The 59,019-nt window shown below is 38.3% G+C and overlaps 2 protein-coding genes across 2 annotated transcripts; one reads left to right on the forward strand and one right to left on the reverse strand.

The window, feature by feature from the left end:
- The first annotated feature begins 25,951 nt into the window (after positions 1-25,951).
- On the forward strand, positions 25,952-40,262 carry LOC149839839 (uncharacterized). Its single transcript, XM_090002845.1, has 7 exons — positions 25,952-26,262; positions 36,959-37,021; positions 37,109-37,210; positions 37,333-37,570; positions 38,258-38,331; positions 39,249-39,347; positions 40,013-40,262. Exons 1-7 carry the CDS (start codon positions 26,008-26,010, stop codon positions 40,082-40,084), a joined length of 903 nt encoding a protein of 300 aa, XP_089858971.1. The 5' UTR covers positions 25,952-26,007; the 3' UTR covers positions 40,085-40,262.
- Positions 40,263-40,383: 121 nt separating this feature from the next.
- LOC149839840 (uncharacterized) lies at positions 40,384-45,736 on the reverse strand. The gene is made up of 4 exons (XM_090004251.1): positions 45,583-45,736; positions 43,361-43,464; positions 40,881-41,010; positions 40,384-40,772 (listed from the first exon to the last, which is right to left on the reverse strand). The coding sequence occupies exons 1-4, from the start codon at positions 45,709-45,711 to the stop codon at positions 40,734-40,736; spliced, it is 402 nt and encodes a 133-aa protein (XP_089860377.1). The 5' UTR covers positions 45,712-45,736; the 3' UTR covers positions 40,384-40,733.
- Positions 45,737-59,019: the final 13,283 nt, after the last annotated feature.

A 59,019-nucleotide genomic window follows, 5' to 3' on the forward strand; every position in this document is an offset into this window, starting at 1 on the left:
ACACCACAACCAACACCTCTCTCTGATGATCAATGTGTGGTGATGAACCTTCTTCCTTCTTCTTCTTCTTTCCACTCTCTCTCTCTCTTACTTCTTTTCTCTCTGCACATTGCACACAACCACTCTGCTAACAACACTCTCATCTTCTCACTCCAGCACACAGCCTCTGCACCTCTATTTATAGATGGTATAGAGCCTTCTAGATGTGAACCTTCTAGATGTGAGCCGTCTAGACTCATTTCAGAAACCGAAGGAGTTTTGACCCTTCAACTTCCTGCATTAATGGAAAGTGGGTAGCTATTCCACTTTCCCACATCATTAATGAAGGGATAGGGCTGACCCTTCATCTTCTTCTGCATTATTGGGAAGTAGTGGGTGACTATTCCACTTCTCCACACCATTAATGAGAGATAGGGTTGGACCCAACAATCTCCCCCACCAGCCCAAGGGGATACTCTAATTCAACTAATCAACTGGAGTCTATGTCGGCCAGTTGCCGACATGTATTTGGTTTCTCCATCGATAAGGCCTTTGTCAGCATATCTGCACCATTATCATTTGTGAAGATCTTTGCAAGGTGAAGTAATTTTTTCTCAAACACATCTCTGATCCAATGGTACATGATATCTATATGCTTTGACATTGAGTGAAAACTCAGATTCTTTGCGAGATGAATGGCACTCTGACTGTCGCAGTACACCAAGTACTTGTCTTGCTCTAAACCCAACTCCTTCAAGAATCTTTTCATCCATAACATCTCTTTGCAATCTTCTGTTAGAGCAATGTACTCTACCTCTGTAGTAGACAAAGCAATACACCTTTGCAATTTTGACTGACATGATACAGTTTTCCCTGCAAAAGTGAGTACAAAACCTGATGCGGACTTCCTTGTATCAATATCTTCAGCCAAATATGCATCTGTGTAACCTGTCAAGACAGGTGGTCCACTCCCAAAGCTTAAACAAACTTTGGAGCTCTCTCTAAGATATCTAAAGATCCACTTTACTGTTGCCCAATGCTCTTTTCCTGGATTTGCAAGAAATCTGCTAGCAACACTTACTGCATATGCGATGTCTGGTCTCGTACATACCATCGCATACATCAAGCTTCCAATTGCTGAAGCATAAGGAACTTTCTTCATTTTCTCCTTCTCTTCATCATTTGATGGACTCTGCTCTGAGTTCAGCTTAAAGTGACCTGCAAAAGGAGAATCAACTGGCTTTGCATTGTTCATACTGAACTTGTCTAACACCTTCTCGATATACTTCTCCTGCGATAACCATATCTTCTTAGTTTTTCTATCACGAGAGATTTGCATGCCCAATATTTTCTTTGCTAACCCCATGTTTTTCATTGCAAAGGTCTTACTCAGTTCCTTCTTGAGTCTGTCAATTATAGACATATCTTTTCCAAGGATAAGCATATCATCAACATATAACAAGAGAATACCAAAATTCTCACAGAACCATTTTATGTAGACACAATGATCTGAAACTGATCTTTTGTATTCATTTTTAGCCATAAATGAATTATATTTCTTGTACCACTATCTTGGAGCTTACTTCAGCCCATACAAGCTCTTTTTCAACCTCCATACAAGATTTTATTTACCTTTGACTTTTAAGTCTTCTGGTTGCTCCATGTGTATCTCCTTCTCCAAATCACCATGGAGGAAAGCAATCTTCACATCTAACTACTCAATCTTTAAGTTCAGGCTAGCAGTAATATTTAGAGCAACACGAATAGAAGACATTTTAACAACAAGAGAAAAAATCTCTTCAAAATCAATATCTTGCTTTTGACCCAAGCATTTCACAACCAATCTGGCTTTGTACTTTGGTTGAGAACTTTGTTCTTGAGTCTTCAACCTGAAAACTCACTTGTTCTTCAAGGCCTTTCTGTCTTCTAGTAGTTCCACCAAGTCATAAGTGTGGTTCTTCTGCAATGTATCCATCTCATCATGCATAGCTATTAGCCACTGCTCTTTTTGCTCACACTCCTGTGCTTCCAGGTAACTCTCTGGTTCACCTGCATCAGTAAGCATCACATACTCATGTGAAGAATACCTTCTGGAAGGTTGTGACTCTCTGTAAGATCTTCTCAACTGGAGTTCTGAAGGAGGTTGCTCTTCAACTTCTTCATGCTCAACATGGCCTGCAGGTAAATCAACATCAGCCTCTGCATCATCTTCCTGCACTGCTCTTTCTTCAACTTGTGCCTCTGGATCTAAGTGGATAGATCCACCCACAGAAGTCTGAATTGGCATATCTTTTTTAATATATTCAAGTGTCTGGTCTTCAAAGAATACCACGTCTTTGGATCTAAATACCTTATGCTTCTCTAGATCCCATAGCCTGTAGCCGAATTCAGCATCATCATATCCCAGAAAAATGCATTGCCTCGCCTTATCATCAAGCTTGGACCTCTCCCTCTTGAGGATATGTGCAAATGCCTACATTCAAATACCCTCAGGTGCTTATAGGATACATTTTTTCCTAACCATACCATATCTGCAACATCATTTGCTAAGGTATGAGCAGGAGACAAGTTGATCACATCAACTGTTGTCCTTAAAGCCTCACCCCAGAATTTCTTTGGTAGCTTGGACTGCGCAAGCATACACCTAATTCTTTTTGCAATTATACAGTTCATCCTTTCTGCAATTACATTGTGTTGTGGGGTACCTGGAACTGTCAACTTATGGCGAATTCCATGAATTTTATAATATTCATGCAATGAACCTGTATACTCGCCACCATTATCTCACCTGATGCATTTCAGTTGTTTTTATGTTTCTCTCTCAACCATAGCATGAAATTGCTTGAATACATCATGATCCTTGGTTTTTAGAGGGTATGCTTAAACCTTCCTCGAGAAGTCATCTATAAAAGTAACAAAATAAAGTGCACCACTGAAAGTTTTCACATCGGTAAAACCATTAACAGTTTTGTTCTCAGAGGACCACAAATATCAGTATAAACTCGCTCCAGAATGTGAGATTTTTTATGGAAGGCATTTCTAACAAAAGATACTCTATGTTGCTTACCAGGTAATCAATGAACACATGGTTTTAGATGTGTACCTTTTAACTCTAGAAATTGTTTTTCCTTAGTAAGAATCTGCAAGCCCTTCTCACTCATGTGGCCTAATCGACTGTGCCACAAATCAATAGAAGAGTCATCAGCTATATTCAATTGTTCCTTGCATACCTTTCCTTGCATCTTGTAAAAAATACATCTCTTTCCTCTGACCTGAACCAATGACCCGCTGCTGAGTTTCCACTGTCCTTGGCTAAAAACATTGTTTTTGCCCTCTTCATCAAGCTTTTCTACTGAAAGCAAATTCAACTTTAAGTCTGGAACATGTCTGACATCTATGAGCACCGACATGTACCCAAGACTGGTCTGGAGATTAATATCTTCAATTTCTATAATTTTTTACGTTCTTGGGTTTCTTATTCGGACAATACCAAAATTACTGGTCTTGTATATACTGAAATACTCTCTCTGTGGTGTGGCATGGTACGAGGCTTCTGTGTCTATGACCCAATCTTTATCTTGGCACACACAGATACATGGATCATTAGTAGCAGACAAAATCACAAGCTCACCTTCAACTGTGGTTGTGGTATCTTCTTTGATTTCTAATGATTCTATCTCTTTCAGCTTTTTCTGATTTTTCTTTGGCTCTTTGCACTGATTCTAGAAGTGCCATTTCTTTTCACAATTATAGCAAGTGATGTCTTTCCTTGACCTGGACTTGCTCCTATATCTGTGGTCATTTTTCCTGTCCTTTGACCGACCTCTGCCTTTGGATGAATTCACCATCAATCCTTCACCAGAAACATCATTTGGTGATGATCTTCTCATAATTTCATTTGAAATGAGGGTACCTGTGACCTCTTCCATATCCAATGTTTCTTTTCCATAAATTATGGTTGTCACAAGATGCTCATAAGATGGTGACAATGAGGTTAACAACAACAAAGTTTTATCTGCATCTTCAAGTTTAACATTCAGACTAAACAGACCAACAATAATCTTATTAAACACACTAAGATGGTTAAGAATGTGAGTACCTTCCTTCATACGAAGACTACAAAGTTGTTTCTTGAGGTGTAACTTGTTGGACAAGTTCTTGGTCAAATAGAGACTTTCTAGCCACAATCGCAATCTCGTTGTTGTCCTCTCTTCCATCAAGTTACACATGACTTTATCTGACAGACACAACTCAAACACATCAGCGGCCCTCAAGTCAAGATCATCACATTCATCATCGGTCATGGTCTTTGGCTTATTCGCCTTTCCGACAAGAGTCTTGTGCAACCCTTGCTTTGCAAGTAGAGCCTTCACCTTTCTTTGCCATAAAGAGAAGTTTCTTTTGCCATCAAACCTCTCCACCTCAAACTTTGAGCTAACTGACTTGGAAGACATGACTTTCCACGAACCCGCTCTAATACCACTTGATGACTAATTGAGGTAACAAAACTTCACGCGGAAGCAATATATGATCTAATAAAGGAACAATCAAATCATAACACAAGGGTTTACGTGGTTCGGTCAACACAACCTACATCCACGGGGCACGAAGAGAATAATCCACTATAATAAGAGTAGAGAGTACAACGTCCAATAGTTTGCCCAAAGCTAAAGAGAATAACAACAAAGAAATCACAGGAAGAGATGAATACAAGATTACCTCTCGGGTGCACAACCTGAGTCAAAACTCACACCACAATCAACACCTCTCTCTGATGATCAATGTGTGGTGATGAACCTTCTTCCTTCTTCTTCTTCTTTCCACTCTCTCTCTCTCTCTTACTTCTTTTCTCTCTGCACATTGCACACAACCACTCTGCTAACAACACTCTCATCTTCTCACTCCAGCACACAGCCTCTGCACCTCTATTTATAGATGGTATAGAGCCTTCTAGATGTGAACCTTCTAGATTTGAGCCATCTAGACTCATTCCAGAAATCGAAAGAGTTTTGACCCTTCAACTTCCTGCATTAATGGAAAGTGGGTAGCTATTCCACTTTCCCACATCATTAATGAAGGGATAGGGCTGGCCCTTCAACTTCTTCTACATTAATGGGAAGTAGTGGGTGACTATTCCACTTCCCCCACACCATTAATGAGGGATAGAGCTGGACCCAACACACCACCGGTGAACTAGAGATTGGTGGGGGCTCTTCTGCTTGTTAGGCCTGGCAAGTTGGCAGTCAGATCAGAAGGCATGTTGAGATTCATCTAAGGCTCCTCATCTTTATCACAATACCTGAATTACCCAAAAAAGAAAAAGTAAGCAAAGCGATCCAAAATTGAAGCCTTGAATTAAATTTGAGTTAGGGCACAAAACCTCAAATTGCCATAAAACAAGCAAGAGGCAAAACTTCTTTGTTCGATCGAAACCCAAAGCCATTTCAAAATAATTTTAGAAAAAGAAACCCAAAGAAAAGATGGGAGTTCGAAAAAAGGGGAACTAGAATTCTCCAATCAATCAATACTAGAACCACAAACGAAACGGCAAAAAAGGGTTTTCAAAGAAAGAATTTCTAACATGCATTTTGATCCGTTCATAAATTGAAACTCGACAAAGGGTGAGACCATCAAGAATTGAAACACTCACGTATCGTCTTCATAACCCACATGTGAACAATCTTCCCTTGGTGGAAAATGATAACCCAAAAAAATATTTAGGGCTTTTGGCACCAAGCAACCATCTTCATACATATATATAATGGTGGAGAGAAGATGGACAAAGCGAGATAAACAACTGAGCACCCCTCGCTTCTACATAAAATGACACTTAAACAAGTATATCAGCTACTAGAACAAAAACATAATCGCAATGCCACATATGAGTAAAAACACAAAATATATAAATAACCAATGGGTATACATAACTCACCATATTTGAAATAAAATGAAACTTAAACAAAAGGCATAATAGGAGAAAATATATGAGATAAGAGAGCTTGTAATGAAAATAAACTAATGTCATCAAGAAGGTAAGAAAAAGATTTACAAATTAAGGCAGAAATATTAAATTTTATAACCTTTTGAAACACCATGGTTTAAAAAATAGATAGACTTCACAAATAAACATAATTATAAGTGTAAGACCCGTAATTTTTTTTAGTATTTTTCTGAAGAAATTCATGAGGCATTTCTAAGTAAAAATAGCATCTGAATCTGAAATAAGAATCAAATTGATTTGTACGAGCTAGATATACTTAGGATATTCGTATCTTCGCAAATATATGCTCAAACACTATGGAAGCCATAACTTCTTACCTGGACGAAATCAAGAGATTTCCTCGAGCCAACTTTCTTAGTTATGTCAATACGAAGAGAATGACGTACTCAGAATTTTTCGAAAAAAATCACCGAAAACCCAAAATCAAGAAATATTGGTGGGACTCACAAAAATATTCCTCAGAAAATATCTGGTGGGACCCACAAAAATATCTCATGAATTTTTCATGTGGGGCCCACACCAAAGGAACCTCTTGACTTTATTTTAAAGCAAGGGGTGGTTTAGAAAATAAGCTAAACCTTATCCTTTAAAAGGATAAGGCTTATCCTATAGAAAGGCAAGGAAGGCCTGTCTTCCTTGGCCTATAAATAGAGGAGCCCCCCTCCTTGAAAAATCGTCAACCCCTCTCTCCTTTTCTCTCTCCTAAACCTCCCCTACTTAACCTAGCCCACCAGAGCCTGTCTGACCTGGTCTGAGTCTGCTTGATCTGGTCCTAGCTCACTTGACCTAGTCTGAACCCACTTGACCTGGTCCAAACCCAGTTGAGTTGACTTGAACCTGGTTTGGTTTGAAGTCAATGTCCTTTTTGGTCCAGATTCTGGTTTGGTTTTATGAACCCAGACTTAGCCTGCTTGGGCTAAGACCAAACCTACTAAACCCAATTGACTTGAACCGAACCCAGTTTGGTTCAAACCGCTTAGGTTTAACAGCTTGACCTACTCTTCCTCTTTCTCAACTAGGTCGAACCTGTAAGACCCGTAAGTTTTCAGAAAATATTTAAATAAAATTCATGAGGCATTTACCGGTAAAAATAGCAATTTTTCTCAGAATGCGAAATGAATCAATTCCTGCGAGTCAGTTATACTTAAAATATTCGTCGCTTTGCGAATATATGCTCAAACACTCTCGAAGCCATAACTTCCTACCTGAACGAAATCAAAGGATTTCCTCGAGCCAACTTTCTTAGTTACGTCAATACGAAGAGATTGGTCTACTTAGTTTTTTTCGGAAAAAAAATGTCGAAAACTCGACTTTTTTGCGAGACCCACAGAAATGTTGGTGGGACCCGTAGAAATATTTCTCAAAAAATATTCTAGAATACTCTAAAATATTCTAGAATATTCTAGAGCCTTCCAGCACCTTCCAACATCTTCCAACACCTTCCAGCATCTTCCATGGAAGGAATTTCTGAAAAAGCCAAGGGTAAAGAGGTAAAAGTGAAACTTGGGGCCCAAGTTTCACTTCTTATAAATATGGGTGCCCTCTCTCTCTCTAAAAATCGCCACCCCCCCTCTCTCCTCCTTTTTTCAATCCTCCCCCCACCTAGCCTAGCTCACCTGAGCCCACCTGACCTGGTCTTAGCCTGCCTGACCTAGTTCGAACCCAGTTGACTTGACTTGAACCTAGTTAGATTTGAAGTCAAAGTCAAAGTCCTTTTTCGTCTGAAATCCGAAGTTGATTTTTTTTGAAATCGAACCTCGTTCGAAGCATCAAAGCATTCCAGAGTCGTTTCTTCCTCAAATCGATGTAAGTTCACTTCGTTGATCCATCTCTCTCAAGTATTTGATTATTTGTATATAGCATATACCTTCTGAAGTAGTATCTTGCTTTAGTTCTTGGTTGAGCCCCTTTTGGACACTTCGGTGTTCACCTGCTCGTCGCTTAACTATTGTCGAATATATATGTTCAAATACGCAGTATCTGCGTTCTTAAAAATGGCATCTCGCCCTAGTTCTTGGTTGAGCCCTTTAGAACAATTCGGTGTTCACCCGTTCACCTCGTAACTATCGTTGGATGCGGATCTAGGTGTATATCTGTTGATTCTGCCGACACATCTTATATCGCACATGCTATGTAATTTACCTTTGTCGTCACGTCGTATGATGCCAAGGCTCTTGCTTTCTACAATTTTCGATTAATGCACTTTCGATTATGCATTTACTTACGCCGTCGTGTTAAAATACACCAAGGCTCCTACTTTCTGCAAATATATATGTAGAATATTTTATTCGGTTAAACACCCTGAACAATAGTATATGCATTTCCTTTACGTCGTCGCTGTATAAAGCACAACCTTCTGCTTATACTACATATATGGCATGTAAAATGAGCGTTCAAACGAAGATCAACTCCAAATCGCCAATGTGATTCCCTTACCGCTCCTCGATCAAGATTGTGCTTGACGAATGAAGCCCCTATTGGAAAGGCTTCGCTTTTTGGCAAAATGCTCTTTACGTAAAGACTAAGTCAATTATGTATGGTCTGACTATGGCTCAGGGTTCCTACAACATTGATGGATGCAAGGTACGCACAACGGTGTGCATCCATTTCTCGAGTTAAGCGTAGCGATTTCCCGCCAAAGAGGGGAGATGCCGCTGAAATGGATAAAAGAAACGCACGCTTTCTCCGTTAAAGAGAGAAAGTGTAGCTAAAATTTTTGAAGAAGCTAAGAATAACTCAGAAAGAACGTAGCAGGATACTCTGTCATACAGCAGAGTGCTACCCAGTTCATGGAATGCCTTCTACAACGTAGAAGGGTTCGTCGCACCACTGCCGATAGAGCAAGGGAGGTGCTGATGAAATGGTTGGCAGAAGAGCTACCGGAACCAGTTGAACGACATAATGATGTTCGTTGATGGAACGATGCCAGAACGGCTCGTATCCCTGTGCCTGCGAGGGCACCTTGCTCGTAAGGGCCGCTGAGCCAGAGTAGAGGTTGCGTCTTAACCAGGTTTGGACTCGTTGCGTAAAAATACGCCGAGTAGCCGATCTATTTAGATCGAGTCATATGCATGCTCATTGAGAACAGTTACACAATCAAACTCGTAAGGGCCGAAGAGTCAGAGTGTGTTGTTTCCACCCAGAAGAGGTGTGATGCTCGTGGTGGTCGTAGTGCCAAGAGCGGTATTCTGCATGCATATGAATAAGACTTAAGGTCGCACATACCCCGCTATTGAAAATCATGCTAGGGGTACCCCCTCAGTTAATGACTGTGTTGGGGAAGACTGAATAGGGTCGGGTACATACTCCCATAGTGCTCAGGCACGGGCTGCCTAAATGACATGCAAATATCTGTCCAAGTAAATGTAAGACTGACAGACCCCTTCAAAAATTATGCTCACTGTAGAATGACAGTGATGGTACAACCTTGAGTGACACGTATTTTACTTTGGACCTGATAGAGTCCACGATGGCCTTAGTCACTCATGGGTTTTGGGGTCGTGGTTATCCTTAAGATCTAAGGATTAAACCCAACTACTGCAAGTAGAGGATGCATCCGAATATGGGCCTAGTAGGGTTCTCCCAATTGAAATACATTGCCCTACTATGGATAGGGTCAACAGGCCTCTGGGTTATCTAAAATGCATAGAATAATCAACCCCCAGAACGTCGAGTTGATGCTCGGACAATTGCTTCGCCCGCGTACCAAGGGTGGAAGGGGTTAAATATTGAAACAATGTATTAACTTAGGTTCAGCGATGCTTGAATGTATGAATGGATGGACGTTGTTCAGTCAGTCCTGCATAACCTTTGTGAAGGTGTCATGATCGGTATACGACTGGACCGACTGGGAAAAAACCCGTGTTGTATCTGCATGACTAAGCGAAGCTCGAGAAGTTGTCCTTATATGCGTAGGATACAGATGTGCCAAGTATGAAGACTTGAGCTAGACATCCCTTTGGGACCCGAAAGAGGTCAAGGCTAAGTCGTGGAGACTTATGCGGTTATTTCAATCACAACTCTAAAGAGGTTTGCGCTAAGTCATGAAGACTTAAGCGAATGTTCAACTCATAGCTCTGAGGAGGCTCTTGCGACATACGCTAAGTCATGGAGGCTTGAGCGTCGTATTACGAACTGCAACCCTTAGTGGTCTACGCATTTACTTGAGTTGAATGGATACGTGATTGTTTGCTTACCAGACCATCAGTGGTTCTGACCCCGTTTAATGAGGATTTCAGGTATTGGACCTGTGTTGCGATATGCGGAACAAGGCGGCATCGAGTTCCAGGGTTTCTCTAGGCAGAGTTGTACTGCTTCCTTTTATTGAACCTATACTGCTTTTCCAAGTAGTGATGTTGTAATAAACATGTGGGTTTCGATAAAATGGAACACTTTGGTCGTCAATGAGTTGCTTGACCACATACCTGTAATGTACTCGGAGTTTTCTAAAACTGACGACTCATTATCGTCTGATTTCACTGCTAAAAGCTTTTCTAAGTTCCGCTGTAAAAAAAAAAAAAGAAATTAATGAAAATTCTAACTTAACTTTGTTTTGGAAATCTGTGGCATTACAGAACCCATCTGACCTAGTTTGACCTCTCGAAAGAAGGTTCGAAGTCATCGAAGCTGTTGGAGCCTTTCAGAATCGTTTCTTCCGCGATTTAAAGTAAGTTTGCTTTGTTCATCCATCTCTTTCAAGTATTTGCTTATTTGTATATAGCATATACTTTCTGAAGTAGTATCTTACCCTAGTTCTTGGTTAAGCCCTTCAGGATACTTCGGTGTTCACCCACTCGCCTTGTAACTATCGTCGGATATATATGTTGAATACGCAGTATATGCGTTCTTAAAAATGGTATCTTACTCTAGTTCTTGGTTGAGCCCTTCAGGATACTTCGTTGTTCACTCGCTCGCCTCGTAACTCTCATTGGATGCCGAACTTCGTGTATATCTTCTGGTGACTACCGTCGCGTCTTATATCGCCAAGCCTTTATAATTTACTTTTATCGTCGCATCGTATAATGTCAAAGATCTTTACTTTGTGCAATTTCCAATTATGCACTTCCGATTACGTATTTACATTACGCCGTCGCGTTGTGTGATGCCAAGACTCTATGCTTTCTGTAATTTCTGATTAATGCACTTCCGATTATGCATTTACTTATGCAATCGCATTGAATGACACCAAGGCTCCTGTTTTCTGCAAATATATATGTAGAATATTTCATTCAGTTAAACACCCCTAATAATAGTATATGCATTCCTTTACGCCGCCGTCATATAAAGCACAGACTCTTGCTTATATTACATATATGGTGCGTAAATGAGCGTCCAAATGGAGATCAACTCCAAATCGCCGATGTGATTCCCTTATCGCTCATTGTTCAAGATTCTGCTTGACGAATAAAGCCCATAATGTAAAGATTTCGCTTTTTGGCAAAATTACACTTTACGTAAAGACTAAGTCATTTGCGTATGGTCTGTCTATAGCCTAAGATTTCAATCAACCTTGATGGATGCGAAGTACGCACAATAGTGCATATCTATTTTCCGAATTAAGTGTAACGATTTCCCGCCAAAGAGGGAAGATGCCGCTGAAATGGATAAAAGAAACACATGCTTTCTTCGTTAAAGAGAGGAAGTGCTGCAAAAATTTCTAAAAAAGCTAAAAATAGCTCAAAAAAGAGCATAACATGATACTCTGTCATATAGTGGAGTGTTACTTAGTCCATAGAACACTTTTTATAACGTAGAAAGGATCGTCGCATCTCTGGCGTTGGAGCAGAGAAGGTGCTGACGAAATGGTTGGCAGAAGAACTGTCAGAACCGGTTAAATGGCACAACGATGCCTGTTGTTGGAACGATGTCAGATTGACTCGTCTTCCTGGTACCTGTAAGAGCACCTTGCTCGTAAGGGCTGCTGCGCCAGAGTAGTGGTTGTGCCTTGACTAGGTTGTGGGCTCGTTACGTAAAAAAATACATCGAGCAACTGATCCATTGTGATCGTGTCATATGCATGCTCATTGAGAGACTGATACACAACTAGACTCGTAAGGGCCGTAGAGCCAGAGTACATTGTTCACCCGAAAAATGTGTGATGCTCGTGATGACCATAGTGTCGAGAGCAGAGTCAAGCACACATATGAATAAAATAAAAAGACCTCGCGGTTGATGACCGTGATAGGGGCACACTGAACGAAGTTGGGTACATACTCCTCAACGGCTTCCCTATAGGCATGCATTAATTAGCTTGTCATACCGTCAGACCCCTTCAAAATTTCTCACCGAGGAAGTCGGTGATGGTGCAACCTTGAGTGACTTATATTTCCCTCGAACCTGATAGAGTTCATGATGGCCTTCGTCAATTAGAGGTATGAAGGTCATGGTTATCCTTTGATTCTAAGGATTGAATTCAACTACTGCAGTAGCAGAATGCATTCGAATACCTAGTAGAGACTTCTTCCGCTATATTGTACCGTCCTACTAGAAGGATGGGGTCAACAAGCCTCTGGGGTATCTAAACATACATAGAATAATCAACCCCCAGATCATCGCGTTGATGCTCAGATATACCTCCCTTAAGCCTAGGGGGAGGGGTTAATTATCGAAACAAAGCATTAGCTTAGGTTCAGCGATGCTTGAATGTACGAATGGATAAACATTGTTGAGTCAGTCTTGCATAACTTTTGTGAAGGTGTCATGATCAGTATACAACTGGACCGACTTGGCAAAGACCCGTGTTGTATTCGCACGACTAAGCGAAGCTCGAGAAGTTGTCCTTAGATGCGTGGGATACGGATGTGCCAAGTATGAAGACTTGAGCTAGACATCCCTTTGAGACCCAGAAGAAGTCAAGGCTAAGTCGTAGAGACTTGAGCAATTATTCAAATCATAGCCCTGAAGAGGCTTACGCCAAGTATAGAGACTTGAGCGGATGTTCAACTCATAGCCTTGAGGAGGCTCTTGCGATATACGATAAGTCGCGAAGGCTTAAGTGTCGTTATTATAAACTGCAACCCTGAGTGGTCAAACACATTTACTTAAGTTGGATGAATGTCTGATTGCTTGCTTACCAGACCATCAGTGGTTCTGACCCCGTTTAATGGGGATTTCAGGTGTTGGACCTACGTTGCGATATGCGAAGCAATGCGGCATCGAGTTCCAAGGTTTCTCTAGACAGAGTTGTACTGCTTTCTTTTATTGAACCTATACTGTTTTTCTAAGCAATGATGTTGTAATAAATATGTGGGTTTCGATAAAATGAAACACTTTTGGTAGTCAATGAGTTGCTTACCCACATACCTGTAATGTGCTCAGAATTTTCTAAAACTGACGACTCATTATCGTTTGATTCCGCTAAAGGCTTTTTTAAGTTTCGCTGCAAAGAAAAAAAAAGAAATTCATAAAAAATTCAACTTAGTTGTATTTTTGAAATTTTGGGTGTTACAGAGTTGGTATCAGAGCATGTGTCTGAGAAACCTGGTTGAAGATTCGTCATGTTTGCGGTATCGCACTATAAGTATACATTTTATACTTTCTCTGATTTGGGTGTATTTGCATGGATAGATAAATGACTCCTAGGATGAGGAGAACCATGTCGAGTGAGAAGTCTCATACACAGAGGTTCTTGCTGGAGACACTCAAAATGATTGTGTCAGTCATTCATGAATTAAGGCAAGCACCAGCCTCGCCTCGCAACGAGAACCTTGGAGGAATAACTTATGAGAAGTTCCTCAAGCTTAATCCACCGGTATTTACCGGTAGTGCCGATCCAGAGCTTGCAGAAAGCTAGATCGAGGAAACAGAGTGTGCATTTCTGGTATTGGGAGTGCTAGAAGAGAAAAGGACAAACTTTGACACATATAGGCTGAAGGGTAATGCACGAAAGTGGTGGGATACCACTAAGATTATCTAGTTCTCACATCATGAAGTCATTTCTTGAGATGATTTTTGGAGAACTTTCTTGGATAACTACTTCACGTTGCACTCCAGAAATAAGAAAAAAATGGAGTTTCTAAAGTTAGAACATGGCGATATGAGTCTGATTGACTATACCACCAAATTTCAAAACCTTGAGCGATACTGCTCCAGGTTATTTGACACTGACCAGGAAAGGGCCGATAAGTATACCAACGGATTTTGGGAAGGGCTATGGTCTCGTGTGATAACTAGCATGCCCCAGACATTCCAAGTCGCTGTGGAGGCAGCTTCAAAGATTAGTGCAGACTGAGAGCGATGCAAAGAAGTCATAGTAAAGAGACCAGTAACAAGTAATGAGAACAATAAGAGGACGTTCTTCAATGGCCATGAATCACGGCCACCTTTTTATAAGAGAAATTTTCAGGAGAAGAACTTTACTCCACCGGCCGAGCGGCCATTATAGATGGTAGAAGTCAATCAGCCCTACCAACAACCTAATTTCTGATGCTTGAGGTGTAGCTCAGATCACCCCGGAGGGGTTAGTCCTCGCGATACTTGAGGTTGCCTATATTGTGGCAAACCGGGGCATCGTATAAGTGAATGTCACAAAAATGCCTCAGATCTTTAATGGAGAAATATGGGATCTGGAGGACCCTCTCAACAAATACAAAAATGACGACTATCACTACCTAGGGCAGAGCAAAAACCTGTGGCAGGTCGTGTCTATGTAGTGACAGTCGAACAACTCACCGATAATGACCATATCAAGGAATCTGAATACCTTCATAGATAGAGTTTTAATGGGTAAAAAAAAAATGATCGAAAGACAAGATCCAATGAATACTTGAGACAAGAGGCTCATGACCTTGTGTACGGTCATCTGGATCGATATGCATCCTTGCTCTCTAAAGTAATTTTGGATTTGTCAAATTAAATCTTAAGTGTTTGTGCCCAAAATTAATGGTTATAGACCTCATGATTGAGAAATTAAGTTTGTATAATTAGAATGCTAAAAGTCACTTAATAAAATAAACCATCAAGGAATTGTTCTCAAGAAGAGAGTCTTGTGAGGTTTTACATATTCAAGATAAGATAGTCTAGCTAGAGTGAGCCTGTGAGGGTATACAGCTCCGTGCAAGTGTATATATTTCAAAACCAGTAGCTTGGCTAGTATGATTCTATGAAGGTTTACTGATCCAATATCAGGTAAGTCTGACGAGGGCGAACCTGTGAGGAGGTACGTTTCCAATACCAGGTAGTCTGACAGGAAACTTGTTCCAAAATGGTTAAATGCTAGTAAGAATGATCTGTGTGTATGAAATAGTTACACATGATGGCTATGTTGATAGCCGGTTGGAAGAATATTGATTCAACAAAACTGTCATTGTTGTAGTGCAATTTAAACTCAGATATAAGAAGCATGCATCATCGATCATAAATCATGATATGAGGTTATGATTGAAATAAATACAATATTGAACTAAGTCAATAACATTATGAATTTAACATGTGTGAGAAATATCCCGAGTTACGCACTTAGCATTCTTAACTGAATTTCGCAGACGAAAGTTCTTTAAAGGGGTAATGATGTAAGACCCGTAATTTTTTTTAGTATCTTTCTAAAGAAATTCACGAGGCACTTCTAAGTAAAAATAGCATTTGAATCCGAAATACGAATCAAATCGATTTGTACGAGCCAAATATACTTAGGATATTCGTATCTTCATGAATATATGCTCAAACACTCTGGAAGCCATAACTTTCTACCTGGACGAAATCAAGAGATTTTCTCGAGTCAACTTTCTTAGTTACGTCAATACGAAGAGAATGGTTTACTCAGAATTTTTTGAAAAAAAAATCACCGAAAACCCAAAATTTTTGCGGGACCCACGAAAATATTGGTGGTATCCACTGAAATATTCCTCAGAAAATATCTGGTAGGACCCACAAAAATATTCTATGGAATTTTCATGTGGGCCCCACACCAAAGGAACCGCTTGTCTTTATTTTAAAGCAATTGGTGGTTTAGTAAATAGGCTAAACCTTATCCTTTAAAAGGATAAGGCTTATCCTTTAGAAAGGCAAGGAAGGCTTGCCTTCCTTGGCCTATAAATAGAGGAGCCCCCCTCATTGAAAAATCGCCAACCCCTCTCTCTTCTTCTCTTTCCTAAACCTCTCTTACCTAGCCTAGCCCACCTGAGCCTGCCTGACCTGGTTCTAGCTCACTTGACCTGGTCCAAACCCAGTTGACTTGACTTGAATCTGGTTTGGTTTGAAGTCAAAGTCAATGTCCTTTTTGGTCTAGATTCTGGTTTGGTTTTCTGAACCCAGACTTAGCCTGGTTGGGCTAAGACCAAACCTGCTGAACATAGTTGACTTGGACCGAACCCAATTTGGTTCAAACCACTTAGGTTGAGCAGCTTGACCTACTCTCCCTCTTTCTCAACTAGGTCGAACCCATCTGACCTAGTCTGACATCTCGAAAGGAGGTTCGAAGTCATCGAAGTTGTTGGTGCCTTTCGGAGCCGTTTCTTCCGCGATTTGAAGTAAGTTCGCTTCGTTGACCCATCTCTTTCAAGTATTTGCTTGTTTGTATATAGCATATATTTTTTGAAATAGTATCTTACCCTAGTTATTGGTTGAGCCCTTCGGGACACTTCGGTGTTCACCCGCTTGCCTCGTAACTATCATCGAATATATGTTGAATACACAATATATGTGTTCTTAAAAATGGTATCTTACCATAGTTCTTGGTTGAGCCCTTCGGGACACTTCGGTATTCACCCGCTCGTCTCGTAACTCTCGTTGGATGCCAAACTTTGTGTATATCGTCCGGTGACTGCCGTCGCATCTTATATCGCCAAAGCTTTGTAATTTACCTTTATCGTCGCGTCGTATAATGTCAAAGTTCTCTGCTTTATGCAATTTTCAATTATGCACTTCCGATTACATATTTACGTTACGCTGTCACGTTGTATGATGCCAAGGCTCCCTACTCTGTCATATAGCGGAGTGTTACTCAGTCTATAGAACACTTTTTATAACGTAGAAAGGATCGTCGCATCTCTGGCGTTGGAGCAGGGAAGGTGCTGACGAAATGGTTGGCAGAAGTACTGAAAGGACCGGTTAAATGGCACAACGATGCCTGTTGTTGGAACGATGTCAGATTGACTCGTTTTCCTGATACCTGTAAGGGCATCTTGCTCGTAAGGGCTGCTGCACCAGTGTAGTGGTTGTGCCTTGACTAGGTTGTGGGCTCGTTACGTAAAAAATACATCGAGCAACTGATCCATTGTGATCGTGTCATATGCATGCTCATTGAGAGACTGATACACAACTAGACTCGTAAGGGCCGTAGAGCCAGAGTACGTTGTCCACCCGAAAGAGGTGTGATGCTCGTGATGGCTGTTGTGTCGAGAGCAGAGTCAAGCATGCATATGAATAAAATGAAAAGACCCCGCGATTGATGATCGTATTAGGGGCACACTGAAAGGGGTCGGGTACATATTCCTCAATGGCTGCCCTATAGACATGCATTAATTAGCTTGTCAGACCGGCAGACCCCTTCAGAATTTCTCACCGAGGAAGATGGTGATGGTGCAGCCTTGAGTGACCTATATTTCCTTCAAACCTGATAGAGTTTATGATAACCTCCGTCACTCAGAGATATGGAGATCGTGGTTATCCTTAGATTCTAAGGATAACCACGCAACTACTGCAGTAGCAGAATGCATTCGAATACCTAGTAGGAACTTCTTCCGGTATATTGTACAGTCCTACTAGGGGGATGAGGTCAATAAGCCTCTGGGGTATCTAAAAATATATAGAATAATTAACCTCTAGATCATTGCGTTGATGTTCAGATATACCACCCTTAAGCCCAGGGGGAGGGGTTAATTATCGAAACAAAGCATTAGCTTAGGTTCAATGATGCTTGAATGTATGAGTGGATAAACGTTATTGAGTCAGTCCTGCATAACCTTTGTGAAGATGTCATGATCAATATACAACTGGACCGACTGAGCAAAGACCCGTGCTGTATTCGCACGACTAAGCAAAGCTCGAGAAGCTGTCCTTAGATGTGTGAGATACAAATGTACCAAGTATGAAGACTTGAGCTAGACATTTCTTTGAGACCCAGAAGAGGTCATGGCTAAGTCATAGAGACTTGAGCGATTATTCAAATCACAGCCCTGAAGAGGCTTACGCCAAGTCATGGATACTTGAGCGGATCCTTGAGGAGGCTCTTGCGATATACGATAAGCCGCGGAGGCTTAAGTATCGTTATTACGAACTGCGACCCTGAGTGGTCAAACACATTTACTTAAGTTGAATGAATGTGTGATTGCTTGCTTACCAGACCATAAGTGATTTTGACCCCGTTTAATGGAGATTTCAGGTGTTGGACCTGCGTTGCGATATGCAGAGCAAGGCGACATCGAGTTCCAGGGTTTCTCTAGATAGAGTTGTACTGTTTCATTTTATTGAACCTATACTGCTTTTCCAAGCAGTGATGTTGTAATAAACATGTGGGTTTCGATAAAATGAAATACTTTGGTTGTCAATGAGTTGCTTGGCCACATACCTGTAATGTGCTCGGGGTTTTCTAAAACTGACAACTCATTATCGTTTGATTCCGCTAAAGGCTTTTTTAAGTTCCGCTGCAAAGAAAAAAAAGAAATTCATGAAAATTTCAACTTAGTTTTGTTTTGGAAATCCGGGGCGTTACAATAAGCATCCATAACACAATTTGCCAAATAGCTAAATGAGTGATACAATACACTCACAAAACTAGAGATCAAACAAACGTCAATTATAGTCAAATTATAAGCTGACAATTTAAACTGACAAAACCGAAGTGCACATAACTCATCCCAACAAACAACTCTAGCTCAACAAAAGCAATAAGGCCAAAAACAAAAGGTGCATCATATAAAAAATCCCTGATGAACAAAATAAATGTCATAAAAATGCAACAAATACTCATAAAAATTAATTTTCAAATAAGTGAGTTCATATATAAGAACCAAATTAAAAAAATAAAGTTTCAAATCAAGTCCAATAATGGTAGATGAAAATTTAGAATGAATATAGTGCAATCATATGCACAACAAGATGTCAATTGATGCAATCATATGCATTGGAAATATAAGCAAGTTATATAGATAGATAACTCAATATAGATTACAAGTCTATATATTATGAAACAACAATAATATATAATATTAAAGATGGTCAAAACATATATAGAGATTCTCAAAGGACTATATAAAAAACCAAGTGCATACACAAGTACAACTAATCATGGATACTCACAAAGAGATAAAAAATATGCAATAATCTTAATAACTTTAAGCTACTTATCTTATACAAAAGTTATAAAGAATCACATAAGATATGCATGAGAATACATTTAAGCATATATGCAAGTGATAAATTAAAACACTAAATGTATATACCAAAGAAGCCATAATATAAAAAAATAATATTTTATAAATAACAAGTATGCAATTAATTATGAGTCTTTAATCAAGAACGCATGTCTACCAAAGATCTAAGTGGACAAGCACGTGTAACAATAATAGACAAATACTAAAGTGAACCATAAGAGAACACTTATAACACCCATAAAGGGCAAACACAAAGAAGTTTCTCATATTAATATTTTATTAAAAAGCTAAGTATGCAATAAAAATATAATATTTGAATCCCATAAAAAATATGTAAGATAATTTTTATTAAATAGCCATGAAACTAAGAAAATAACACAATCATAAGGACCACAAAAGGACCAACAAGAGAAATACCCAATAACATAACTATTCTCATAAAAGGACCACAAAGACATTTATTAAAGTGAATGACTCTCATAAGAAATCATGCTCAATACTTTATACACGAATAGCCAATATCATTCATAATTTAAGGCAATCACAAGTGTGCAAGGGTCAAATATTAATATAAAAATTATTTATTCATAAGTTAGATCATAATTTTTATTACTTCATAAGCTACTTTAAGTTTTACATAAGAATACACCAATAGTAAAGAGAGAAAAATTAAACACAGTTAAGCAAAATTTTATAAGATTATAATTGTAAATGACCCACGACACCATTTCAAATTATTTTAAAATATATGATAATTAAAAAAATAAAGTTTAATAATAAATATGAATATGATTTGACATTTATAACCATGAATTGTTCAAATAAAATATCTAAATGCAAACAATATATGCTCAAGATTACTAGATCACATACGTACATATTAAATAAAGTAAGTTTTGAAAAACTAAGATTCAAACTCGATCTCATAAAAACATACACATATAATTTCATAAGATCAAACAAATATCATAAACCTTATAAAATATTTAATAAAAATAAATTCAATGATTTAAAAAAAAACATTTAAAGAATTTAGTTTTTTATAAAAATAATAAGTAAATATTCAAATAGAAGAAAAATAAGTGATTTTTCATAAGGTATGAGATAGATAACACAAGTAACACTTAAAGATATAAGATACATACCAGGTCAAGTTTTTTCTTGAATCAAAGTCACATAACAATCATAAATCCTTCATAAAGCACAAATTTGAAGTAAAGAATCCCAAGACCCAAAAGAGGTAAAATACCAAGAAGAATTTCTTGGCTTTGATACCATGAAATGAAATATGCAAAAATACAAAATGAGGGCATCTAAGAGCTTACAAGATCATAAATACAAAGTGTACATGCACATGCATAAGTCCAACTAAGGAATAACACAAAGAGCACAAAGGCGCAACACAAGTACTAAGTATATTCATCTTATTGAGCATGAATGCTTAAGAGAAGCATTAGAAAATGAAATGAGATAAAAGCCCCTATTTATACACATACACTAGACAAGAAGACCTCAATAGAGTTGTTTTATTGACTAATCAATTGTATGTTGACTAGACAAAAAAACCCAATAACTCTATTTGGTATTTGACCAAATAGTCCTTATAAAAATAAAAAATAAAATAAAAGTACTAATATATCCTTAATAGATATAACCTATTATAAGAACTAAAATGACAAAAATACCCCTAATAAGTATTTAACTATTATATCATTATAAATAATATATATATATGTACAATATGAACTATATATATACACACACACACAAAAACAACTTAACAATGAGGACCTAGGAGCCAAAAAGAGAGAGAGAGAGAGAGAGAGAGAGAGAGAGAGAGAGAGAGACTAGAGGCATAGAGAGAGGAATAGATGATTTTGAGGAAAGTGAGAGACTTCAAAATTCATTCATTTGCTAATTTCATTTCAAAGAAATACATAACCCTTCACAATCTCAAGAAAAATAAATAAAAAACCTATTTAAAGAAAACACCTACAAGCCACTTTGCCAAAACAAGGTAACACCTACTCTAATTCAAGTAAAGTCCTCTCAAGCTATAAAGATAACACCTCCAAGCCCCTATCCAAAAGTAGGTAAGTCTTGGTTTGACCTGGCCAAAATTAAGGTCAGCCTCATTGCTTCCTTCACACATCCACCAAAGTCTCTCTCAAGGCGAGGTCGACCTTCATGTGGACCCCACTAGGGCCAACTGTCCTTTCCTTGGCTTTTTTGGATTCGAGTCCTCCCAAGTGAGGTCCGGTTACTCCTTGCTTTGATCCATATGGGGCCTCATTGGATCCAAATTCTGCATTCTTGGCAAATGCATGTTTGGATTCTATAAAATCTGTACCAATTAGTGTTGTTGTGGATTCGAGTTCAATAGGAATCGTATCAGTTATGACAACCCCTGCTAATATATTGATAAAAATGAACTGTACATCAATAAGAGATGTACAAAATCAATCAAAAGTCATTGCCAAGGGGTTTGTGCTCCCATGGCTTCTCTCATTTGGTCCAAAATGTTGTAATTGTCATTTAAAATCGAAAGATCTTAAGACATATCAAGAATCATATGGCATTGCATAATTCTTTTGAAATTACTTGGCTACGATGTAATATATATATTTGAAAGGCAAGCTGGGGTTTGGTAGACAACATACCATTGGGTTTTGAACTTGCAACATCCCAACACTTATGACATGCACCAACAGCTCCTACCAAACAAGCGGAGCCCCAATGTTGAAAAGGGTCTTCCATTTCATTGTATAAGTGATAAGAAAACTCATTTTTTTTATAGGTGGGATGGTTGGCCTGCTAGCGACCCCTTTTCTAATGTTATTTTTTAAGGGTGGTTGGCCGACCATTTTTTGGCCAGCCACTGGTCGAGAAATGATTGGCTTGGGGTCACCCTGCCCAAGCCCAAGCCCATGCTGGGTGATTCGAGGCCGGCCATTTCTTAGCCGGTGGCTGGCCGAAAAATAGCTTGTGCGCCATTTCCTTTTTTTTTATTTTTCATATTTAATGGTTGATTGTGTTGGATCCAGTATGAGAATTGGTTCTAGTGTAGGATCCAGTTCTCCTGTTGTCACAGGGTTTCACGCATAAATTAAGTGGGTCATTTTTGTGAGTTTAATTAGTGGGTTATGAGTAGTTATAACTCAACATTCTTTGATCAGTTACAGAATGTAGATGGCCCATAACTCGATGTTTGTTATGTTGAGAAGGTAACAGATGGCTACTCCAAGGAAGGCTATAAGAGCCTAGTACCTACGCACAAGATATGTGTGAGAAAATTCATGTGTGTTATCCCCTTGACGTAGGTCGTTTAACAAAACTCTTTCATCATCTTCGTTGTTCCACCTTTGCGCACACCTTGATTCAAATTCTTCAGGCCGACCATTTTTGGGACAACCACTGGCCGGGAAATGACTTGGTCGGTGTCGCCGGCAAGGGCAACACCGACCAGGCCATTTCTTAGCCAGTGGTTGGCCAAAAAATGGGTTATCTTTTCTTTTTGTGACAAAAAACCTTAGAACTAGGTTTTTGGTCACCCAAACAACCCAACAAGGTTGGTTTTTAGCAAGCTACTTTTGCCAAAAATTAGATTTTGGCCCTTCTCATCCAAACGCCCCCTAAGTTGTAACTGTTCATCCCACTTGTGGATAAAGCAAACGTCCCTTAATTCTCAATCCAAGTAGAGGGATGCCATGAATGAAGAACTAAACGCCCCAAGTTTGCCTTGTTTTCATTTGAAAAAGTCAGATGTGATTTTGTTGATAAAGATCATAACTATACATAGTTTGGCTAAACTTACAATCCTTGACTGTGATAGAATCTAAAAAGACCAACACCAGTAGGGCTGATAAACCAGCCGAACGAACCAAACAAGGGCTGTTCAGGCTCAGCTCGTTTACAGCCGTATAGTGTTCAGACTCGGCTCATATAGCTAGTGAGAGCAGAGTCGAGCTTAGATCATATAGACCAGAGCCAAACAAGCCGAGTCCGAGACTCCGAGCTGTCTCGCCGAATTAAAAACTCATTTTTCTGGAAGGGTTCATAGCGGGATTGAGACTCCCGACCTGTTACATGCAAGAACGCCCAACCACAAAGTTGAGCTAACATGATTTTTTGACTTTTATAGTGCAATAGATTCCAAGTAATCTATCTAAACAAGCATATATGAGCCGAGCCGAGCCGAGCCGAGCCGAGATGAACACCCCTGGTTCGGCTCGATTCAGCTATATATAACTAGGGGTGGCAATCGTGTCGGGTTGGCGGGTCGACCCGACGGGTTGGCAGGTCAGCATACCTCAACCCAAACCCGGCCCGTTTAATAAACGGGTAACCCGACACGACCCGCCAACCCATTTAATAAATGGGTTGGGTCGGGTAAACGGGTTCTCAGGTTGGCGGGTCAGGTTGGCGGGTCGGGTTGGCGGGTTGACGGGTCGGGTTAGCGGGTCGGGTTGGCGGGTTGACCCGCCCGCCTAACCCGTTTATTAAACGGGTCAGTCGGGTTGGCATACCCCCAACCCGTTTAATAAAGGGGTTAGGCTGGTCGACCCGTTTATTAAACGGGTTTGCTTAAGCCCAACCCGAACCCGCCTAAGAGGCGGGTTGGCGGGTCGTGACAGAAATTGCCACCCCTATATATAACAAACGAGCTCGCATTAGGCTCACCATCCAAACGAACAGAACATGAACCAGTTTGGGCCGAGCCGAGGCAGGAGTTGCTTGGTTCCTTCACCAGCCCTAAACACGTTGGTTTTTGAGATTTAATATTAAAAAATGTAACAATTTGTGGTTTTTGTAACTTGTAGGGTTCTGCTAACTCCAACTTCATAATCTCAGAGAAAAAACAAAAAAAAAAACTAAGAAAAAAAGACTTTATAGACGTGTCAACTTAAACAACAAATAAAAAATGCCAAAAAAAGTCGAGAAGATGTCGATGGAGTCACATTTCAGCGTGTCCACCACAGAGATTTTATTATGAATGTGATGGTGACGCACCATGCAATACATGCCACACGATAACTAAACCGATGATGTGCATGGCATAAACTCTTGGTAATCCAGTTGTTGTACAATGATGTCATTCATGGATGCGTGATGCATGTTGACATGAAGACGATGCCTACGTAAATGATGATACGATGGTGACTCATAGTCACAAATCTCGTTATCAGGATTTCCTCGACAAAGGAACATCTCACAATAAATTAAACAATTTTGTTTTTTTAAATATCAAGAAAATATCGGTATAATTAAAAGTAAAAAACTATAAATATATATGAAAAATATAAGTATCTTGTTAATAACACTAACATCATGATAAAAACATGATGTTTTTAAGATCAGCTATATTTTAAAACAAGGTTAATGTTGCTACCCTCTTGGTTAAGGAACTTCAAAGTAAAAAAGTATAATATTTTGATGTTTTTCGCACATCTATCATTTTGCATGTGATTTTTTTTTTTCATAATCCAAGAGTAAAACCCTTAAAGGCCTTTCTTGCCCACCAAAGAGTACACCCAATTTTGAACTTGCTACAAAGAACCCCACCTGTGGGTTTTGAACTTGTGACGTCTGGTTAACTTGGTGACATTAAAAAAATCAGTTAACTCAAGAATGATCTTCATAAATCTTATTTTTATATAAAAAAATGTATGATTCAAGAGTACATTCTTATGATTTTGTCCATGCTAAATATGAATTATGACTGATAGATTTGATCAAACCAACCTTTCATTATATATTAACCAGGGTACCAAATGTTTTCCCTTGGTCAGCTAAAGCAGGTTTTTCCAAGTAGCGGCCCTTGGCCCACGCGGGTAACAAATGCTTTCCCTTTAAAACTTAAAAGGCATGCTTGCAATGACCTATGATTCTTTGAACCTGTGATTGTAAATCACAATCACCGTACTCTCACAAGGTAAATAATACATGAAAAAATAAAAGTTATGCCAATTGTTTGCCTTCAAACTTACCAAAAAATAAAGTAGATGACAAGATTGACCATGGATTCACTTTCTCACTTATGATTAAAACGAACATGCTTATCATACTTGTTGGATGTGGGTTTTTAAAAATAAATAAAAAAAACTCATCAATATTATTAAGGGTGTCAATGGGTTGGGTTTGATTTGAACCCAAATGAAATCAGGCTCAGACCTAATTTGAGACGATGGTATGAACCCGAATCTAGGTTCAATCAGACCCATCATAAGAGAAGCCATACCTGGATCTTATAAAGATTACATGAATCAAACCCGATAAATTTATACATTTTTTATCATTTTTGCATTGAAAATTTGATGATCCTACTTGAAACTCAGGTCGCGCCGAATCTGGTATGAAAGTTCACAAATCGTACTTGACTCCATATATTAATCGGACCCTTCATATCCAACCCGAAATTTATTCGAACCTTTTTATCACATGACCCTATAGGGTTTAGTACGGGTCGGGACTGGGTCAGAGGCGACCCATTGACACCCCCCTATTGTGTATGATGCCATTGATTGTGTGAATTTGATGATATTGGTGTGGTGATGCATGGTCATGGCATTACTGTAATATTTGGGTATTATAGAAAAATCAACAGAATCCAATCATTGGATAATTTGGATATAAAGGTCAGAAGGTTGTGGCCATGGGATCTCGTTGGGTTATGGTGCAGCGTGCCGGAGCCTCTTTTCCGGCGAGGCCTCCTCCGACATGTCCCGCACGCTAGCGGCGCACGTGCCTGCGTGGACGCCATCGCGCTTGTGGAACCGCACATCTCCAGTGTCCGTGAAATCTGGGCCGTCGATCTGCGCCTCCCCATCGTCGTCGTCCCCGAGGAGCGTCGCGGCGTCCGCATCTCGGAGGGAGAAGGCGACGGAGCTCGTCTTGGCCGAGGGCCCCTCGTGCATATTCGTGGGGCCCATCGAGTCCGCGAGCAAGGACATTCTCGAAGCCCTCTACCTCCAGGTGCGTCCCTCTTCCTTCCTTTCATTTCTCTCGAATTCTTGTTGGTGGGGGTTTGGATTTGTTCGCGTTGGAATTCAATGGCCGATTGAACTCCTGAGCTTGGACAAGTAGAAAGATTGTTGTTATGGTGGTGGTGGTGATAGCAATTGTTATTATGATTATTCTTGACACCACTACCATCATCATGGTCATCATTTTTATTAGCTCAATTGGTGTAGAACCTTTGAGCTTTTACGGGAGAGACGGCTGGTGATGGTGATCACAATTGTTTATTATCATTATTGTTATTTATTTATTTATTTTGAAAGGCAAGCTGCGGGTTTGGCGAACCCCTACCAGTTATACAAAGATACCATTGCGATTCGAACTTGCAACGTCCCACCACAAGGTAACGCTGTTCCAACCACCACTGCTCCTGCATAACTCAGACTTCTTCAACAACCTCTTCTCTGTAAAGCATTACCCCCTCTTCCTGGGTCTTTGCTCCTTAACATGCACAAACATTGGCTAAGTCAAGACAATGCTTGAACTTAGCTTCTGGCAAAGGCTTGGTCATCATGTTTGCTGCATTATCTTGAGAATACAATACCACTTCCAACGAGCTCCCTGAGCTTGTGATACCGAACAACAAGGTGCTTGATTCTGTGATGATATACTGGATTTTTGGCAAGGCAGATAGCACTCTGACTATCACAATGCGCACAAACGCTCTTCTGAACTATTCCAAGTTCTTTCACCAAACCTTTCAAACTACACAGCCTCCTTTGTGGCCTCAAATGAGACTATATACTCAGCTTCGGTTCTTGACAAAGCCACAATGTCCTGCAACATTGCCTTCCAACTGATGGGCCCTCCACCTAGAGTAAAAATATACCCTGAAGTTGATCTCCTCCTGTCAAGGTCACCTGCATAGTCTGAGTCAACAAACCCACCAAAAACATCATTGTGTAGATCTTTCTGAAACAGCAAACTAGAATCTGCTTGGCTGTTTTTCAATGCTCCTGCCCTGGATTTGCTATATACAACCAGACTCACTGCCTAGTACACACCATGGCATACATTAGACACCCAACTGGCATATAAAACATTTAGCATTTGTAGATGTTCTTCGTGTGATTGAGCACACTGCTGTAAGGATAACTTAAAGTGTTGTGTTAAAGGTGTGCCCACTGACCTGACCAATTCCATACTAAACTTGTTCAAAACTTTCTCAATGTATTTCTTCTTAGTCAACCATAGATTGTCATTCTGTCGATCACGATAGATTTTCATGCTTAGAAATCTCTTGGCGCTTCTTAGGTCTTTCATTTCAAATTCCAAGCTAGGTTCATGCTTTAGCTTAAAGATCTCATTCATATATTTGCAGGCTATTAATATATCATCAACATAGTACATCAACAAAATAATAGAATCATCATTGAGGAATGAAAAATAGATACAACTGTCATTCCTACTCCTTGTGTAATCATGAGAAATCATAAAAGTGTCAAACCTTTTATACCACTGCTTTGGAGCCTACTTCAAGCAATAGAGCGACTTCTTGAGCTTGCATACAAACTTTTCTTTTAGCATGTGAATTTCTTCATCAAGAGTTTCATACAAGAATATAGTTTTCACATCCAACTGCTCAAGCTCCAAATCCCACATAACTACCATAGCAAGTAAGACCCTGATTGAACAATGTTTTACCATTGAAGAGAAAATTTCATCAAAGTCTATTCCTTTTCTCTGAACATAGCCTTTGACAACTAATCTGGCCTTGTACTTAGCTGGTATGATTCTGATGAAGCTTCTTCTTTTTTGTACACCCACTTGCAACCAATTGCCTTCTTTCCCTTGGAAAGTTGCATCAATTCCCATGTTTGATTCTTGTGAAGAGAATTTATCTCTTTCTCCATAGCACTTAGCCATATCTTATTGTCCTTACTCTCATTGACTTCCTGAAAAGAAGAAGGGTCAGTATAGATGACAGGAAAAGGATATGCTACAATGTCTCGTAACCTCAAAGGCAACTGAATCTCTCTTCTTTCCCTTCCACTTGCATTCGAATAAGGCTCTTCCTGGTGAGGTTGTACAGATGATTCATCCTCCTGAGAAGACTCTTCATTATCAATATTATTTCCTAAATTTTCAAGTTCTACCTGAATTGAGCTACTGAGATTCTTCTCATGCTGGACGGCCTGCTGCCTGTTCTCCTTTATGATGAAAGCCTCATCAAATACGATGTCCATGTTGAGCTCCACCTTGTTGGTGCTAGGTTTCCAAAGCTTGTAACCCTTTACACCAACCTTATGACCCAGGTAGATGCACCTTTTAAACTTAGCATCAAGCTTAGTCCTTTCCCCAAGACAACCAAACACATGAATGTCAGAGTAATCAACTGGTTTACATGTCCAGACCTCCTATGGTGTCTTAAGTTCCAGTATTGTGGAAGGAGAACAGTTTACAAGATAGTAAATTGTATTTATTGTCTTAGCCCATAACTGCTTCGATAAGCCTACAAACAACCTCATGCATCGTGCTCTCTCCAGTAGTGTTCTATTCATACGTTTAGCTACACTGTTCTGCTAAGACTTGCCTAAAATAGTATAATGCTGAGAAATTTCTTCTTTTGAACCGAAGTCCTAAAACTCCTTTGAGGTATACTCCCCACCGTTGTCAATTCGCTTGCCTATTTGCTTTTCAAGTTTGACTCTCCAAACCTTGAATTTCTCAAACACCTCTGACTTGTGCTTAAAAAAATAAACCCACATTTTTTTGGAAAAATCATATATGAAAGTCACAAAATACCTAGTTCCCCCTAGGAAGGTAACTGGAGTTGGCTCCCACACGTCCGAGTGCACATACTCAAGGATTTCCTTGCTCCTCTTGATAGAAGCAGTAAACTTTACCCTGCACTTCTTGCCAAGGACACACGACTCATAGAAATCCAACTTGCAAGACTTGATTCCCTTGAGCAAATTCTTATTGTGCAACTCTATCAGTCCTCTCTCGCTCATGTAACCGAGCCTAGTGTGCCACATCAGAGTGACATCTTCATCTGAGGAAGACGCGATTGTCGCATTGCATGTAACAATCTTTCCAATCAGCCTATATAGGGAACTAACTTTTTCAGGCTAAAAACACACACGAAGGTGTAAACAACATTTCTTGTCTACATAAGGTAACACTTAGATAGGAGACATAGAAGGAGAAAGTCAATTGAGGTAAGAAGACTTGTAATGACAAACACTAATGCAAATAAAATTGACAATTTTAAACATATTTCGAAACACTAAGGTTTCAAAAACAATATATATCCATCATAGGTACTCATAATAAAGAGCATCCATAGTAAAATCAATGGCCAAAGAGAAACCGAGTGATACCACACACTCATAATCAGAGAACATAAAATAGTCAGTTTGAGTCAAACCACATGTGACAACCAAAAGTGACCTAAATCGAGGTGCCCATAACTCACCTCAACAAACATCTCTGATATAACAATAAAAAGGCCAAAAAGGGATCAAATAACAACCTGTGATGCACAACATAGGTGTCATAAAGGGCAAAGAATACTCTTAAAAGGACCTTCTTTCAAATACGCAATGTCATGTGAAAGAACCATTTTGGGATAATCCAAGAATCAAGTTTTAACAATGCAATTATATGCATATCAAATGATAATAGATGCAATTTTATGCAACATAAGATGTCGAATGACAACAATCTTGAATGAGCAAATAATAGATTTAGACTAATATAGCCATTCTTAATAAAAGTGAAGTTTGAAAGGCTTATGAAAAACCATGAAAGTAAGTGAAGTCCACAATTGAAATTTTTAATGATGCCCCCACAACCAATCTCCTTACAATAACGATGAAAAACTCACAAAGTGCATATACTCACAAGAACTAAAACACTTAAAAAGAAAAGAAAAGAAAATATCTCATTAAAGTGAGAAAAACCCACACTTAAAAAGGAATCCTCAAACAAACTTCAAATACTTCATCACGAACAAGCTCTCTCAAGAACCCTAAAGGTTCAAACACAAAGCAAACACTTAAGAACCACTAGGGTTCACACACAAAATACTCAAGAGAGATTCCAAATGAAAAAGTGGAGAATATATTTCATACAAGTGAGACAAAACCCACGCTAAAAGGATTAATAAATTTATAGACTTGTAACCGTACGACATAAAATTGCACTAAGGCAAACTTATAAGTTTCTTAATGCATAGTAAACCTCATTATATGACTTAAGAAGTTAGAATTAGCTCATAATTCAACAATTGTGCAACAACCATTAAAAGGAAACATAAATTTTACAATGGGACACACTTGAAGACAATCAAATTGGAGATTCTTTAAAAACGTCGAGATGCAAAAAGATAACCATATTTCATATGACAACAATACAAGACTATGCTTTTTAATAGAAACTACTCTTAATTCAAAATAATAATAAAAAAAACTTTTTCAATTAAATATTGCTCATATGAAATGATGCATTAAGTGATCCTTGTTAGATAAAAGTTTCATAGATGATATATGTCAAGATTTTTTCCGAAAAACACGCGATATTATAAGAAGCCACGAAACAATAATTATGAAGAGAGTATAATAATATTGTACTACATACAACAACAACAACAACTACGCCTTCATCCCAAAACAATTGGGGTCAGCGATATGAACCAAAAAAAGAAATTCATTTTGGGTCTTCCACATGAATCCTTTTCCTCCAATCATTTCTATCCAATGCCATGTCCTCGGTGAGGTTCAAAGCATTCATATCGTTTCCTATCATCTCCATCCAAGTCTTCCTAGGCCTACCCCGACCTCTTTTAACTAATATATTTTCCCATTTCTCCAACCTTCTAACTGGAGCATCATTAGGCCTTCGCCGAATATGTCCAAACCACCGTAAACGATTCTCTCGCATCTTATTTTTAATGGGTGCAACACCTACCTTCTTACGTATCTCCTCGTTCCGAATCTTATCTTTTAGTGTATTTCCACACATCCATCTAAGCATCCGCATCTCAGCTACACTCATTTTTTGAATATGATGTCTCTTGGCAGCCCAACATTCCGTACCATATAGTAAAGCGGGCCTAATAGTCGTCCTATAAAACTTTCCCTTCAACCGCAATGGCATTCTACGATCGCACAACACTCCAGTTGCACTTTTCCATTTCATCCACCCAACCTTTATCCTATGATTTACATCTCCATCAATTTCTCCATACTTTTGAATGATGGATCCCAAATATTTGAAATAATCATTCACCGGTATTTCTTTCTCACCAAGCTTCACTACACTCCCATCACTACTTTGTTGCTTACTAAACCGACATTCCATATATTCAGTCTTACTCTTACTCAACTTAAAACCTCTACCTTCCAATGTCTGTCTCCATAATTCTAACTTAGCATTAACCCCAGCTCTAGACTCATCAATCAAAACAATATCATCAGCAAACAACATACACCACGGTACATTTTCTTGAATTGATCTCGTAAGCTCATCCATCACTATCGCAAATAGAAAAGGGCTTAAAGCAGATCCTTGATGTAACCCAACCGTTATCGGAAAATTGGTTGTCACCCCTTCACAAGTGCGGACATTGGTTACTACTCCTTCATACATATCTTTAATTATACTAATGTACTTGAGAGAAACACCTTTCTTTATCATTGTCCACCAGAGAACGTCCCTAGGTACTCTATCGTATGCCTTCTCTAAATCAATAAAAACCATATGCAAATCTTTGTTCCTCTCTCTATATCTTTCAATAAGTTGTCTAAGAAGATGTATAGCTTCCATAGTTGATCTTCCAGGCATAAAACCAAATTGATTCTCCGATATCATGACAACCTTCCTCAACCTAGACTCAATCACCCTCTCCCAAAGTTTCATAGTATGACTCATGAGTTTTATACCACGATAGTTTGTGCAATCTTGTATATCACCCTTATTCTTATATAAAGGCACCAAATTACTCTTCCTCCACTCATTAGGCATCTTATTTGTTCGCCAAATCAAGTTAAAAAGATTTGTCAACCATTCTAAACCTTTCTCTCCCAAGCATTTCCAAGCCTCGATAGGTATACCATCTGGGCCAACTGCCTTTCTTGATTTCATTTTCTTCAAAGCCTCTGCAATTTCTTTCTTTTGAATCTTGCGCATGAAGTCACAATTTATCTCATGAAAAGGAATGGAGAAGTCTCCAAGATCTTGAGCATGACTATCATTAAATAGCTTATCAAAATAATCTTTCCATCTCTCCTTAATCTCCTCATATTTGACTAAAACCCTTTGCGTTTCATCTTTGATACATCTAACCATACCCAAATCCCTTGATTTCCTATCTCTCATCTTTGCAAGCCTATAAATATTCTTCTCGCCTTCTTTGGTATCCAACTTGTCATAAACCTCCTTATATACCTTAGCCCTCGCGTTTCGAACTACTTTTTTAGCTTCCTTCTTTGCTATCATATACTTCTCAAAATTCTCATTATCACGACTCTTACTTAGATTTCTATAACACTCTTTTTTAACCTTAATAGCTAATTTGACATCCTCGTTCCACCATGATGTATCCTTACCTAGTGGTGCACCGCCTTTAGACTCACCCAATACCTCCTTAGCCACTTTTCTCATGCCACCCGCTATCTTATTCCATATTGATTCTGAATCCTCCTCGAGACACCAATCAACTTCCTTAACTACCTGCTCTACAAACATTCCTTGTTTAGCTCCTTTCAGTGCCCACCACTTAATTCTAGGATCGATCATATGTCTATCCCTTTTGCGGCATTGTCTAATTCTAAGATCTAAAATTAAGACTCTATGTTGTGTAGCTACACTTTCTCCCGGTATAACCTTACAATCGATGCAACAACCCCTATCTCTCTTTCTAAGTAGGAAAAAATCTATCTGACTCGTATTAACCCCACTTTTAAATGTTACTAGGTGAGACTCCCTCTTCCTAAACCAAGTGTTTGCTAAGATCATATCATAGGACAAAAAAAAATCTAAAATCCTTTCTCCACTTTCATTTCTTTCTCCTATACCATAGCCTCCATGGATACTCTCAAATCCATCCCTACTAATGCCTACATGTCCATTAAGGTCACCACCGATGAAAAGCTTTTCTCCATAAGATATCCCTTGTACTACTCCATCTAAATCTTCCCAAAATTGATGCTTAATGGAATCATATAAACCTACTTGAGGTGCATAAACACTAATAATATTAATAATATCCGAACCTAATACTAATTTAATAAGTAAAATTCTATCACCCTTCCTACGGACCTCAACTACATTATCTATAAACTGACGACTCATAACAATCCCTACTCCATTCCTATTCCTATTTATTCATGTATACCAAATCTTATATCCCCAAGGTTCTATCACTTTTGCTTTCTCACCTACCCATTTGGTCTCTTGTAGACATAAAATATCAATTTTTCTCCTACACATAACATCTACTAACTTTACCAACTTACCAGTTAAAGACCCTATGTTCCAAGTGGCTAACCTAATTTTTAATCATAACTTCCTTTCAAAAGCATACTATTCATATGAAATGTATACTTACAAACAAAGTTAAGGATATAAATTCAAAGCACCAATGGTCATATATAAAAAAACAATAATTCAAGAAAAATGTTATATATTCATTAATCTTAAGTCGTATGCAAAACTTGTTATCAACAATATAATCACAAAAACTCTTAAAGTTACACACACAAATGAGATTAATATCAAATTATGCTTGAAAGCTAAACATTATTAACGACCCATTAAAACAAGATTTTGAGTTGTTATATATCTAGAAAAGCAAATTTACCAAAAAGATTTGAAATGTGATATGCGAAAAGTAAGGGTTCAATGAAGACCCAAATAACACAAGCACTTTAATGTGCAAGAGCGAAAAGAGTAACATCTTAATGAATAACATAAGCACTAGATGTGCAAACATACTTTTTGATTTAAAAGGCATAATGATAAAGAAAAGTGCATGCATATAAATGATCAAGAAAGTAGCTTCATAATGCATGATACTTCAAGAAAAAGAATACATACTGAATAACTTCAAGAAAGAGAAGAGAGACATCACAACCTTGCTCTCTGATAACATGTTAGAAAATGACCTTGAATGCAATAGGTTAAAAAATAAACCGATAAACACGCACATAAAGTGCGAATACACAAACCCACTAAGGGGTAACCAAATGCACATGAAGTGAAAACTCATAAACCCACAAAGGGGTGAAGCTAAAAGGGCTAAAAAGAATGAATCTTCATTAAGGGAGAGGGTAAAAACCCTTATTCATTTACAATGGGGTAAAACCCTTACTTATAAACCACTAAGAGACCTTGGAAGGGGCTCCACTAGTCATTGGAGCCCCTCCAACGACTAGATGTTGGACCTCATTCCAAGGTTGACTAAAGTCAACCAAAAGAAAAAGAAAAGAACAAAAAAGAGAAAAAAAGTAATTACAGTCATATTCATAATTATGAATATGCGCAAAAATGGGAAATGACCAAAATGCCCTTGAGGGCTTACAATTAAAGAAATATATATATATATATATATATATATATATATATATATATATATATATTAAAGAGATACAATTTAACATCTTCCTTCACGCTAGATTTATCCTTGCCAAGAAGTGCCTTGTGGAGGTCGTTCTGCACCATACCTGCTTTGATTCGCTTTTGCCTTAGACCGAAGTCGGTCTTCCCATCGTACTTGTCTATTTTGAATCTCGCTTCCATACTAACACCTAAAGTCGATAGAGCCTAACTCTGATACCAAATGTGATAAACAATGTCGTCACAAATAGAAACGACAAACAGTGAAAGCTTTGCTCACTCTCACGGCTCGACAATGCTCACTCGCGAATCAAATAAACAGAAACAACAAACCACAAAGAACTCAATATTTATGTGGTTTGGAGTCAAACTCCTACGGTCACAGGAAGAGCACAACGAAAGGCTTCACTATAGATCATGACAAACCTTACACCAGACGTTCTGGTCTTCTCGCAGCATCAACTCTCATATCTTCCTCTCTCTCTCTTTCAGACTTGACTACTAACCTTTTATGGGTAGTCACTTATACATCTTATGGGTTACACTTACACCTCATCTCTATTTATAGAGGGCCAAGAGATACACTCCAACATGTGGAGAGAGAAAGAGAGAGAGAGTTTCCTCATAGGATACTATCCTCCACATGGGATAGATGAGTCATAATAGGACTCTCATCTATGCTTGGGCAGGAGAGTTCTAATAGGACTCTCCTCCACTACCACACGTTTCCCAGTTTGACTGGGTCAATCACGTAACAGATAACAACTGTTATTATCATTATTATTATTGCCACCACTACCATCGTCATCATCATCATTGTTATTATTAACCCAGTTTGGGTAGAACCTGCAATTTGAGCTTTTGCAGGAACTTGGTGGAATGTGGTGGTGGTGGCAGCAACAGTGGTGAAGGTGGTGGTGGTGATAACAATTATTATTATTGTCACCACCACCATCGCCATCATCATCATCATTGTTGTTATTAGGCCAATTTGGTGTAGAACCTACAATTTGAGCTTTCTTGGGAAATTGGTGGAAAGCAAATTCTGGATATTGAGCAGAGTTGATGGTACGCATGGATGTTTGTAAGGCTAAAATATGTGAATATGATAAAAGGTATATTCTTTTGCTGTTTGTGAATCAGTAGGTAGAGGAGAAACATTACCTCATGGAGCATTAAGCGTTTAGGAAGGTACTGGGTAGGAGGGGGGAGGTAAACTGCTCACTCATCTTCATATCTTCTGCTATGGAACACTGCACAAGCAACAAAGTTTAGTTGCAGATGAGTGGAATGCTAAATATCTCTGTATTTGATTGTGTTAAGGATTAACTTTGAGAGGTGAAGTTAGAATTCTCAGGACCTGGAATTTCCTGAATTTTCATGATGGATGTATTTTTTGTGTTAGGTCCAGGATTTTGGACTGCAACATGTTTGTCTTGGAGTTCAAAACTTGGACATTGGGTATTATTTGGAATTTGTTTCATGATATAGAGTCATCAAACAGTGGGGAATTTTGACATTGTTTGGAATTCTGATCAGCATTTCAAAGCCCAGGTATCCATGTGCAGCACTTTTTCCTACTCCTGTGAAAGCAACGAAAATTAACAAGAACAAAGTCTCCATTCATATTCCAAATTAATAACTTCCTTCCGGACCCCCTCCTTCAAAAGAGCTCTATTTTCTTTGAAGCTATTGTAAAGCTACTAAAGAGCCTCAAGAGAATCCCAAACTATAGTGAAAAGTGCTTTACCGCTATGCTTTTGTATCAGCTATGTCGACAAGATGTCCTCCTATGAAAAAATGACAATTCTACTTCTTGTGTTTGTAACATGGTCAAGCACCATCAAAACAATGCAACCTGCACATTTTATTGAGGTTCTTATTGTTTACGAGATCAAGGATAAAATAACTGGAAGGCTTCCAATGTCGTGATATTACTGTTTACATGTTTGTCGTTTCAAATAAGAGTAGCATTGTTTTATTTCAGTTACATAACTATTCCAGTCATGATTTGTTTCTGCACCTTCCTTATCTAGAGAAATTTTTAGTGCACAAGAAATGAACATTTTTTATGGTGTTCCTTTAATTGTAGGCACGAGATGCATATTACAGTGGGAAACCTTTAATTGTTGATGACATGTTCGATAAAGTAGAGGTAATTGACATTTTGCTTCCGGGGATGTAATTTTGTGCTCCATTCACATCATTGTTCTAGTTGAAAAAGTACCATATCTTGACACAGCAATCCCTGAAACAGTTAAAGTTGCGCTGCTTTGGATCAAAATCTGTTATCAAGTATCCTCGTTGCAGCCTTAAGAGACAATTGACATACGCTGATGCTGAGGTATTCCTCTGACAAAATAAGAATGTTTATGCAGTATCCTCTCCTATAGAAAGAATGTATTTCTCCTTGAGTCGAAGCTCAACTATTCTTTACTTGTTCCTCTATGGAGGGTGGTGGGGCAGGAAGATCTTTCACAGGTTGTGGCATTGGCAAGTATATGGACTCTTTTGCTTGTTTTTGGAAGTTTGGTGATTTTCATACCGGCCGTGTACACTCTGGATCTAGCCTATCTAGAAATTGCCCACTCAAGACTGTTTTTTCATAGCTCTAGATCAGCACTTGAATTTCTTTCCAGCGTGAATAGGATGCTATTTCTGGGACTGAGTTCCTCGATTGGGCTTCCTATCTCATTGGCTTCAGGTATGGTTACTTCTTTCACGTCTTCTTGTTTACATCTCTTAGTATAATGATAGTTTAAATCTTAAAGAATTTAAGGTTCATTAAGGTTATAACTTCTTGTGTTCATAACCATACAGTTGATATGAGTTATTTCATTAGATTGCTAAACTGCATCATCATAATGAATATGATGCCTAATCTTCATATATTTTGATTAGGTGTTGCTTATTTTACCTTTCATAAGCAGATGGAGAGTAGTATATCTGTAGAAGTAGCATGATCAGTGCAGCATTATGGCTGTGTCCTTTGTTCAAGTCATAAGCCCTGTGTAAAAATACTAGTACCTCTTTGAAGGTTGAATCTTGAATATAATGGATAGAACTGTGTGCACTTTCTGTCAGATCTATGCAAGACTTGTTTACACTTTACATGATCATTGCTAAAATTATTCACTTTGCTCTCCCTAAAAATTTAGAGCTTTGGTTGTTTTTCCTCTGTACATCAGCATTCATGAAAAGGAAATAAACCTAAGGCCATGTCTTATCAGTTTCAGTTTTTTCTTTCTGATATATATGTTTGTGCTAGCTCTAGAGTGGCCCTTGACTTCATAGTCTACATTTTCTTCTAGATTGTTCTTGTAAATTGCAGTGACAATCTGAGGTTTTCAGAAGACACTGACAGTATAAAACATGGTTTGTTTGCAAACAGTCCGAGCGCTTCAACGGCTGTGGAGGAATGACTTGGTTGCTCTAAAAGGATCGTGCCCAAATTGTGGAGAAGAGGTTTGCTATGCGAAACTGAACCTAGTTTTTGGACTTTCATGGTCACAATTCTATCCACGTTAGATTAATTACTCATTAATGGTTGAGCCTAAACTGTACAAGTCAGAAAAATAAAGAATGAAAACATTAAAAATTACTTCAGGGAGCTTCAGATTCTGGGAAGTTAATCCTTTTTAAAAGGTTCTGAATCCGATTCTGTCACAAAATTTTGAGTTTAATTTAATCTAGTTGAAGCCAAACCTAGCCCACTGGCAGACAACTGAATGTGTCATTTTGGTTGGTCTGGTTCCAGTTTGTGTTTGTCAACAGGCCTCTTTCATGTCAAATGGACATAGACCTGGACTGTTACTCAACTTTCCCTGATATGGAAGAGGGTGACTTCTGTTTGGATTCATTGGATCGGAGGTTCTATATCATGTTTAGGTCCGAGTTCCATGGAGTCGAATTGAACCAGGAAAATTGGCCTCGTGAGGCTGGACCTGGTTTTTCTTGGTTTCTCTTACATCAGGAAAATAAAATATGATCAGCTCGGATAGATCCAAAACCTACTAAACATGACAGTTGCAGAACAGATTTCCTTTTGAAGATCTAGTCCCGCTGCACTTTCCTAATTTGTTTTAGTTACTTGGTTTAAAACCAGCAATGTGGGTTGCAGACTGATTCATAGTTTCAACCAATACAGTTTTGTGTGTGTGCACACGCCTGCGCACATGCTTCCTTCATAAGAGGTAAAAACAATAGCATCTTTAGGAGGAAGGCTAAAAGAAAGAAAACTTGCCTATGGAACACAAACTAGTTTCTGTTGAAAATTTCAGTGGGTTAGGCTAGCCTGATAAGTAATTAGCCCTAATCTTTTATTCACAAATAAACTAGCCAACTCACTTGTTTTAGGCTGCTGAATTGTGACTCTGACGCAGGTTTTTGCATTTGTGAATGCTGAGAAATCTGGTGGGCCTTTCCATAGGGCAGATTGCCATGTATGTGAATCTTCTCTGGAGTTTCGGACAAAAGCAGAGGTAGGCTACAGCTTCTACTGTACCCTTTTTTTGTGCAAGCTGGGGTAACCCCCCTGGTATTTTCATTGGACCCCCCTTGTACGTGGAATATTAAAAGAAAATTAGGCTCTGTTTGTGAGCCTCGCATTGTTAGGGAAACACCATTTCCATGCATTGCCAAAATGTGGTGTTGAGGATGGAGTTGTCAAAACATCCTCTTGTGAATGGTGGTGAACTGTGGTGTTGGGGCTGCCAACTCCATTCTTAATGCGGTGTTTTGGCAACACCACTGCTCTCAAACAGCACAGAGCATGAGAACACAGGGGCAAACCACAACACACCTCCGATTCAAGGCTCCCAAACAGAGCCTAAAAGAGAAAGGAAAAGAGATGCAATGCAGAGATCTGCATGTGTCTTCATGATGCACTTCTGAGCAAGTTTATGTTTATGGTAGTTTATGCCAGCATCATTTAAGGTCCTTTACCATATTGTGATCTTATGTTGGTTGAAGATGCAATGAAGCCATGTAATGATGGAACAACTCTCTATCACCATGAAAAAAATATGTTTGGTTTTCAAGGTTCAGATATATGACAGTGAAAAAGAAAAACCTTTGACAATATGGCGTCCCCCAATTAACAGGCAGCAGTACAAATTGAAGTTCCTTTTGTTGTTTCCTTTTTCAGAAATCAGTCTCGAGGCTCGGTGGTCAATGGGTTTATGGTCGTGTCTATTTGGTTCAGCAGAGGACAATATGAAAAAAAGATATGGCAACAGCCAACTTGTAATTCATTTGGGAGAAAAAAAATAAAGGAAATGAAGCCTGCGATTTTCATTCGAGGCTGATACTTGGTTTTGTCATTTGCCTCATATGTATTGATTTTTTAACTTACATTAGACCATCAATTTAATGTATATATAATCTATTTATTTACCTGGATGTGGATTCGTATATGAGAGAGAGAAAGATATATATATATATATATATATATATATAGAGAGAGAGAGAGAGAGAGAGAGAGAGCAGTTACTCTTTCAGTAACAAGCACACTGGAAATCAAACCTGAACCAAAACATTACCATCATTAACCTCAGTGTCTCTGACAGGGATGCTCCAATTTATTCCCATGTTGTGTCCCCATTTATACAACTATTAATGAAAAATTACACACAAAGTGCCGTGTCCCATGTCCTTTTAGGCGTGTCCATGTGATACAGATCAGTGTGAAAAGCAGTCACTTCAAACCATAGCAAACATTGGTTTTATGTGCCAATTTTCACCCTTCCCTTCATATCTTATCGTATTTCCAGGGATCCACATGGGAAAAAAATATCAAAAAGATACAAAAAGCAAAAATTGAAAGAAAGATGCCCTGCTATGGTACCACTACCAGAGTTGCATGGATCTTAGAAGTGCGCTAAGCTGTATACCAGAATCCAAGCAAGCTGCGCAATGCATACAAGCATCACAAAATTATCATTAGGTACGTTTACATGGCTATGGATGTATACTTCTTTCTGGATATATTAGGAACAACAGAAATGTGTACTTACCAGGAAAAGAGTTAACGATGCGAATAGACCTTCCTGAAGAAGTGTTCCATGACCACCGAACTCTTCTCCATCAATCTTTAGTATAAGAGCATAATACCCATATATGATTGATGTGGATATCAGTAGGAATCTGTAGACAAGCATTTTTTTTTTCAGGATCTGATAATAGAGAAGCCTTGGCAACAAGGAAAGCTGAATGAACTCTTAGGCTTGAACCATTCTCCCTTTTTCATTCTTTTCTATTGAGCTGTAGCAGCAAATGAATGGTAAACCCAGCACACACTTCCTTTTCATTCTTTTCTCTTGAGTGGTCATGCTTTAAGAGAAGCAGCAAATGAATGGTAAACCCAGCACACACACTGGACTTTGTAACTAAATCCCATCACATAGCCCCGCAAAATGCCCATTTCCTATTTTTTGCTTTTATCTTATGAGACAAGGTTATCGTTAAAGGCAAATTAACGTGTATTTATTCTTCCATATGATTTATTCTTACCTATTCCCAAAGATTGGTCACAAGCAAATGATACAAGTGGTGAGCTGTTTCTTCATCTCTATCCCTACCATGAGATATGTTGAACTTTGTCAAACAATTATCATCACCTCTCTCTCAAAGACTACAAGAAAGCAGAGAAATTCCGCATCATTGTTGTCAGATCTAGAAATGATTTACTAAGCCATAAAGCAAAAAGAAATGATTCCAAGTTTTTATGTTTATCTATTTATTTGGACAGTAAGCTGGGATCCACCCCTCAGCTAAAGAGGCTCCACAGCTCCACCATCAGCTCCCATCCCAATGCACCCAAATAACTCTTTAGATTGTAGATAACATAGTAATATCTAACACCTCACTCTCACAAAAAAAATGTCTTGAAAAACTTAGCAAGTTTTATAAGAAAACGAAGCTCATGAAAAAACCTTGTTTTTTCTGTAACAAGAAACAAAATCATTGAACATGAAAGTATTTTTCTGACCATTTAACTACATAGTTCAATTTCCCATGAGAAAATGGGGGTTTTCTCATCTATAAAATCTTAAAATTATTAATGCAAGAAATTGTATTTCTTGCAAGATCTATCAATGTAAAGGAGCTTTCACTAGATCAGCCATAAAACATAAGGTTGATGCCAAAGGGTTTACCGCATATCACCTTATTGACACAATTGGAGAGATTCAGAATCTTTCCAACTCCATGAACACCAGAGTCAAATTATGTTGGTATCTTGGCGGCATGATCCCCCTACAGTACACTCTATAGATGTATGTCATGCTCCTGACCTATATATTCCTCTAGGCATTTTCTGGGTAATATTTTAACCTAGGTGCTCGATGTTACTATAGTATGCAGAAACTGCTATGTTCTGCTATATTCCAGTTTTACACTGTAACTCCTTTTCTTGGTTAGTCTAGGAAACTCCAAGGTTTATTCAAACTGAGGTCAATAAAAATAAAGGAAAAAGTATGTCCATCAAAAGGACATTAAGCTTCATAAGACCAGACCCCCTAAACTCTTCTAGAACCTTGTAGCAGCATTTTAGTTTGGATAAGTAAAACAAGTAGCTACTTTCTTCCAAATCCTTTCCATCAGAAGAGACCATCCACCAGTTCTTCCCTCAAACAATTATCAATACAAAACCTATTTGCAGCACTTTAAACTTTGCCCTACTTTACAAACTAAGAACTTTCTAATAGTAAAATCTACCAATCAGTCTAATGTACCGCATAAAAGTCTGTCTAGAAATTTTCCTACGTATAACCCTAGAAACATAGAATTTGTTGCACATTAGACTTGTAAAGAGATAATTGTGAAAGGAATCAAGGATCTTGAATGGAAATTTTTTACCACTTCCATTTACAATCTGACCATGATACAAATTATGGATATTTCAACGAAATTTTGGTGGCAAAACAAAACCTTTTTGTTTTTTTATAACTTTAGGGATGGAGGTATTCCTAACTCTACATCCATGTTCCGAAGTTTGTAGCCACACTAGTGCTCAAGAGAATGTGAAAAATATGCCTTCTATGCTGTGGTGCCTTGAAGCCATGTGATTTCACCTTAAATCAATTTAACTATATAACTCGATATTTCCCAGGTTTAGAGTTTGTACTCGTGACTTTGGAGGTTGGACTTGCACCTTTGAAGCTCCTACAGCAGTTTCACCTAAATGCAGTAGGAGGTTGCAACTGGACCACTGAATACAGCATAGATATGCATGATCTTTGGTTGATGATGTTGATTTGTGTCAAAAATGATACTGGCCAATCAACTTCAGCCTCATCCTAAACATAGAATTTCCACTCAAATAACAATAAAGGTGCAATTCTAAATTACCATACAACAGGCATGTACATGTACAGAAGAAGCAATTAATGAAAACTAAAGGCCTGTTGGTCAATGAGGAGATTAAAATAAGAAAAATAAGCTCTGACAAAAAAAAGGATTTCAGTTTGAACAGAAAACCAGATCTTGAACTTACATGACAATCCAGATTGCTCCGACCACAGGAATTGCACCCCACAGCAGTCCACATATAAGGGCAACAACTTGCCGAATCCAGTGTAGAGAGTCCCCCAATTGATCCTGTAACATAATTATCGTCAGCACTATAAGTGCATATACACCTAAAGATCATAAGCTCAGAGCAAATAAGCATGATTAGAGAAAGAACAGTCTCTTCGAAATTGAAAACAACCTCACTTCCAGCTGGACTCAGAACCAATCTAAAGGACTAAGCCAGATTGGTCTACGATCAAGTTGATACTTGCTAGGAGTCGAGAGAATCTCCAGAAGAATTGCCACCTCTGATAGACAGTCTGGCATCAACTGCTCATGCTACACGTTTAGCAACTTGAGACTTATCCAGACAGAATGGATATTTTTAGGAGAATGATACAAACACTTATCAAATCGACTATCAGTCCAGAAAAGTGTTTGTTTCAACATGGATGAGCTTTTTAAAAGAATGATTTCTGTCAAGCAACAATTGCTACTTGCCAGTTGTAAGTACTTGTTCTCCACCAGAAATACTTTGAAAATTGAGTTCTTTGCAAGATAAACTCGTAACAGTTGTTTAACACAAATAACGTCTTCTTTGATTTTTTCACATCATTGCATCACTAGCACACAAAGTTTTGCTTGTGAGACTACAACATCTTTGCCTAACTAGCTAGTCCACTTTATTCCTGATGAAGAGTCGATAAAAAAACATAAAAGAGTGAAATAAACAAATAAGAAAAAAAAAATCTTGAACTGATGTTATACCAAAATAATTATATCTAAGAAACATAGCAATGATATCCAGGTTTATACAGTCTACCTATGTATTCAGAATATGTATACTATAAGTTATGAGTGTCCCAGTTACTTGTATCTAACATGGTTTAAAAAGGATATCATGGAAGGCCACTAGCATCAACTTCCTAATCAAAATCAAGGCATCACGAAAGTCCTGAAATCATAACTCTCACTGCATGCATATTGTTCAATAGTTGTAACCGTGAATATCTTGTAACGTGAAAATAAAAAATAAATATTTGAAGACCACCCAAACCATCCTTTATGAAGCATTCTTGATAGTTTTTGAGTTCGCTCTGGTAAGGCTCCGTGATTTTTTTTTTACTTGAAAACCAGAAATAAAAAATGTAGTCTTCAGCATATGGCAGTCATATTTAGTGTAAGCCATAAGCGCATCGTTATGTTAGGATTTAGGAAACAAAGTAAAAGTTATTTATCACATATAAGCACTAAAGAATAATTGGGAATTTGTCAACATCCCCTCCATGCCGAATTCTGTAACCCTATCCATTGGATGGCCAACTTCATGCTACATGATCTCATGAACCATAAAAACGGTTTAACGTTGATGAAGGAACAAATGAACCATACATATCACTCGTTAGGGCATGGATTCCTTGAATTCTATCAGGTCGTCAATATCCTGTTCATCCTTCTTAAGATTCACACATATCCTACTACTGACTCTTTCAAAAACTTGGCCGCAATCTAAACTAGATGCACAATGCAATTCATTTTCCCCTAAAAAAAGGAAAATCTCGATTCAAACAAGTGAACTTCAAAATTTTCAAGCATTTGGGGACTAGTTATGCCCAGGGTCTAATTCATTAGAACTTCAAAAAACACCAAACACAACTAAAATTTGAAGCTGTAAAGCGTCTCCTTTATAAGATAGTCTATCAATTTAACCAGAATCGATCTCGAAAACGCTTCGCTTATAAAAACTTAGCTGCCTCCGCACTTTTACGATCGAATGCACCTTTTCACAGACGAGATACCAGAAGCAGACGCTTTTGATATATTTTCCACTTAATTTTCCATGAAACAAAAGAGGAAAAAAATCAAATTCTCCAATCAACTAAAGAACATACATTTATGAACGAAACGATCGATTAGGAATTTCTCTCAAACTGATACTCAGAGACAAGAGCATTGAAAGCAAAAATCGCAAACAAGTTTTCTAGATCGACAACAAACGACGCGAGATCCTTATATCCGAAGATCTCGAAGAATTACCGGTTTTACGAAGCTGATTCCCTCGATTCGATCGTTCAACAATACGGAATTCGGATTAGATGAACCCTAAGGGCTTTGAGAATCCGAAACCCTAATCCCGATGGGGAAAATCAGAAAATTTACACAGAGAAGAAGAGAAGAAAGAGGGGGAACCAACACAATACCGACCTTATCCCACGAAGCTTCTGGATCTAACAGTTTCGCGAACGTGAACGGGGAGACATGGCCGTTCTGAATCTGCTGTTTCCGGCTAGCCTTTTGGGATTTCCGGCCGTCGAAACGTTGCCGCTCTTCCATACTTGACCAGAGAGAGAGAGAGAGACGACGAAGGGAAGATCGGATTCCGATTTCCGATCTGAAGTGGGAAAAATAGTAGTCGGGAAACTCCGATGGTGGTGGGGTTAGACGCCGGGTCGGATACGGCAGGAAGCTTTATTCCCGACCCGCCGAGTACCGGGCCCGGGACCCAGTAGTTTTTGTATCGGGTTGGGCCCAAGACTTATTGTGCTCGGGTGTCATATTTGCCTGCTACCCGCCTAATAAGCCCGACTTGGGTCGGGTTAGACAGGGATGTAAACAGGGGGACTCGGGTTGGATCTAGGCATTACCGAGTCCGACCCAATCAGGTCTAACCTAATGGAATTTAGATTTGGACTCGGAATCAGATCAAATAAGAAAAAACTAGCTTAAAACCTGATATTTACAATCGGGTTCAGGTTTGGGTTTGAATGTAAAACTCAATATAGAATTTAAATCTTGTTATTAATCATATCCGAATTTGGCTACTAAACCCGACTAATCGAATTTGGTTTGGGTCAGATGTTGGGTTACATACGAGGCATTACATCCCTAGGCTAGAGATATAGGGGAAGAGAGAAATAAGTGCCACCAAAGAGATTTTGAGGTTTCCTTTGAAAGATTTAAACCAGGTCAAAGTATTTTTTTGGAATCAAAGATCCATTGATTGATATTGATATGATTGATCTAATAATGGGCTTTAGTTTATCGAGAATTTTAGAACAAAATAAGGTCAGATTGTGACATGTGCAGCGACTAATTTTCTGTAGCTTTCACGATCAAACTAGAAGTTGCTAAGGAATCACCTAATATAGATGTCATCCTTTGAAAGAATCTACTAGCTCTTTCACGCACGGGAATGAAAACCTACCCAATAGAAAACCTTTCATACCTACTTAATAAAAAAATATTTATCATATTTTTAATATTTTTTCAAAATTCTGACCTTCAAGGTGTGATCTATGTGCTTGTTTTTATAGGAACGGAGCATTTGATTCTGATGCATGGATATGTCTTTATAGGGTTTCACAAATCAGCGGCTTATAATTTATAGATTTTTTGAGGCTCCAAATACCATTTTTTCACCCAAAATGCATGATCGAAGTGTCTATTTTTAGTAAATCACTCATGTTTTGTAAGGTTAGAATTTCAAAAAAATACTGAAAATCATATAAATGTTTTTTATGGGGTATATATATATATATATATATATATATTGAGAGAGAGAGAGAGAGGAATGAAAATTTACCCACTAAAAAACATGTCAAACCTACCCATCACACATTTTATTGGAATTTTGGCATTTTTTTTCAAAATTTTGACTGTACAAATGTGATCCATACGTTTGTTTTTATAAGAATCAGTTCTTGGAGCATTTGATTTTGATATGGATAGGTTTTTATAAGTTTCAAAATAAAGGAGGTATAATTTTCATAAAATTTTGAGGTTCTAAATGCTATTTTTTCTATCCAAAATTCATGATCTAAGTGAGTAGGCTTTCATTTTCCTATATATATATATATATATATATATATATTTGAAAGCTGGCATTAGGCAAACCTTAGATATACAAACCATAACATTGGGATTCGAACTTGCACCATCCCAACTAAGGATGTCAACAGGTCGGCTTTGTTCAATCTCAGGTGGAACCAGACCTGGCCTTGATTTCCGGGTATGGTATCGGGTCCCAACATACCCAAACCATATCCTATAAAATACTTAATCAAAACTCAGGTCGGTATAAAATTTCACAAACTATATCCGGATCTATGTATTAATCGAACCTTCAAGTCTGGACCTAGGTCTTAATCGGGTCTTCGGTCAATCTGACCGGTTGACACCCCTTGTCTGAATACAATATGATGTGCATTAACTGCTCTTGCCAGATACCATTGTCATGCTCTTAAATAGGGATGGCAGTGGACAGGGGCGGGAGTGGGGGACAAGGTCTCCACCCCCGCCCCGTTTCAAAATTTGAACCTCCATCCCCGCACGAGTATGAATTTTAACCTCCACCCCCATCTTCATCCGTGTTTCATGTCCTCCATCCCCGATCCAAAAGGGGGTGAGGCCAGGCGGGGCTCCATTTCCCCTTAGTCTATAGTCATCCCTTAAAGGATTGGGGATGGGGCGGGGATTGGAACGGGGATGGGGCGGGGAAAAGCATAAGTCTATCCCCGCCTCCATCCTCGGGAATAGATTTTAACCTTCATCCCCGCCTCCAACGCCGTTTCATGCCCTTCATCCCCGGTCCAAACGGGGCGAGACGGGGTGGAGCCCCGTTGTCTCCCTGTCCACTGCCATCCCTACTCTGAAAGCAGCTAACTCTTCCATATATTTATTGTTGAAAACATCTATGACCCCACTAATAAGGGGTACGACCAAATAATTCCTTTCCAGCCTGAACCACATCTCATAATTCCAACAACAAGGATGCTACAAAAGAAACAATGCAACAATTCTAGTGAAAAGTACATTTCCAATGTTTTCAATAAGTAATGCATTCTATGGACACTAGGGAGGGTGAAAGATGAAATTAGACCTGCTAACATTCTCAAGGCGCGCGAACTACAATATGATGAGAATCACTTTCCCATGAAACAAAAGGATAGATAAGAAACTATTTCCCATGAAACAAAAGGATCAAAACCTTATGTGTATCGCACTTTTCCAGTTATTCCATGAAGACCAAACACCCACATTCCAGGGTCATACAACACAAAGCAAGCCACCCCAGATAAAAATGTGTCTTTATCTATATAGTCTGCACAATTTGTTTCTTTTTTTTCGAAGGAAACAGTCTGCATAATTTCTCTAGCTTTCCCAGTAAATTTTTTTTTAGGGAAACAAGTAATTTTTTACCAAAGGGTGCTCTGTGCGGTTGGTAGGAGCAGTCAGTGCACATCTTCTTGTGGTGGGACGTTGCAGGTTCAAATCTCAATAGTACATTGAATAATAACTGGTAGGGTCTGCCTAACCCCAACTTGCCTTTCAAAAAGAAAAATTGCTAATTAACAAGGTTGTCACACTTATGAGTGTGAGGTTACTCCAACCCATTTAAAAACAATTTATGGGTTTTAATATAAACTTTTTCTTTATGAAAAATGTCCTCTTGTTTGTGTGAGATGAGAAAACTGGATTAGTAAAACGTTAGGATGTTTTGATTAGAGTGAGCGCTGTCCTAAAAACTATTTTTTTTATAGGATTTTTGTTCGTCTCATATTATGAAGTTTTCTCTATCAAAAAACAAGGTAGAGAGTTTTTTCTTTCAAAATTTTTCTATTGTTTAGTACAAATGATCCTTTCTGACTTGCATTTTTCAAGTATTTTCTCATTTCCAAACGTGCCCTAATCCATGATCAGAAAAGCATAAAAAATGGGTTTGCTTTAAATAATGCACCCAACTAGAACATTTTCATTTTCCATGCATTGCTAGGTTGTTTAGTTCATGTGAAGCACAACTAAAGGGGCAATCTGGATGAGTTGGTATGGGCCTACACATGTTATTGAACACATCGCCAAGTATGCGTGGGCCAGACAAGTTTTATACCATCAATCAGAGCAAGCATCATCCCACACGGGGCACTGCTAGTCACTATCCTTTGGCAACTTAAATGAAACAAAAAAAAAATACTAAAAGAAAAAAAGTTAGTTGTCAATTGTTGATGCTAAGAATCTTTCAATTTCAATAATGATCTGTTTTTCAGGAATTTATGTTGTCACATGGACACCACTAAAAAAGACATGTGATACCCGATTCTTGTGAAATTTTAAAAGGTGGTACATATGTAGACACGACACGAGAGTAAGTTGGAGTATTTCTTATGATGGGATTTTTTTTTTTGATAGAGAGTTGGGGTTAGGCAGACCCCTACCAGTTATAGTTATACAACCATACCATTTGGGGTTCGAACTTGCAACTTCCCAACACAAGGTGAAGTGCACTAACTGCTCATGAGCGGAGCCCCCCATTGGTTCTTATGACATGGGATTTATGTCACAAGTGTTAGAATAAAAAATAGTATCATGTTGTAAATCGGATTTTCATATAACATGATATAGAAATAAAACATTTGATTCAAATTGTAACAGGGTTCAAGCATGTCATATACAGTTTTAAACCGACAAGATCAACAGATCAAACATATGCATTGAACAGAATAAAAACAATAAAGAAAGCATGTTATTATTCTGCAAAAGGCTAAGGCATATAAAAATACTCCCTTTAGAGAAGATTCGCCTCCACATACGATGCAAAAAGGTCCGGTGTCCTTCCACCAGGATACAGTAGCATCGACGATCTGGATCGGTGCACTCCAATGGTAGATCATCCTTCGAAGATAGCCTCAGCGAACGGATGATGCAAAACTTCTCTTTTAAGGGAACACCCACAGAGAAAATCGAGAGAGCGAGGTATAGCAGGGAGAGAGAAAACCATAAATGCGAGTCACTTGCGTCTCCGTACATGAAACCCTAACCCTCTAACCACGTTTTATAACCCTTGAACGGTTACGAAACATGGAAGAGACCCGTTACAAATTACGAAGTAACGTGAGCCGATAACGGAACGATTCGTTAACCATTTCTCTTATCCCATAATTTAATCTAAATAAAAACAACAATGTGGGACAAAAAGATCATTGGACTTAGAATGGATATGGCCCTAAAGGGCCAATTACCCGAACCCGGCCTGGCTCCACACGGTGCGACGGGCGGGCGAGCACCCCCGCGCGTGTGGTAGCCATCACATCTCCTTGTTCTTTAGAATAAGTGTTAGAATATCCATGTAGGTTATGAAGCCCACAACCTTTTTGAGATTCTTAAATATAGGACTATTCCACATCATCAAAATCCAAAAGAACTCCATAAAAGAGTGGTCCCCATTTGTTTTTTTATTTGAATTACCTTCTCCTCTTTTCCTACATCCAACATTCCCCCACAAATTCAAAGAATGGAAACAAGAGGAAACAAAGATGCAAGATGGAGTAATCTGCAACTGGACATATCATGCTTTCAGTAATTGTACTTTTCGGTTTGGACCACTACCTTATTTGACTAACTTTACCCCCACAGGAACGAAGTGAACTAAAGTCTTGAACTTGAACCTTTGATATATGAGTGTTCATTAGCAACAACACGATAAAGATTCTGGTTGTAATCTTTAGAGGCGACACGTTAATGGTCATACGCCCGAATTCTATTTCATGAGTGACTTCAGAAATAACCCAATTTCTTAAACTGCGGCTACACAATCACACTCACATAGGTAGGCTTCTCCAGAGATACACTGCTAACATCTCACCTAGAAGGCTTTGAATCCATTCAGAGTTTTAACTCTTTATTTACTTGCAGCTACAACACATTTCTAAAGTAATCAAGGGAAAAGACACAGATACATAGTATCACATTAAGAAGGTGCTATCCAGTTCACCCTACAACTTGTTAATACCTCATTGAACCTACTTTATGGGATCTCCACTTAGATAGGTTGGGTTGCCACTGTAGATGAACTACTTATGAGTTTTAGTCACATCCCCTCTCTGGATTTCAAGACTAATGACTTATCTAGTCCTTTTGTTAATGGATCAGTTGTGTTCTCTTTGGATCCAACATAGTCTACAACAACCACTAACTGAGACACTAGTTTCCTTACATATTTTATTCTGACTTGGATGTATCTTCTTTATTTTTTATTATATTTTATGCTTTTGATCTTTGCAATTGTGGCCATATTGTTATAATATACAGATATTGCAGGACTTGGTTTGCTCATTAGAGAAAGTTTCTCAAGAAGTCCTTTTAACCATTTAGCTTCCATTTCTGTGATATCTAAAGCACATAGCTCAGCCTCAAAAGTAGACCATGATAAGATGGTCTGTTTTACTGATCTCCAAGTGACTGCGCCGCCACCCAAGGTAAATATATACCCTGTTATGCCATAACTCACAGAGTTCATGGCTATCCAGCTCGCATCACTATATCTCTCAAGAATGACAGAGAATCTCTTGTAATGCAAACTCAAGGAAATAGTTCCTTTCAGGTACCTAAGTACCATATTCAATACCTTCCAATGAGTGTGATTTGGACAACTTATGTATATACTTAATTTTGTCACCAAGAATGAAATATCTGGTCTCATGCAACTTGCAAGATACATCAAACTTTCAATAATCTGGGAATACTTTAATTGAGACACAAAAACACCAGTCGTATTCTTATAAAGAGGAGTAGAAGAGTCATATGGAATTACTACATATCTTCTTTTGTCATAGCCAAATTTCTTAAGTACTTTCTCAACAAAGTGAGGTTGAGAAATAGTTATTCCATCAGCTGAATAAGTCAGCTTTAAGCCTAAGATCACATTTGCAATTCTCATATCCTTCATATCAAATTTACTACTAAGAAATGACTTCATCTCATTCATAATTCTCATATTGAAACCAAACAATAGAATATCATCTACATATAGGCATAAAATGATACATGCATCACTTTTAAGTTTGCAATAAACACATTTATCAGATTCATTAACAACAAAGCCAAATGATAAAATAACTTTATCAAACTTCTCATGCCTTTGTTTAGGGACTTGTTTTAGTCCATATAATGACTTAACAAGTCTACAAACTTTATTTTCATTACCAGGAGCCAGAAAACCCTCAGGTTGATCTATATAGATCTCTTCTTCAAGATCACCATGTAAAAAGACAGTCTTCACATCCATTTGATGGACCGAGAGATAATAGACGGAGGTCAGTGCAATAAAAACCCTAATTGTGGTCATCCAAGTAACCAGAGAATAGGTGTCAAAATAATTTATTCCTTCATTTTGTTTGAACCCCTTAGCAACTAGTTTAGCCTTGTACTTATCAATGGATCCATCTGGTTTTAACTTCTTCTTAAAGATCCATTTGCATCCAATAGTGAAGCTATTACGAGGGAGGTCACAGGTTCCCAAGTGCCATTAGAGACTATGTAGTTCATTTCACTCTTTATGGCTTCTTTCCAATGTCTTACTTCAGGTGAAGTCATTGCATCTCGGAAAGTGGAAGGATCATCTTCGATCAAGTAAGTGATATAGTCACTTCCCAAATCCTTGGTAATATGTGGTCGCTTGCTCCTTCTTGATTCAACCACTTCCTCAGACTCAATTGGTCTAGAGTGAAAACAAGATGGCTCAACCCCAACATCTGTCATCCTTTCCATATGTTGTGAGAATGAAACCAGAAGTTGAAGGTACATTTAAAGAAGAAAGATTCTGAGGTACACAAACTTTGAGGTATTTAAGCTACATAACTCAAAAGGACTTCATCTACAGTTTTAGGACCCAGCTTCTTCCTGTTGTACTTTGGGATAAGTACCTTTGCAAGGCACCCCCACACTTTGAGGTATTTAAGCTAGATTTCTTATTTCTCCAGAGTTTAAATTGGCTACTATCCTTATGCTTCTGAGGAACTCAATATGGCAAGTCATATTCAGAGCATCCCGCCACATATAGGTAGGTAATTCGGAACTTCTAAGTAGAGTATTTATCATGTCAGTTAGGGTTTTATTCTTTCTTTATGCAATCCCATTAGATTGAGGAGAATATAGAGCGGTAAACTCATGAACTATGCCAACAGATTTGCAATATTCATCAAGTTTGTTAGACGTATATTCTCCCTCTCTATCAGACCTCAATCTTTTATGTTTTATACCAGTTTGTGTTTCTGCTTTATTCTTAAAAATAAGAAACTTATCAAAAGCTTCATCTTTTGATTTTAGCAGATACACATAACAGTATTTAGTGCCATTATCTATAAAAGTGATAAAATACTTTTTATGATTTCTAGTTAACACTCCATTAAACTCACAGATATCTGTGTGCACTAGATCCAATATTTCAGATACTCTAACAATTGTATGGAATGTTTTCCTACATTGTTTTGCTTGCACACAATTTCATATTTTTTAATTTTGTCTATAAAATGTTCAGGAATCATTTTCAAGTTTATCATGCATTTTATAGAATTAAAATTCACATGACCCAATCTATTATGCCACAAATCAGATGATTCTATATTATAAGCAACATTAGACAATGAATCAAAAGAAACAACATTCTCTAATTTATTACTGCAAACATGTTCAACATGAAGTTTAAACAAACCATCATCTAAATACCCCTTGCCAATAAATGTTCCAGAATATAAAATAACAATTTTATTACATTTAAAATTAAATTCATAATCCTCTCTAACTAGACATCAACCACTTAAAATATTCCTTCTAACTACATGCACATGGTGCACTCTGTGTAAAGATAAAACTCATCTTGAAGGAAACTTCAGGTCCACACGTCTAATCTCCAACACCTTTGCAGTCGTAGAGTTGCCCATAGTCACAAATCTGCCTGCAGCAGACTGGTATGAGACAAAAACAGACTTATCAGCATAAACGTGCACATTAGCTCAGTGTCAACCAGCCACTAGTTGACTCATAAACATGATAGATTTGCGGGTTAACAAAAACATACCCAATACTGGTTCCAACGACCTCGATCACCATATTGACTTAAGGCGTTCCATCTGTAGTCCCATGAGCCTTGGCCTTCTTGGAAGGACATTCCTTAGCCCACTGCCCAACCTGTCCACAGTTCCAGCACGGTTTGTTATTTGCCTTATTTTGGATTTTGACCTTAGGTTTAAATTGGTTTTTCATTTCAGGTTTCACTTTTTGTCTCTTGCCTTTAAAAGATCTGTTCATCATATTTACTTTAGGCTGTTCAGTTGGCATCACAACCTGTTTTTTACTCCTATGCTTTTCCTCAATGGTTATGGCTATCATAAGATCATCTAGGGAGATCTTTCCTCTACGGTGCTTGAGAGACATACTAAAGTCTATCCAAGACTTAAGAACTTTTTCTATGATGGCCATGACTTGAAACTTTTCAGGAAGTTTCATATCAGCCTCAGCTAAACTATGAAGCAACAACAAAAACTCGTGTACCTGTTCAGTAACCGACTTGCCCTCAACCATCTGATATTTAAGAAACTTGATAATTGAGTACTTCTCAAGACCTTGGTCTTCAATATTGTACTTTTTGTCAAGTTGATCCCATAAGGCTTTAGCAGTGGTAGATGAGGAACAATATACATTGAATAAAATGTTGGATAGAGCCAACAGAATGCAACCACGACATATACCATCCTTCTCTTTCCACTCTATAGCCACATTACTAGCAATAAGATCAATCTCAGAAATCGAAGGGCATTCAAGTTTTAGAACAGATAACAAGCCTATAGTCATGAACAAGATTTTCATGCGTTGTTGTCAGCGCTTGAAATTCTGACCAGCAAAATTTTCAGGCATACCAGACATGTCTACTCTCGGTATAAAACCTGATGCAATCGACATGCTTAGAATCTTCTCTAAGATTGTTAGAATAAAAAACAGTATCATATTGTAAATCGGATTTTCATATAACATGATATAGAAATAAAATATTTGATTAAAATTGTAACAAGGTTCAAGCATGTCATATACAGTTTTAAACCAAAATTCAGACAAGACATATGCATTGAACAAAATAAAAACAACAAAGAAAGTATGTTATTATTCTGCAAATGGCTAAGGCGTATAAAAATACTTCCCTTAGAGAAGATTCGCCCCCACATACGGTGCAAAAAGGTCTGATGTCCTTTCCCCAAGATACAGTAGCCTAGACGATCTGGATCAGTGCACTTCGATGGTAAATCATCCTTCGAAGACAACCTCAGCAAACGGATGATGCAAAACTTCTCTTTTAGGGGAACACCCACAGGAAAAATTGAGAGAAAGAGATATAGCAGGGAGAGAGAAAACAAAAAATGCGAGAGTTATTTGCGTCTCCGTATATGAAACCCCAGCCCTCTAACCACGTTTTATAACCCCTGAATGGTTACGAAACATAGAAGAGACCCATTACAAATTATGAAGTAATGTGACCCGATAACGGAACGATCCATTATCCATTTAGAATGGATATTGCTCTAAAAGGCCAATTACCCGAACCCAAACTCAAATCGGCACGACGCGATGGGCGGATGCGCGTGCACGCGTGTGTGTGTGGTAGCCATCCCATCCCCTTGTTCTTTGAAACAAGTGTTAGGATCTCCATGTAGATTATAAAGCCCACAACCTTTTTGAGATTCTTCAATATGTGACTATTCCACATCATCAAAATCCAAAAGCACTCCATAAAGGAGTGGTCCCCATTTGTTTTCTTTATTTGAATTACCTCTTCATCTCTTCCTACATCCAACAATAAGAACATGCCATTTTTCGCCTTGTTTAGTGACATAACATGATAGTTGATACAGAATGTGACATGCATGTGTCTATAGTTACCAGAAGTCCCTCCCTAGGGTGGGAAAGATAGTTTGGAAGCCCGTAAAGTAACTATGCTTCCCTCAGAGAAGGATAAGCGTGGGGAAACTCATTTTCCATTTGAGTGAAGTGCACTTCACAAGTGATAGGAAGTGTGCTTCTTACTAGCTTTTCAAACCATTTCTCTCTTATTTTTGTTTTGTTTCTCGCTCGATTCTCCTTCATTTCTCTCCTTTTCTTTTTTTCTGTTTTTCATGTTGTTATTTGTTATTTTTTCAATTACTTCCTTTAAGTTTCCTTCTTGTTTCCTACGGACATGTTTGAAAGCTAGAAAGATGAAAGAAAAGTAAGGTAAAATGAAAAATTCGTACGAATTTTTGACCCTTTCAAATGAGAGAGACTTTTTCACAGAGAGAATTTTTCTTCACGCGAAAAAATATTTCCTACCAAGAAAAAATATATATTTACACTCCCCATTATCCCATCTCACCGTCACCACCACCATCCATCTCACCACCACCCACCACCATAGTGACAAACGTTTTTATCGGCAATTTCTTATTTTTTAAAAACTCGCAAGAAATTTTAAAAAATCCATAAATCTCACATTTTTGGCAAAATCTCGGCAATAAAAAAATTAATTAAAAAATAAAAAAAATATAAGAAAATATTAATAAAACATATTTAAAAATAAAAATACACATTTTTTTGCGATAAATATCCGTTTAAAATGTAAATATCGTGTTTAAATCACGATATTTATGTTTTTTTATCAATCTCGCGATATTTTGTAAATCTCGCAAGAAATTACCGTTTTAAACTTTCAGGCAATTTCTCGCAATATTTGTCACACCGATCACCACTACCCATATCATCTCTGGCAAATTTTTTTCATATATTTTCACATTATTTTTCTCATGCTATACAAACAAGCAGATTTTTTTTTTGGAAAACATCTCGTATCAAAACAGGCAAAAAATTTTCAGTTGAAAAACTTCTTGTATCAAAACTTCCATAGGCAACGCTCTAGTTTTCTATGAGAGTTTTTCACGCTTTCAAATGTGCCCCACTTGTATTTTTTTTTGCTTCTCACAAGCTTCCACAATCATTGTTGAAAACGAATCCCCCTTCATGATTCACGCTACTTGTTAACACTAGCTTTCTTGAATGGCTTTCCATATCTAGCTCGTATCTTCCTAAGTGCGCCTATAACATATAGAAGTAATATTTCATTATTTTAAATAATTTTAATAGTTTTAATAATATTTTTAATTAAATGAGTAAAAAACAAGTGTGTATCCTTGTGTCATATTCTTTGAAACTTTACAACCGGACTCGTATCGTGTCATGGTATTTGCTACTCTTGTGACATGCCCAAGAGTTCAAAACTATTTGGCGTCAGCGGCACCCATCAAAGAATGAGCCAGAAGTGGATCGTTGGATCTGGTCCAAACATATGTGTTCTCTTTTCTGATCGAGGGTCCGAATGGATCTGACTTCAACTTTGCCCACAAAACACACAATGGCATGTTTTGTAGCATCCATGATCCAGACCTGTTCTGGTTGAGGGTCTGTAGCTATGCATCCGATTGCATATGGTTTGGTATGGGTCAGGTCGTTCAAGTGGATCAAATCTCTGGGATCTTGCCCTATTGGTCCAAAGATCCTTCATTGTTTTACAGTTCGGATCTTGGCCTGGATTTGGCCGCAGGTTTACGAGGGTCCAACTGATTTAGAATGACACATTGAATGCAGTTACCAGAGCTGGGGCTTGATCCAGCTCCCAGGTCCCAGACTGGTGCAATATCAATGGCAGTCCAAGCACATGGGTTTAGAAAAACTGGGGCCCGAAAACAAGCCAAGCAACTCGTGGCTCGGCTCGGAAAGAGCTCGTTTAAACTCATAAAATAGGCTTGGCAAGTTGAACATGAACAATGGGTACTCAGCTTAACTCGATTCATATGAACTCGTTAAGTAGTAAAAATTATCTTTTAGATATAAACAAGCTAACTCGAACTTGACTTATTTAACTTGGGCTCGTTGTGAGCTCAAACTCGGCTTAGCTCATCACAAGAATGAGCCAAGCTTGAACACTTGGAGCTCGACTCTTTGGGTTCGTTTACCAGCCCTAGGAAAAATTATACCGGATGGCTGTGGGGGACACTTGCATAGCAGGGAACAAGTATCACCTATATATTGAAAATATCATGATAAAATCACCAGCATTTCCAAAAGCAAACAAAAATTTAATATAACCGCGTTATTTTCAAAACACCAATCTTATGATAATATTAACAACATTTTATTTATATAGCTTAAAAGTTACTTTAGACTCATATATTTCAACATCTTTAAATATTATGTAGGTAAGGTCTTTGATCTTTCCAAGGTTCTCTCAAGAAAATACCGCTATTATGATTAACTGCTGTAAATATGTCGATAACAACGATGCATTAAAATTTGACAGCAGATCAGCTGATCTGTCAAATCACTTTAAGAAAGTGATTTGACATCTTCACCGTCCATTGCTTCATTCCACAAGGACCTCATGGTCTTGTGTACATTGTGGACGGTGAGGATGTCAAATCACTTCTCTTAAAGTGATTTTGCAGAACACTTTACCTGCTCTCTCAAAAAATTCTAACTTGTCGTCAAGGACCAACCCACACGTGATGTTTTGGAATTGATAGGCGATATCATAAATCTCATGATATTTTGAAAATGTTATTTTTCTAAAAAAAACAGAAAATAAACAGTATGCAAATTCCACAAGATCTGTTTTTATCGCATTAATATTGAAATAAAAAATGCAAGACTTTAATAATTGGCCGTATCGGTACGTAACTAGTCACTAGACCACCGATGGTTACCCATGTGGTCAGCAGGGTCCTGTGTCAAGCTGAAAGCCCGGCATCGAATCCTGCAGGTGCATGGGAGCTGCCAATGCTTTATCATGGT

Source organism: Nuphar pumila, chromosome 4, assembly GCF_984573655.1.
Source record: "Nuphar pumila chromosome 4, dmNupPumi1.hap1.1, whole genome shotgun sequence".
Lineage (NCBI taxonomy): Eukaryota > Viridiplantae > Streptophyta > Magnoliopsida > Nymphaeales > Nymphaeaceae > Nuphar > Nuphar pumila.

What these genes read in the sequence shown, in the direction of transcription:
- LOC149839839 (XM_090002845.1), top strand. Translation starts at nt 26,008, where the DNA reads ATGTCCCGCACGCTAGCGGCGCACGTGCCTGCGTGGACGCCATCGCGC. An exon ending in TCGAAGCCCTCTACCTCCAG is followed by an intron (nt 26,263 to 36,958) that starts GTGCGTCCCTCT and finishes CTTTAATTGTAG; the next exon opens with GCACGAGATGCATATTACAG. An exon ending in ACATGTTCGATAAAGTAGAG is followed by an intron (nt 37,022 to 37,108) that starts GTAATTGACATT and finishes ATCTTGACACAG; the next exon opens with CAATCCCTGAAACAGTTAAA.
- LOC149839840 (XM_090004251.1), bottom strand. Translation starts at nt 45,711, where the DNA reads ATGGAAGAGCGGCAACGTTTCGACGGCCGGAAATCCCAAAAGGCTAGC. An exon ending in CAGAAGCTTCGTGGGATAAG is followed by an intron (nt 43,465 to 45,582) that starts GTCGGTATTGTG and finishes ATTATGTTACAG; the next exon opens with GATCAATTGGGGGACTCTCT. An exon ending in GGAGCAATCTGGATTGTCAT is followed by an intron (nt 41,011 to 43,360) that starts GTAAGTTCAAGA and finishes GCTTGTCTACAG; the next exon opens with ATTCCTACTGATATCCACAT.